Here is a 72,089-nt window from a genome sequence, read left to right on the forward strand (position 1 = left end):
GTGTAGTGCTGCATGCGACGGCATAACGATCACAGTGGATTAGCATACTATCACAGTTGAACTGCATGCGTAATCACTATTGCAGTCGCAGTTGCAATCCATAGTGAATCAGGCCCTGTGTACCTGGACAAACCATGTTGCAATGTATAATACAATTTTATGCTTGTGGCTTAAATACTGGCTGCTTTTGCATGTTGCCAACAAATGCTTTATAGCTTTATTTTTACACTGCAATTTAGATTTTAGTTTGGACACACCCCTCCCAAATCTAATTTTCTCTGCACATTATACGTCTGCAAACCTGCAGTACAACATAGTTTTACCAAGATGCACAGTTACTTTTTTTCTTCTATTCCCAAACCTGAATCAGGCCCAAAGTCCTAATGGTAATGATTGCATGGTAAAAAGCAGACACTGGAGTAATTTATGTTGGAGAGGAGTGCGCTCCTATGCTGTCTTCTCAGATGACCGTTGTTCATGCAGATGATCCAATGCTGCTTCTTCGGATACAGCAGCCGATCAGAGAAGCAAACAGGAGGCGCATATTTACACAAGATGCTTCCTGCGGCATTAGCATATTATCACACAGCCACTGTGCACAAAAGCTGCTACAGCTATTACCTGTTTACTGCTATTTACACTGTGCCTACTGTTGAAATATGGAGTGTGCTACCTCCGTGATGGTCCTTTAGGGAAACATGTTTTCAAATTTGGCCACCATTTGTTCTTCTGTACATGCACTGTCTACTGTGGTATATCTGAAAACCATGCACCCACAGTAGCTGTGAAGGTAAAACACCACTAGATGCATTGTCTGGAAGAATGCCAATCATCTTTGAGTCTTTGGTTGCAGAGCACACATCCCTAAGAAGAAAAAAATGTAAACTGGATCCCAAGTCAGCTGACTGTATCATGCTTGGATACTGCCAAGAAAGTAAAGGATACAGACTATGGGACATATACAAAAAGCTTCTAAAATCCAGGGAGGTGGTGTTCCATGAAATAGCGCCAACCAATATGAAGCTGGAACGAAAATGGCAGCAAAAATGTATTATGCTGGATATGCCAACATCTGGAAGCATGTCTGAGTTAGGGACTACCAATGTGGATATCTCATCACAGAGCAGAAGTTCTGTGAGAAGCAATAAAGGAAAACACCCCTGAGAGATATTACGGGGAGCTTGCAAATGTTGTTTTATGTGAACCACAAAATATCCAAGAGGCAAGATCAAGCCACGACTGGGAGGAATGGAAATTAGCAATAGATAAAAAAACTGGCATCATTATCATCATATTGGATGATAAAGATACAAGTACTGATGTTAACAGGCCGAGTCACCGCAATACAGTCAAGAACAAGCTTAAAAAAAAGTACAGGCATAGCATTTGCCCATTATAAAGCCTGTCTTGTCACTAAAGGATATACACAAAAATCCAGGCTTGACTATGGGGGAATCTTCTCGCCTGTTGCAAGGTACAGTACAATACATTTAGTCATTGCCATATCTGCTATGATTTACTGCTGTACCAGTTAGATATTGACTCAGCTTTCTTAAATGGAGAGCTAGTTGAGGAAATGTATATGGATCCTCCTGAGCATTACAAAAAGGACATGTTCCAAGAAGGAAAAGTCTGTTTGTTGAAAAAGGCAATGTATGGTCTAAAACAGAGTGGTCATTGCTTGTACTTTAAGCTAAGCGCTGTTACTTTTAGAGATGAATTTGTGTGTTTAGACATTGATCACTGTCTATACCACAAGGCAAAAATTGTTTATTATAGTCGTATATGTGGATCGTCTGATGCTAGCAGGTCAGGATAAACACATAGCCAGTGTGAAGCATCTGTTAAAACAAAAATTCAAGATAAGACCTAGGGCCTGCAGATCACCTGTTTTGACGATCTTACAAAACTTGAGTGTAGAACTATTACAATCAATCAGCAGGGATATATTGAGGCAATACTTACCAAGTATACAATGACAGATGTAAAACCAGTCAGTACTTCCACTGACAAAGGCAAAAAGTTAACAAAAGCTATATTATCAACAAGTGAGGCAGAGATAATGTAAAATGTTAATGTAACTTAAGAATGTTCCTTATCAGAGCTTTGTTGGAAGTTTTAATGTATGCAAGCTTTGTGACTTGTACAGACATCACACATGCTGTTAGCGGTTGGCTCCAGGAGACTTGAACAATCTTCCAGGGGGCTGGGAGCACCAGCCCCCTGGAAGTAGGCAAGGAGTAGACAAGTATGGACTAAAGTCACAATTACGAAATGTGTTGAGAAAATGTGGACTGGATTATATTTAAAATGTTGATATGTTTCACTGTTTGTTGTTTATTGCATAACCCCAAATGTCTTTGGTTATAGGTGGACTTTCCTGACTAATGCTTAATATTTTTATAATTTTTTTGACCAGAGACAGCCCTAAGTGAGGAGGAATGTTGGAGAGCAGTACCTCCTGCACTGTCTCCTCCTGTACAGTGACACACAGGTGGGATGACTTCACTGCTGTGCCAGTGAGCATGCGCAAACATTGTTTGGTTTATGTACATCTCTGATGGTGTGAGATCTACGCATGTGCAGATTTCATTTTGCGAGATCGCAGTGTCCTGGACAACAAAGCCTGATTGACAAGCTGCAGCCAAGTGGGGGTGACGACATGCAGCATTGCAGAAAACGGGGGGGTGACATTTGTGTGGGCTACCTTCTATTTCACATTCCACTGACACCTATTGTAACCAAACAAGTTCTACCAGTAGGTTATACCAATAACTTCAGTTGCTGTAATTGTTAGCAGAGTCAGTGTATGGGGACCATAACCTATTAACTTAAAGTTGCTCATGACCTATTGGCAGAGTAACCTAGCAATGTGGAATGCAATGGAATGATGGTAGATATAATTATTATCCAGGCAGATTACGAACCAGGATGAAATACTGAACACTTGGCCAGACTATACAGTATGTGATGTTAGATGTGTTAGCGCAGTTGTTTAGTGCTGATGAGCACACAATTCTGGGAATTAGCAGCTCCACCATTTTGTGAGTGACAGCAATCTCATTCTGTGAGAGTGCTGAATCTGCAGTTAACCACAGGGTGTCATGGCATACCATATCTGTATTGCGCAAGGAACACCTCCATTAAGGCGTCAGCCTTAATGATCGTAATTTCATTGCTTTTTGAAGTTTCAGTGGCAGAAAATCAATAGGCTTTGTGAATTTTCAGATCATGTCTAAATGGGACATGTGAAACTGTTAGGTTTTTTGTCTATGGAATTTCATAGCTTTTTTAAAATGTATTAACTATCAGGGTTTGGATGAGCAAACCGGGCCACCTGCACGGGAGAAGGGCAACAAAATGGTACACTAATGCAAGTGGAACAGGGGAGAGCACACAGGAGGTTGGTTTGGGAGGTGCATTGTTTGAGATGGCTGTAGGCGTGTGGGGTAGCGGCAGCAGCGGTGGTGCAGAGCATTGGGAGCGGTGCAGTGCAAAGGGGGCATCATTGGTAGTGCGTATGCACCTGAGAAAATCAAATCAATAAGTCACAGATGCACGAATGCAGCAGTGAGATCCATCTACGCATCTGGTTAAAAATTCAATGTATAAAAAAGATTAATGAACATAGCCCCGCCCCCTAAAGGACAACCAGCATGGGCTTCCCAGTACTGGGTGTGCTAAATACAGGGGAAAAATTCCGTAGGGGTCCCCTGTATTTAGCGCAACCAGCACAGGGCTCTGAGCCAGTCCTGGTTCTGGAAATACAGGGGGCAAAAATACATAGGCCCCCCTGTATTTCTCAGAACCAGCACCAGACTCCTTCTAGCGGGGGGTGATGCCACAGCCAGGAGAGCCCTTTCACGGGGACCCCCAGCTGCAGCATCACCCCTAACCGCTAGTCAGTCCAGGCCGGGGATCCCTGGGGAGTTGGGGACCCCCCCAATAAAGTGGTCCCCCTCCTCAGGGCACCCCAGGCCCTGGCTGATAACTTGGTGCTATCCCCAGCACCCCTGGGAGGTGGGTGCTGGGTTGAATTGTGTTGTGTGTGTGGTGCATATGAATATATAAATATTGTCTTTTGCTGTAGTACTACAGGTCCCAGCAGGCATCCCCCGCATACTGGCACTTGGAGAACCTCAAATACCAGTAGGTGGGGCACTAAGGGCCTGCTGGTACCTATAGTACCCCTGCAAAAGAAATATTAAAAGAGAACAGACACCATTTTTTAAAATATTTTATTTAGCTGCACCTTCGCCTGGGGGGCGGCAGCCTTAAGCTCTATTACATGGCTTCCGCTCCCCCAGGACTTCTATGGCATCTTCACCTGGAGGGCGACTGCCTTTAAGCTCTTTTTCCTGGCCGTCGCCAATCCAGGGCTTCCGCAGCATCTTCTATCTTCTGTCTTCGGCAGCTCTTCTCTGCTGTCTCCCCGCTGCTGACTGAGAGCATGGCAACTCGTGCTGTCAGTATTTAAGCTAGCCGAGGGGGTGAAGCGATTATGTTGCGAGCCATGATTGGCTCGCGGCGGCTATCTTTGAATTTAAAAAATGGCGCTGAGGCACCATTTTGGAAAAGGGCACGCTCGGTTCTCACCATTGAATTCAATGGTTAGAACCGCTCATTGGCTGAGAGGCGGAAGGCTCGCCTCTCTCAGCCAATGAGCTCTCCGCACCAGGATATCTGGACTGAAATCCCGCAGCGGAGCTGTCATTCGGGTAGTAGTGTCCTTAGAGGACACTACTAATGTCCGTAGGCTCGGGTAATTAATTATTTTTTTTGCCAAGACCCAGGATTTCCCTACTTTGGAATGAAGAAGACAGATCAACCCATAGGAGGAGGTGAGTATGGAATTTTTATTACAGGCACACCTTTGGATTACCTACTGGAGAAGAGGACAGATTGGCTTCAGGGATACTAGGTGAGTATGTGAGATAGTGTGTGCATGTGTTAGTAGATGTGTGTGCATGTATGTTTTAATAAAATTATACTTTTCTACGATGTGTGTTGTGTGTTTTTTTAATATTGCTTTTGTTGTGGAACTACAGCTACCAGCACGCCCGTAATGCCCTGCATGCTGGTACCTGTGGTTCTCCAAGTACCAGCATGCGGGGGAGGCTTGCTGGGTACTGTAGTTCCACAGCAAAAGACAATATTTATATTTTCAAATGCAACACACTTCACATAATCAACATGGCACCCACCGCCCAGGGGTTCTGGGATAGCCCCGGGCTATCAGCCTGGGCCTGGGGTGCCCTGAGGAGGAGGACCCCTTTATTGGGGGGGACCAACTCCCCAGTGATCCCCGGCCTGGGATGACTAGCGGTCAGGGGTGATGCTGCGGCTGGAGGGCCCGGTGAAAGGGCTCCCCTGGCTGTGGCATCACCCCCCCCGCTAGAAGGAGTCCGCTGCTGGTTCTGGGAAATACAGGGGGCCCTATGAATTTTTCCCCCTGTATTTACAGAACCAGGACCGGCTCAGAGCCCTGTGCTGGTTGCGCTACATATGGGGGACCCCTACATCATTTGTATTTTGACAACCAGGACAGGGTCTTAAAAGCCTGGTGCTGGTTGTGCTTAATATGGAGGACCCCTACATCATCTGTCCCCTGTATTTAGCACAACCAGTACTGGGGCTCCAAAGCCCGGTGCTGGTTGTTTTTTTGGAGTTGGGTCATGCCATTTTTTTAGTTTTTTTTTAAACTCAGGCAGCCAGTCCTGGTTGTGCTTAAATGCAGGGGACAATTGACATAGGGGTCCCCCGTTTTTAAGCACAACCAGCACCAGGCTACTCAGAACCAGCCCTGGTTGCCAAAATACAGGGGACAAACGTAGGGGTCCCCCGTAAGTTGTGCAACCAGCACTGGGCTCTGATCCAGTCCTGGAAATACAGGGAGAAAAATGAGTAGGGTCCCCCTGTATTCTCCAGTACCAGCACCGGACTATTTCTAATGGGGGGCTGATGCCACAGCCAGGGGAGCCCTTTCACAGGGACCCCCAGCTGCAGAATCAGCCCTGACCACTAGTTAGTCCAGGCCGGGGATCCCTGAGGAGCTGGGTACACCCTCCCAATAAAGAGGTCCCCCTCCCCAGGGCACCCCAGGCCTAGGCTGATAGCCCAGGGCTATCCCCAGCACCCTTTGGCGGTGGGTGCCAGTTTGATTGTGTGATGTGGTGCATTTTAAAGAATATTTTCTTTTGCAGGTGAACTATAGGTCCCAGCATGCCTCCATGCATGCTGGTACTTGGAAAACCACAAGTACCAGCATGCTGGGCATTAGGGCCCACTGCCACCTGTAGTCCACCTGTAAAAAAATATTAAAATAACACAACACACTTTAATATTGTAATATTTTATTTTACAGGTCTTCACCTGGGGGACAGCAGCCTTTAAGCTCTTTTACATGGCCACCACCACCCCAGGGCTTAGGCCTCTTCACCTGGCAGGCGCCAAACCCACCAGGGCTTCGGCAAGTTCGCCTGGCGGGCACCAGCCCGCCAAGGCTTTGGCGTCTTTGCCTGGCGGATGCCACCCTGCCAGGGCTTCAGCATATTCACCTGGCGGGCACCATCCCACCAGGGCTTCAACGTCTTCACCTAGTGGGCGGCAGCCTGTGTCAGCACTTTTTCGTGGCTGCCACCCACTTGGACTTCCGGCGTCTTCGCCTGGTGGAAGCCAATACGCCAGGGCTTCAGTGTCTTCGCCTAGTGGGCGGCAGCCTGTGTTAGCTCTTTTTCATGGCTGCCTCCCGCTAGGATTTCTGGTATCTTCAGCTGGTGGGCGCCAACCCAACAGGGCTTTGGCGTCTTCACCTGGCAGGTGCCAACTCGCCAGGGCTTCGACGTCTTCACCTAGTGGGCGAAAGCCTGTGTCAGCTCTTTTTCATGGCTCCCACCCACTAGGACTTATGACGTCTTTGCCTGGTGGGCGCCAACCTGCCAGGGCTTCGGTGTCGTCGCCTAGTGGGCGGCAACCTGTGTTTGCTCTTTTTCGTGGCTGCCTCCCACTAGGACTTCTAGTGTCTTCGCCTGGTGGGCGCCAACCCGCCAGGGCTTTGACGTCTTCACCTAGTGGGTGACAGCCTGTGTCAGCTCTTTTTTGTGGCTGCCGCCCACTAGGACTTATGGCATCTACACCTGGCAGGCACCAACCCGCCAGGGCTTCAGCGTCTTCGCCTGCGGGCACCAATCCGCCAGGGCTTAAGCGTCTTCACCTGGGGGATGGCTGCCCCTTCCCCAGGGCTTCTGTGGTCCTCTTCAGGTGCTGCCGCCTAAAATGACATCACGAGTCGTGATTGGCTCATGGCGGCCGTCCTTAAAAATCAAAGATCACCGCCGTGAGCCAATCACGGCTCGCGATGTCATCGTTGGCAGCACCCGGCAGTTGCGGGACTGGCGCCTCTTCAGGTGTCGATGGCAGGTCTGGATCCGAGAGGATCGAGTCACCGCCAGCCATTCTGCTGGCTACGGCAGCGGCGCCCATTTCAAAAACAGCGCCTTAGAGTGCTCACAGTGGCCATCTTTAAATTTCAAAAATGGGTGCTGCTGCCGTTTTCTGCAGAATGGCTGGCGGGGACTGGATCCTCTTGAATCCAGGCCCGCCGCCAATGCTCTCACAGCCACCGGACCCTCCGCCGCCGACACCCGCACCCTCCGCGCTGCCGCAGACACTCGTGACCCACCGCCGACACCGCCGCTGCTGACGTCCCCACTGCCACTGATGTCCCCACCACCGCATCCATGTCCCCGCCACTGCTACCATTGCCTGCTATCCAGCGCCCGCTATCGCCCACAAATGATGCCCATCTTGCTGCACCCAAGTGACTACACCTGCTGGAGGCTCCTACTGAGGCTGCGCAACAAGTTGAAAAGTCCTATCTTTATAATGGCGCATTCTTGAGGTAATAGTTTAAAAACTGTAACTTTCTAATTTACCACGTACCCTGGCACAATAGCTACCTAATAAAACAAACCCCAAGTCTAAATTCCACCCCTACCCTGAGTTTTACCTTCCCAAAAATCCCCCATAGACTATAGCAGAAAAGGGTTCCTAATTGAGAATGTTAGAAAAATGTGACAGTTGGAGCTTTAGATTACTCCCAAATCCTCATTATTTGTTTTTGGCCTAAAATTTGGCAAGCAGCACCCAGTGACAGTTCTACACGGCCATGCCAAATTTCAGATCCGTACCTCTTATAGCATTTGTAGCCCCTTAAACACCCTGACCCCCCCCCCTCCGGAATTCTCTATGGAGAAATCTGTTTTTTTTTAGATGCAGCCTTAATATAAGGGCACGACTGTACCCTTATAATATTTATATCTCCTGCCTGAGTCCCACCTTGCACTACAACCTGCATGAGGGTCCCCGTAAATGTCTGTGGAGCGTCACTTTAAGGGGTCTGGGAGGGGGGGGGGGAGTAGGCAGAAAGTTTGCCTAGGGTGCCGAGAAACCTTGCACCGGCCCTGGGCAGAACAACAAGACACTGGGATATAACAAGTATAATAGCAGTATAAAAGCTGCCTGGGTTTTGCTGGGCATTGTAGTGCGCCGGATGTCTGAGTGGTAAAAGCATCGGTGGATGTTAGCACTCTGCCCCCTCACTATAGTGGTGTAGTGTAGTCTACATGTGGATGCTTTACAGGCTCTACACACAGGGCCGGTGCAAGGTTTCTTTGCACCCCAGGCATAGCTTCAGCCTGGTTCCCCCCCCCCCTTCCCTTGGATAGCTACACAAGCCGTTATACAGTGCCCCCAGTAGTGGTTCCCTCTATGAAGTGCCCCTAGTAGTGCCCATTAAACAGTGCCCCCAGTAGTTATCTCCCCTATGAAGTGACCCCAGTTTTGGTCTCCCTATGCAGTGCCCCTTATACAGTGCCCCCATTAATGCCCCTTATACAGTGCCCTCAGTAGTGCCACTTACACAGTGCCCTTAGTAGAGCCCCTTATATAGTGCCCTCAGTAGTGCCCCTTTGACAGTGCCCCCAGTAGTGGTCCCTCCTATGCAGTGCCCCCAGTAGTGGTCCCCCCTATGCAGTGCCCCCAGTAGTGGTCCCCCCTATGGAGTGCCCCCAGTAATGGTTCCTCTATGCAGTGCCCTTTATACAGTGCACAATGCACATGGGCCCGTGTGCATTCCCTGTCCGGGGTCCCCTCCTCTCTCCCCAGAAGCCAGCTGCTTCACTGCAGCAGTAAACTCTGGGCACTATTCTACGCCGGGAAAATAGGCGCAGTGGCCATTTTTCAGGTATTTTGTCCAGCGCTACAGCCTGACGTGGGACTTTGGAGTGGTAAGTGTAATACCCTGTTAACGTGGGTAGGTCTGTGTTGTGAAGTGCCAATTCCTTACTATAGAAGAAGTTGGTCCTGTTTGGCATATTCTCTTCAGTTGCATGACTCGTCAACAGGGCGAGGGGTAAAACAACTCTTAACACACTACATCCAACTCAGGGTCTGATTCAGAGCCTTACGCTATTTGCGCGCGCTCGTTCAGAAAAAAAGGGGTGGCTATTCAAATTAACCGTTCGCTCTTTGCGTTCTGTTGACGCCTCTATGTTAGAACGAGCGAACAAAACTTGCGGTCCTAATTTTGCAAAAAACGCCCCCTGGCCGCTCGCATCATACGTCATGTCCGTTATTTATTAGATTAATCGAGTACATCGAAAGGCGAATGAACTGCTCGCTATTCTTGTGGTTGGTTTTTTCCTACCGCAATGTTGCGAGCAGTTCTGACTATAAAATAACCAAGTGACGTGGTCGATGACGCTGCTGTATTAATTATGCACACCCTTAAAACGCCCATTTTGGCACACCTGTGTTCGGATCTCCACTCCCCGTTTTCAAGCACCTTCCCCTGTTACCACCCACAAACGCCTCATTCTGTCACTCAAAATAGTAGGTATTCGCTGTTCAGCGAGCACACAATTTTCGGCCGCACTGACTGGTTCGCGCATGCGTATTACAATCCGTACACATGCGCAGTTGTGCGAACATCGCTCGGAACGAACGAGTGGCTGCTTACGAGCGGCTCTGAATCAGGCCCTCAGTGTAACAACAAAGTTGCTATTTATTTACTTTATCAATTGTTATGTTACTATACGCATTACATCAGTTAGTAATATTTTTTTACTAATAGGATACGCAGATCCCTTTTCAGGTAAGTATACACAGAATAATGCAATTTTTATTATACTGAAACTCTGCTCAATCACGGTTCCCCGAACACATTTCCTAAAACATGAATCGGTGTTAACAGAGAGGAAGATTTATAGACAACACAATATTATCCTGTAACTTACTTTAAATATACAAAACAGTTAAATTATCTCTAAAGTTTCTATATTGCTGGCCGGCTTTCTACTGTATCGGTGGTGCACATACGTAGTTTTGTGGAGTATATACTCTCTTGAGAAATCCAGGAGGCTTAAGTCAATGAGCTTAGTAAATCTTGTCAGTATCTGTGCTACACTTTCCTGCCTCCTTTCACAATTGGCTTATTTAATGAAGCACAAATTGGTTCTGCCTTGCAAGTCCAGTATAGTTGGCAATTATAATCCTGCTCTGGTCGGTTGATACTGTTGCTAAGGACTTTGCAGAATAGGAGGGAGAGCTACTGTATATTACAGGTTGAGTCTCCCATATCCAAATATTCTGAAATACGGAATATTCCGAAATACGGAATAATTTTGGCATGACTGAGATAATAAAACCTTTGATTTTTGATGGCTCAATGTGCACAAACTTTGTCTAAGGCACAAATTATTAAAAATATGGTATAAAAGTACCTTCAGGGTGTTTGTATAGGGTGTAAATGAAACATAAATTTATTTCATGTATGTACACAAACTTTGCTTGAGCCACAAAATTATTGAAAATATTGTATAAAATGAGCTGCAGGTTATGTGTATAAGGTGTATATAACACATAAATGCATTATGTGTGTATATTGGGGTCCCATTCCCAAGATATTTCATTAGGATATGCAATTATTCCAAAATACGGAATATTCCGTTATCCAAAATACCCCTGGTCCCAAGCATTTTGGATATGGGAGACTCAACCTGTACTGTATACACATAAACTGCTTTGATACTATCTTGCTAAGTTCAAGGAGGTTACAGTCCCTTCACAGGAGATGCTTATTATTTACTCTGCGTTAATTGCTCACTACTGGTCTATGAATAAACTTGCAGATCCTGACAGCTTCAGCTACACAAATATAGGACAAGACAAGGGGCAGCAGGGCAGTGTCTGCAAATAAGTGGGGGGAAACTGAGTCCTGGCACTTTTTAATCAACGCTGGCTGTTTTCTTAACTGACTGCCTGATCTGCAGGGGCAGCTAAACTGTCACTGCTTGCTAGCCAGAGGGATGATGTTCTACTGCCTCACTATTGTAGCTGTGTGTATAAGTGTAGCCCGTCAGCTGAGTGCCACAGGAGTAATACAGGGTGTTGTTGTTATTTGTAATTCCGTACAGACCTCTCCAGGCAGCTGTTTATACTGAGATGGGAGATTCCCTGGATGCGACATGGCCTCTCCCTCCTGCCCTGCCTCCGATCCACCTCTCTCTCCTGCCTTTCCTCCGGTCTGCCGCCGACAGTTGCAGCTCCGTCACGCGCTCACTGCCGCTGATCACTGCCACTGCCCGGTAAGTGCGCACGTCCATATCTCCTCACGATCGCCTCAGGACTACCCAACTGTCAGCTTGGCAGCTCCTTAAATCTCCTCTGTCCGGGTCCTTCGCACTCGCCGCTCAGCTCCCACAAGGTGCGCATGTCTCAGGGCTCACACTGCGGTCACGGGACACATACTGGAAGCAGCAGGGCTTCCCTCCTAAGTCTAATGGGGAAGTCCTGGCCTCGTGCCCCTTCTATTCTCAGCAGACCAAGGCTAGGGTCCATTGTCCCAGGGGGTAAAGTCCACAATCCGGGGGAATTTAGGGCACAGTCTCTAAGACACAATAAGGCATACACATGCCATTCCTGGACATAGATAACATTATCAGTACAGTCTGATAACACCATATATACATATACAATAAATATATACAATGGCACATATATATATATATATAACCAGATAATTTACCCTTACTAGGACTCAATAGTGGTACCCCCAAAGCTAGGGGCATCACATAAGTATTAAAACATACGGGTGCAGGGTGTGCGGTGTGGGCCCCCCTGGACCCAGGGGCCCGTGTGCACTGCACACCCTGCACCCATTATAAATACGCCCGTCTCCAGTAATGTTTAATATGATTCCAAGGTGAAGATCAAATAGGATTACTTGGCCTGCTACATAGGTACTTAGTTACCCCACTGGCCCTGACATGTTAATAGCGTGGATCCCCGTGTTTTGGTTTCTTAACAAAACCAACCTCAAATGTTTTAGTTTTGGCAAAACCATTCTCAAGTGTTATGATTCAGTTTTGGTTTTGGATTTTTTTAAAAATGTATAAAAAGTTAAAAACAGCTAAAGTCATGTAACTTTTACTTGTTTTTTTATTTTGCTCCTATAGTATTACTAACATCAATAACATTAATTTCCAGTTATTTCCAGCCAATTGTGACCACCTCACAGCACCTGAAATCATGAGAGAGAGACTTAAATGCAATGCAAAATACGCAAGATCTGCTTTTTAGAGCTGAGTTCCGAACTTGGCGAGAAGACCCGATTCAGGATAGTTCTGCTTGACACATCAAAGAGATCTTAGCCCGAGACTCGGGTTGGCAGGGCCGTAACTAGGGTAGTGCGACCTGTGCCATGGCAGGACACCGCAGGGCAGGGGGTGCTGTTTGGGCCTGTCAATTTTCCTGTTTATTATCATTCTCACTTGTAGCGTCCTTTTCTTTTATCCCCAGCAACTCCTGGCCTCCCTTATCTCTTCCCTGGCCCTGGCCATGAGGCCATGGCCCTTTTTCATGTGCACTATCTTATGTCCCTATTTAAAAAATGGGGTGGGCACCAATGCTCTCTCTGGCACAGGTCACCAAAAAATATGAGATGTGGTAAGAGCTTACCTTTGTTATCTCTATTTCTATGAAGTCCATAGGGTTCCACAGGATAACTTGGGGGGGGGGTATAGGTGATGACGTCAGGCAACAGGCACCATAGAGTTAAGTTTTCAGCTTCCCAGGATGCACTAGGGTCCCCCTCCTATACCCCGCCCCCGAGCCAAGGCATCTCAGTTACGTACCAAGCCATAGGCTTGGTACGTAACTGAGATGAGAAAGAGAGAGAAAAAAGATCTGGACACTCACAAGAATCACATTCTCACAAGAGGGAGACAGAAAAACCGGTGACCAGAGTAAAGCCCATCTGCAGCACAGGTGCGACAGTGCGGGAGTCCTGTGGAACCCTATGGACTTCGTAGAAATAGAGAGAACAAAGGTAAGTTCTTACCATATCTCATATTTTCTACATCAGGGTCCATAGGGTATCCACAGGATACCTTGGGGATGTCCCAAAGCAGTATCCTTCAAGGGTGGGGACGCTCCTGTGCTGAAAGGAGAATCCGCCGCCCGAAGGAAGCATCCTGAGAGGCAAAGGTGTCAAACACGTAATACCTCACAAAGGTTTGGACAGAGGACCACGTGGCAGCCTTGCAGATCTGGACTGCAGAGGCACCACGTCGAGCTGCCCATGAAGGACCCACAGACCTAGTGGAATGAGCCCTCACAGAGGATGGAATCGGAAGGCCTTCATGAAGATAAGCTTCTGAAATTGCCATACGAATCCAACCTGCCAAAGTTTGCTTTGAAGCAGGCCAACCCTTTTTACGGAAGCCATAGAGGACAAACAAGGCATTCGACTTCCTAAACGAAGTGGTGCGGTCAACATAAATCCTTAAGGCCCGCACAACGTCCAAAGTGGCCTCACCCACTGAAAGATCAGGTGAGTTAAAAGCCAGCACAACGATTTCCTCGTTAATATGGAAATGTGAAACAACTTTGGGAAGAAATTCAGGACGAGTGTGCAGCACTGCCCTGTTCCTATGAAAAATCAGGAAAGGGGGTCTACAGGAGAGAGCCCCTAAGTCAGAAACAAGTCTGGCCGAAGCAATGGCCAGAAGGAAAATTGTTTTAGCTGTCAGCCACTTAAGGTCCACTGAGCCCAGTGGTTCAAACGGCGGTCCCTGGAGAGCCCTCAGGACCACAACTAAATTCCAAGGCGCCACCGGTGGAACAAAAGGCGGCTGAATTCGAAGAACACCTTGCATAAAGGTGCGCACATCAGGGATTGCAGCAATCCTACGAGGGAACCAGACTGACAGGGCAGACACCTGCACCTTCAGAGAAGCAAGGCGAAGCCCATGGTCTAGTCCCGCCTGTAGGAAAGCTAACACTCTAGACAGACGGAACTCCCGAGGGGCGTAACCTCTCGGTCGATACCACTGGAAGAACGTATGCCACACACGATGGTATATCCTTGCAGAAGATGGTTTCCGAGCTCTTAGCATAGTTTGTACTACAGAGCTGGAAAACCCCGTGGACCTTAACATGACCGTCTCAACAGCCATGCCGTCAAAGACAGCCGAGTCAGGTCCGGGTGAAGACAAGGACCCTGTGACAGCAGGTCCAGTCGAAGCGGCAACCGCAGAGCAATGTCCACGGACAGACTCTGAAGGTCTGAGAACCAGTGCCGCCTGGGCCACGCGGGAGCTATCAACAGGAGCGTCCCTCCTTCCTGTTTGAGTTTCCTGATTACCCGTGGAAGAAGGGAAAATGGAGGAAAGAGATAAGCAAACCAGAACGTCCACTGGACGGACAGAGCATCCACCAGAGATGCCTTTTCGTCTCTTGTTCGAGACCCGTATATAGCCAGGAGATTGCGCTCTGCCCAGACCAGGATGCGGGACACCTCTACGAGTGCCGCCCGACTTCGGGTTCCTCCTTGCCGATTTATGTAGGCCACGGTGGTGGCGTTGTCCGACTGGACCTGCACGGGGTGACCTTGGAGAACCCGATGTGCCTGCTGGAGAGCATTGAAAACCGTGCGGAGTTCCAAGATGTTTATTGGAAGCTCCTGTTCTGCCTGAGTCCACCTACCCTGGAACAAGTGTGGACCCATGACCGCTCCCCAGCCCTGAAGACTGGCGTCCGTTGTTAACAGGACCCGGTTCGCCACCCAAAATGGACAACCCTTGTTGAGATGGGTCGTCTGCAACCACCAGGCTAGGGACAGGCGAACCTCCGGAGTGAGCACCATCGTCTGGGACTTTAGACTCTGAGGCAGTCTATTCCATTTGGACAGGATCAATTGCTGCAGAGGTCTGGAGTGAAACTGGGCATATTCCACCATGTGGAATACTGACACCATGGAGCCCAGTAACCTCATCGCCGAGTGCAGAGACACTCGGCGACTCTGCAGACAACTGCAACCTTCAACTGTAAGGCAAAGATCTTTTCCCCCATCACAAAGATCCTCTGCTGTCTGGAGTCCAATAAGGCTCCGAGGTGCAGAATCCTCTGAGACGGGATCAGGGTGGACTTTTGCCAGTTTATTAACCAGCCGTGACATTGCAGTACTGCAATCCTCAGGTCCAAGTGAAGTAGAAGGAGCTCTGAGATCCTGCTACCAACAGAAGGTCGTCTAGGTACGGCAACATGCGGACTCCCTGCAGCCGCAGGTAAGCTGCCATGACCGCCATGACCTTGGTGAACACTCGTGATGCTGTCGCCAGGCCAAAAGGTAACGCTCAAAATTGGAAGTGATCGTTGCGGATTGCAAACCTGAGGAACTGTTGATGGCGTAAAAGAATAGGGACATGCAGGTAAGCGTCCTGTATGTCCAATGACACTATGTAATCCCCAGGTTCCAGCGCCAGAATGATGGACCGTAGGGTCTCCATCTGAAACCGCGGCACCCGCAAGGACTTGTTGAGGGCCTTGAGGTTGAGAATCGGACGGTACGACCCTTTGGGTTTCTGCACCAAAAATAGATTGGAATAGAAACCCTGGCCCCTCTGGGAGAATGGAACAGGCACTATAACTCCAGCCTGGAGCATAGTGTGCAAAACCTTCCGCAGTTCCACGGCTTTGTTCCGGTCTAATGGAAGGCCCGTGGTGAAAAATCGGGATGGGGGCCTGTGCCGAAAGGAGAGGGCATACCCGTGAGAAACCACCTTGTGAACCCAATTGTCTGTCGTGGTTATCGACCAACACTGGGCAAACTGCAGCAGGCGGCCTCCCACTTTGGGATCCCCCAAAGGGAGGTCCGGACCGTCAGGCCGCAGGTTTGTCATCTGACTTAGGGGCCGGACGTCTGGTACTCCAGGCCTGTTTCCTGGGCTTGGCCGATTTTTGGGGGCCAGCCTGTCGGGGAAAAGACTGTGCTTTAGGCCTACCCTGGGCCCTGTAAGGCCGAAAGGACGACGTACCCGAACTGGAAGGGACCGCAGCAGACGGGAGACATGCAGATGTGGCTGCCGCCAGTGTGGCTACAATTTTGTCCAGATCCGGACCAAATAGGACTTCTTCATTAAAAGGCAAAGCTTCCAAGCCCTTTTTGGAATCAGCATCCGCCTTCCAAGATCGCAACCATAAGGTGCGACGAGCAGCAACAGCTGCCGAAGAAATCCGAGATGCGAGGGTACTGATATACAAGGCCGCTTCATTGATGCAAGTGGCCAAATCCCGGAGATTGCCTACCAACTCAGCCGGAACAGTCGGAATCCAAAGAAGCCTCCAAACTATCAGCCCAGCGCTCCATAGCTCTGGCTACCCAACATACGGCCATAGCCGGTCTGGATGCCCCCCCCCCCGCGAGGGAATAAATGTACTTTAGGCAGCTCTCCACCTTGCGGTCCGTAGCATCCTTCAAGGAGGACATGAAGGGCATGGGCAATGTGGCACTTCGGACTAGGCGTGTCACATGAGAATCCACCTGTGGAGGGGATTCCCACTTACAAAAATAATTGTCTGCAAACGGATAAGCCACCGCTAAGCGCCTCTGAGGCTGATACCGTTTACCAGGGTGTTTCCACGCCTCCTCTAAATGATCTACTAACTGACCCAAGAGAGGAAACACTGTGGCATCACCCTTAATATCCTTAAAAAAGGCATATTTGGACTTGGACACCGGAGGATCGTCATCCTCAATAACTAAAGCTGTGCAGACTGCCCAAATAAGGCCAGGAATATAAACCTTGGACTTAGCGTCCGTCTCTTTAGTACGGAGAGGTTCTTGGGCAGATAGATCCAGAATCTCACCATCATCGGACGTCACGTCGTCATCCTCATAAGGAGCAGAAAGAGACGCCACAGGCCGCTTACATGGCCTCAACACAGACTCCCCTTGTAACACGTCCGACAAATGCTGTACCGAATTTGTCAGTGAATTAACCCACGCAGGCTCCTGTGAAACCTGGGGAGGGGAAATAGGGAGACTGTGGGGTACCATCAGTTGTCTCGGGAACCCCTGCATGGGTGACGACACCACTGACTGCTGGGACAATCCCATTTGGGAAAACGCTGGTGGCGGAGCTAACTGGCCCACTAGGGTTGTAGGCGCTTTAGCGAAACAAGCCCAGGGAGGTTCCTGTACCGGAGCCGTGACAGTAATTGGCCGGTCCAATAAATAACACTGCCGACATAGCCCCTCCACGTTGCCCTCCCCCTCCGCTATTGGTACATTGCACTTAGTACACATAAGCTGGAGAGGAAATTAACTCTCAGACATGATGGTAAGTATTAGAGATGAGCGGTTTGGATTCTGTGGAATCCGAACTGCTCCGAACATTGGGGATCTGAGTCCACCCGAACCCTGTTCGGGTGTTCACCGCCTGACTCGGATCCCCGTTTGGGGCCGAACGGCGGTCGCCTGATGTCGGATTCTCGCTAGAGAATCTGACATCAGGGTTCCTATTGTGTAGGGCAGACCACTGTGATAGCGGTCTGCCCTACACAGAACAAACACACAGCCGCCAGTCTGCTACTGGGGGGATCTGCTACTTGGGATGCCGGGTGGGCCATACTACTGGGGGGGCCTGCTACTGGGGGGGCCACACTACTGGGGGGGTCCTGCTACTGGGGGTGTCTGCTACTGGGGGGGGCATACTACTGAGGGGCCTGCTACTGGGGGGGCCTACTACTGGGGGGGGCCTGCTACTGGGGGGCCATACTACTGGGGGGGCCATACTATGGGGGGGCTACTACTGTGGGGGGCCTGCTACTGGGGGGGCCTGCTACTGGGGGGGCATACTACTGGGGGGGCCTACTACTGGGGTGGCCTGCTACTGGGGCAGCCTACTACTGGGGGGGCCTGCTACTGGGGCAGCCTACTACTGGGGGGGCTATACTACTGGGGGGGCCAACTACTGGGGCGGTTGCTAATGGGGGGCATACTACTGGGAGGGCATACTACTGGGGGGCCTGCTAATGGGGGGCATACTACTGGGGGGGCCTGCTAATGGGGGGCATACTACTGGGGGGGCATACTACTGGGGGGGATTCTACTGGGGGGCATACTACTGGGGGGGCCTGCTAATGGGGGGCATACTACTGGGGGGGCATACTACTGGGGGGGATTCTACTGGGGGCACTGCATAGGGGACCCTACTACTAAGGGGACTGCATAGGGGGCACCACTGCTGGGGGCATTGTGCAAGGGACACCACTACGTGGGCATTGTGTAAAAGGGGCACTACTGTGGGCATTGTGTAAAAGGGGCACTACTGTGGGCATTGTGTAAAAGGGGAACTACTGTGTGTTGTAACATAAATAAGAGACACTACTTTATGGTGTAATGTGAATCAGGCCCTATGTGCGGTGTAATGTGAATAAGATTGTGCACTGTGACTTCTTGGGCCGTAGCCCACTATGTAAACAAGTACTGTGACTCTGCTGGCCGTACCTCACTGGGTGGATGCACTACTTTTCATTTCTGCCACTGCTGTGTGGCAATGTGTCATAGATGTGCTTTATACTGTGGTGTCTGTGTCGTTGTGCCGCTGCTTTGTCGCTTAGTAACCAGTCAGCTCACTGCAAACTTTGGCCAATAATGTTGAAAACAATATTATAAGCTGTGAGGTGGTCTAAATTGACTGAAAATTTATGTTATTGAGGTTAATAATACTCTAGGAAGAAAAAAAAGACCAATTTATGTGATTTTAGCTTTTTTTGTCAATTTTTAAAAAAAAAATCCAAATCCAAATCCAAATCCAAAGCCAGTCACCGCAGTTAGGCAAATCCAAATCCAAAGCCGGACGACGAATTAGAACCAAATCCAAATCCGGCAAAAATGGTCCGGCGCACATCCCTAGTAAGTATGTGACCCCTCTCACTGATACTCGTTAGTATAGTGGGAGAACCACCCTGCAATCACCGCACCGCAAGGACTTTATCAGAAGAAGAGCAGGGACAGTAAAATGGCTGACAGTAGAAAGTGAAAGTACAGGCAGCAGACGCTAACAGAAGTCACATACAATGCAGAAGAAATTAATTCCTGCACTATCAGCGCTATTCCTCAACTACGCAGACACAGAGCCTGGTAGGACACAGCGCTGCATACACAGACCTGTAGTCAATGGAGGAGAGGTATGCCGAGGGACCCAGACCGCGATGCCACCGATCAGCAGCTTCCAGCAGTGTTCACCATGCTTCTACAAAGATGGCCACCGAGGAGCAGAGAGGAAGCCGGCCTGGGGGAGGAGCGCTGCCACAGGCCAATCGGCAGCGCAGAGAGGGCTGTGTGCCGCGGGGGAGGCGCCGGCTGTGTACAGGGAAGGCGCGCTCCCCTGGCATGCAATTAACCAATGGGACGCCGCAGCGCTACCTCTGAGCTGCGGTCCGCTGTCCCAGGGGGGTAGTGGAAGCACAGGTTAGTTACCTGGCTCCACACTGCAGCCAGTCCCCAGGGAGCCCCCTGCCTGGGGACTTTGGACCATGTGTTCAGCAGGGACCCACCGTGGGACCCTGCTGCTTACCTGCTGCCCCCTTGAATCCGGCCATTGTCCGAAACACCCCTAGCCGTGACCCCAGATGCTTACCAGCATCCCCGGATCAGTACCGACGTTCTGGTACCGGCGGGGTGTAGGGGAGACAGCATGGACGTCAGTATTGACTGTCCATGCTGTACTTCCAGATGTGCAGCCACAGCTGCCTCGAAGAAAACTTCAGGGGCTATCCTTAGCCCCCCTCTAAACAGGTGCTCCGACTCCGAGCCAACGAAACTGGGATGCCTTGGCTCGGGGGCGGGGTGTAGGAGGGGGACCCTAGTGCATCCTGGGAGGCTGAAAACTTAACTCTATGGTGCCCGATGCCTGACGTCATCACCTATACGCCCCCCAAGGTATCCTGTGGAACCCTATGGACCCTGATGTAGAACGTCTAGTTATGGCTCTGTCGGTTTGACTCGGAAGTCCAAAGTTCTGTTTTCAGCAAAACCGAACCACTCATCTCTACATGTAAACTCCATTGTTGTGTTAGATGGTAGAAAGGGGAATGTGTTGTAGAAACTACATTTTAACTGAAGTATAGCTTTAATTCAGACCTGGTTACTGTAATTGTATAATAAGTAGTAAGAACTGAATGATCCCATTGTGTAGTTGGTGAATTGGGCCAGTAATATATTACATATTAACCTCACAGCTCCTACATAGCATTGTGCTATGGCTGAAACTTCGGAAGTTATGATAAAATGGGCTCTGTGACCCCTGTGTCAGCCTGGACCAGCGTGACTCTCCGCGGGAGGCCTTGTTTTCTCACACACCATAATGAGCCCTTATCAGCCAGGCCTGGGAACTTACAGATGGACCTGTAATTTGTGTTGCAAAGAGCCAATAATTGGAGTGAGAGGTGGAAGAATTAGAAGCAGGTGACAAATTGCTGTGTTATCAGCATGTAGGAGCTCATTAACCAGCTATAATGAGCAGTGATGGAAGTCTGATACTCGTTCCATGTAAAAAGGAGGTAATCCTAAATTTCCTAGGAAGATTCCTGGGGCTGCAGTTGGACGCATTTGCATTTAACTCTGTAAGGGTGGCATATACCCTGTTTTATGCCAGGAGAGAACAGTAGTATATGCCCTTCGTTTACGCCAGGTGTGGCTTGTTAATACACACAGTACTTGCACACTCGCCCAGAATTTCCAAGAGACTCCCAAATTTGGGGAAATAGTCTCCTGGTGGACAACTCTCCTGTATACTACCACTTATCAGGGAAAGTGTGCAGGCCAGGGAAGATGATGACACCATTCACTACGAATCCCATCATTGCAGTCCAGCACCCAGGAATGTTTCAGTTAATCGCTGAGTCATTCCTTCAACCTGGACGTCCTTCTCTCTGCACCTCCTGGAGCTCAGGTCACTAAGTTGGTAAACACTATGGGCCTGATTCAGAGGTGCACTCTAATACAGCCGCGACTGCGTCTTTATGCTAATGCTGCAATCGATGGGATTCATACAGAGATGTGCACCGGCTGCAGTGCTAATCCGCCGCTGTGTGTATTAAGACGCACCATCAGTGGCACATCGGTAGCACCATCGAATATTGCACCAGCCCTATGAAGGCACAGATTATACATCTGAACATGGCCACTGGAATCATTGCATCTGCGGCAAAAGACGTAGTCACTGACCATGACATGCCTGTGACACGCCCGCATCTGGATCTCCACCTCCTAGAAATGCCCACTGAAATTGCCTCTCTCTGCTTCCAAATTTGTTCTGGGATGACTTAGGGTTAGGCACCCCCCCCAGGGGGGTTAGGGTTAGGCTAGGGGAAGGGGGGGTTAGGGTTAGGCACCCCTGGGGGGAGGTTAGAGTTAGGAAGCCCCCTGGGAGACTTGGGTTTAGGGAGCGGGGAAGGGGGGTTAGGTATAGGCACTTAGAGAGGGGTTAGGGTTAGGCAACCCTAAGGGAGGGTTGGGGGGGGTTAGGTTCATACCGATCCCCCTGGATGTAGCCTTTTCCTCCCCACACATGCTCACAGGAGGCCATCCAGGTTGTATGATGAAAGTAATATTTAATTCCCTGTTTTACAGAGTGGAGTTTAATACACGGGATAATATTTCTTGCAGGTATAGAAGAATCAGTTCATGAACTGGATGAGTTCAGATGTTTCATCACTGAGTGATATGAGGGAATGCTAATATATTTCCTGGTTTCTAGTTACTGTATAGATAAGGCTATCTGTAACTGGCACATAACTTGAACTTATACTCATACTATAAAGTCACACAAGGAATGCAGACACTTATATTAATAGGTAATTTGCTGTAATGTTGCAAAACAGGCATCTGCTGAAATACAAACACCTTCACAAAGACACACAGAAATCAGATATCTAAATAAACATGGGACTCATGTACCCTTATGGGACTCATGTAGAGTTGGATGTAACCATATTTTGTGCCTTTTAATTCCATTTATAATTGCACTTTTTGTTACATTTTACGTTTATGAGTCCTTGGGCTGATTGAGAATCATATGTAGTGGCAATGTTTTCGCTCATGGAGCAATTTTTTACCACTGCACATGCGTCACTGTACATTTCCATAGTCGCACAGTGCAAGTCTTTATTCGCAGTGTGATTGACAGGCAGGGAGTGTTTGGGGGGGGCAATGGGGTGTGTCCACTAGAAACGCAGGCGTGTCTCCTCCGTTTCGGGGGGGTAACACATCCAGCTTCTCCGATTCTGTATGCAGTAAACATGGCTCTGGCATCTTATTTACGGAGGCCATTCTGAGTGACCATGAACTTACTCAGGAAGTCGATGTTTGCCTGATCTGCGTCCCAAGGGGCGTATGTGTACGCAGTTGTGGACAGCTGCGATGGCTCAGGTGGGCATTCAGTACAAGTCCCGGCCACTGGTGCATTAGCATATTTTCACACATCCACAGCTGCAAAAAACGCAGCTGCTGGAGCATTAGCGAATAACTCTGAATCAGGCCCCTTGCGCCACGGTGGACTTAAAAGTACAGTAAGGGTAAGTTCACACAAAATGAGTCACATGCTCATCCCCAACAGATGCATATGTGTCTGTTTGGAGGTGGATCATTTGTGTGTGCTTGACCCCTATTGCAAGTTGTAAACTGTAAATGGCAACATCTGTGTGTCTAAGGGGCCTATTCATCATACCTAAAATGGCCCATGACCCATACTTGCCTACTTTTGAAAATGACTTTGAGGGAGATTGTAGATGGCTGCAGAATAGATTCACACACACACAGACAGTTTCACACACACACATCACATGAATAGATTCTTACACACACACAGTCGCACACACACATCCCATGAATAGATTCACACAGTCACACACACACACATCCCATGAATATATTCATACACACAGTCACACACACACAGTCTCACACACATCCCATGAATAGATTCATACACACAGTCACACACACATACATCCCATGAATAGATTCATAAACACAGTCACACACACACATCCCATGAATAGATTCACACACAGTCTCATACACACAGTCACACACAGACAGTCTCACACACAACCCATGAATAGATTCACAAATGGGGTGTGTCCATTAGAAACGCAGGCGTGTCTCCTCCGCTTCGGGGGGGAATCACATCCAGCTTCTACGATTCTGTATGCAGTACTCATGGCTCTGGCATCTTAGTTACGGAGGCCATTCTGAGTGACCATGAACTCACTCAGGAAGTCGATGTTTGCCTGATCTGCGTCCCATGCTGCGTATGTGTACGCAGTTGTTGACAGCTGCGATGGCTCAGGTGGGCGTTTCAGAACAAGTCCCGGCCACTGGTGCATTAGCATATTTTCACACATCCACAGCTGCAAAAAACGCAGCTGCCGGAGCATTAGCGAATAACTCTGAATCAGGCCCCTTGCGCCACGGTGGACTTAAAAGTACAGTAAGGGTGAGTTCACACAAAATGAGTCCCATGCTCATCCCCAACAGATGCATATGTGTCTGTTTGGAGGTGGATTATTTGTGTGTGCTTGACCCGTATTGCAAGTTGTTACCCATACTTGCCTACTTTTGAAAATGACTTTGAGGGAGATTGTAGATGGCCGCAGAATAGATTCACACACACACACACACACACACACACACACACACACACACACACACACACACACAGACAGTTTCACACACACACACACACATCACATGAATAGATTCATACACACACACAGTCACACACACACACACACACACATCCCATGAATAGATTCACACAGTCACACACACACACATCCCATGAATAGATTCATGCACACAGTCACACACACAGGACCACATTCAGAGTCGGTCGTTTCGGCCGCACGGTCGTAAGGTAAAACGGGCCGGATATGCAAATGAAGCGCTCGCAAGTTGCGTCGTTAAGATGGGATCGTTAGCTGGACAAGCGAGGGGAGGATGCGACCGTAAGACTAAAAATACGCCCCCTTTTAATCGAGACCATCGGGAACCATCGGAGCTGGTCGTAGAGCTTAAGGTTGACCATACCCTCTCTTAAGCACTACGATCAAGTCAGTGTAAAAACCTCCCATGTCACATGTGCCATGATACTACTTAGTTAATTATGCACTCCCATAAAACACCGTTTGCATAGTCAGGCACGCCTGCGTTCGGATCTCCACTCCCCCGTTCACAAGCACCTTCCCCTGTTACCACCCACAAACGCCTCATCCTGTCACTCAAACTAACGACCTGGCCAAGTTGAAGGAGAGAGAAATTTCTGATCATAATAGCTAGTTTGCGCATGCGCATTGCGAATTTTACGCATGCGCAGTTTAGCGAACATCAGTGGCGTATGACCGTACAGCCGCAACGACCGACTCTGAATGAGGTCCACAGTCTCACACACACATCCCATGAATAGATTCACACAGTTGCAGGTAACACATCACATGAATAGATTCACACAGTCAGACAAACACAGTATCACACACATCCCGTGAATAGATTCATACACACAGTCACACACACACAGTCACACACACATCCCATGAATAGATTCACACAGTTGCACACACACATCCCATGAATAGATTCACACAGTCACACACACAGTCTCACACACATCCCATGAATAGATTCATACACGCAGTCACACACACAGTCTCACACACACATCCCATGAATAGATTCACACACAGTCTCATACACACAGTCACACACACACCGTCTCTCACACACAGACACCCAATCAGTCACACACATCATATGAAGATTTCATGCCCCACACACACACAGTCACACACACATACATCACATTACTACTTACACATACTTAACATTACTACACACACACATACAAACACACAGTAATAGATCTCCCTACCTCCCCCATGGCACTGACATGAGTTATACATTTGGCAGGAGCTGCAGTGAGCTCTAACACTCACAGTCTCAGGCAGCTCCTCTGTCTTCAGTGTCCATCGGCGTCGGCTCCTCCCCCCTCCGTCCTCTGTCATCGGAGGCTGGCCAGCCAGGGAATGCTGGAAGCATCAGTCTCTCCCAGCAGCAGTGTGTGAGCAGGGGAAGGCGTGCCCAGGAGACCTCCGGGCCAGCAGCAGCCACACTTCTGCCTCCCTGCACCCGGTGAGTACGCCCCTGCGTCTTAAACTCCGCTCCCTTTACCTCCGGACTTGCGCATGCGCAGTCCGGATTTTTAGGCAGGGCAGAGGGAATGCGGGGGATTCAACCTACTTTACGGGGTAGCGGGAGCTTCCACCTTTATTCGGGAGACTCCCGCGAAATTCGGGAGGGTAGGCAACTCTGCCATTACCCATGCAGAAACACTAGTTTCCATATATTTAAGTTAACGGGCCACACATCATCAGGGGTCCGATAGGACCACTTGATATTCAGAAAACTCAGAAAACTAAAAGTTTTTGGAGTTTACCTGCGAGAACAAGTACCATCTTCAGATGGCGCTTGTTCTCGGAGTCCCACTCCTTCCTATGGGAAGGAGTTCCGGGGATGCGAAGAGGGATTCGAGCAGATCCCTCCGCCGCCTCCTCACTAATTCCCTGGTGGCTTTGCGCATTCGTGACCTCAGGTCACACATGTACAGAACCCAGACTCGGGGCGGAGGTATGTAACGCTGCTACTCCTAGCAGCGCTATTAATCGTGGTGACAGCTGCTTTTCGGAGCAGCTGTCCCGCACTGGAGCAATGATGAATTGTTCTGGGGTTAAGTATCCCCTGCTGCGAGGTGAATTCTTAAGTATCCCCCACGGCACGGTGAATACCTCATCATCAGGGGCCATACAGCTCTATATGATGATTAAGCCCCTAAATCCCATCTATAAATGCTATTTTAGTAATATTGCTAACTCAGGTTTATTGACAGTATTACAGTGAAATGAGCAATTGGTCTGCATTAATAAAACATACATCCTAGTCAGCTATTAAACAGAACGTCATCTGATTTTGTACTTAAGTCTAGTTCATGTTCAGCCATGTAGCTACTGTAACATATATGAATTGTGTACTTTTTTTTTTTTTACCAATTTTACTATCACTGGGCCTGATTCAGCAAGGATCGCAGTTGCTAATATGCATGCAATCGGCCAATTGTTGCGATCTGTGCATCGCAGTGTGTGCGAGAACTAGGCACTGCGATTGGGACTGTGGGCCTGATTTAGCAGATTCCCGATGATTGGGAATCTGCCCAGACGCCAGACCTATTCCGCACATGTGCAGAATGGGTCTGCGAGTACACTTGCAAACTGTCAGCAAACTGTCAGTGATTGACAGTCTGCTGCCGATTAGGGGCGGTGGCAGACTCCGTTACCTGAAACGGAGGTGTGTCGCCGCCGCTGGGGGGGGAGGGAAGAGGCCAGGATCTCTGTCGGGTGGTGATTTCCTGCCCTCTGTTTCTAAACTGCGGTGGCCGGCTGCGGGTACCTATGGGTCAGTGCAGCCGGTCGATGGTACGCAGATTAACCGATGCTGCGTAGATCAACCCAGCTCGGTTAAGTAATGCACAGGGGGCGTGATGCCTCCTGTGCATTACCATATCTGCAAGGATCGCAATTGCAAAGCTGCCTGAGTGCAGCTTTGCAAATACGATCCTTACAGAATCAGGCCTAGTGATCAGAGTGACTATGCAGACCCATCGGAGAGTGATTGACAGGAAGTGCCATTTGTGGGGGGTGACGGGGTGGTCGGAGAAACGCAGGCGTGCCAGTGCATTTCAATGACATTGCAGGGGTGTGCATAAATTAGCCACTGCGATGCCCTATGCAGCCTGAGGCCTCATAACGTGCGCTGAAGTTAGCAATTTCTGAGTAAGGTCAGAGCTTGTGCAAGTGTGCGTAAGGCTGCGATGGTACTCGATTGTAGCGATGGTTTCACTTTCTTGCTAAACATTATGGATGTGTGTAAGATGGCCACACAGTCCCCCATAAATCATGAGCATTAAAATTGTATTTCTAGTTCTCTCACAAACTTCTGCAATTTCTATGTATTAGGGAGTAAGTGTAAGGGTGTGGTGTACACGCCCACATGGTGCTGGCCACACCCATACAGCACTGGTTACAGCCCCTCCCTTTCTCACTATAGGTACTTGAACATTTACAGCCTCAGGCCATCTGGCCCTTAACCCATCCCTCTATACTGGAGACTAAAATTATAATCAGTAATACTGATAATGAGGAAATTGCAATTCTCCCAAGTATTTCTGTCATCTCTTTTGGATGAATCGTATTTTGATCATCTTGGCCAATTTTGCAGCCTGTAACATGTAACAGAAAAAAGTTTCTTACCAATTTTTATTTCTGTAAAATATCAACTTTACCTGGAAAAGTAACGGTGACATTTCATCTTGCCCTAGCACATTTGATGGGATAAACAGGGGAAGAACAATGTGACCAGTTTAGTGAATTGTCAGACGTTCTCAGATTTATGCATACGTTCAATAGGTTTTTTTTTAATTTAGCAATTAAACTTTTAATTTTGTTTCCTTCTATTATTGCTACTAGAGATGTGCGGGTTTCGATTCCTAGAATCTGAACACATCCGAACTTCTGGGTTCCGAGCCAACCGAACCGGTGCTCCGATCTTCCCACCTTGTTCAGATTTCAAAATGAGGCAAACCGTTATCTTCCCAGTGTTGGATTTTGTGTGTTTTGGATTGGATATTAAAGTCCCTCCTTCGTGATTGGGCATCATTTCGCACTGGAGACCAGAGGGAAAGAGTGTGGGTTAAGGGGAACTTTGTATACAAAAAATATGCCATAGGAGTGGACTGCAGCACTGTGTTTGTTACTAACAAAAACCTACTGGGACACTTTATAAAATAAAAAGATTAGGAGCACTGTTAAGGCAGGAGCACTGTGTACACTATTATATTAGGACCGCTGTGAGGCAGTATGTTGTATGATCAAATACAGTTAAAAAATTTTAATAGAAAACTTGTGTGTTAAAAAATATAACACCATTATTAGGGTGCCACCTGGCTTATACTAGGGGCACTGTGAGGCAGTTTGTTGTGTGTTCAGGGCCTTCAGGCACTGTTAAAAACAATTTAATATTATACAACTTGTGTGTTAAAAAATATAACGTCATTACAGTGCCAACCTTATACTAGTAGTGCTGTAAGTCAATTTGAATCAGTTGATAGAAGAGCAGGAGCAGCAACCCAGTACTAGTGCTGCGGCTACTGCCAGCAGTCATGGTAGTATTTCAAATTCTACTAAAGGTGGTCCAGAGCAAATACAGTTTAAGAAAGGGCATCTGAAATCTAAACAATATTTTACAATGTTAAAGAAAACATCACCTCTAATAAAAAAGGGAAAAATTACTGCTGAAAAATTTAAAATTGGCAACATTCCATACACCACACGCAGTGGTAAGGATAGGCTCAAGCCATGGTCTTCTTTTGAGAGTGATGGTCCTGCTACTGATATTTCATGCACTAGAATGCCTCTTGCAGAAGCCGGGGCTAGACATAGACATCTTCTGAAATCTCACATGCAATACCTTCTCACTCCATGGGGTAGATTTACTAAAGTTTCTAAAACAGACAAGTTGTGATGTTGCCCATAGCAATCAATCAGTTTCTAGCTATCATTTCTCTATTGCATTCTAGAAAATGACACAAAGAATCTTATTGGTTGCTATGGGCAACATCACCACTTGTCTGTTTTAGAAGATTTAGTAAATATACCCCTAAGTCTACATGTGTCACTTTTAAAACATGGAAAGTCAGTTCACCAAAACAAAACTAAGGCTGAAGAACAAACTGTGTGCTCACAAACTTCTGAGGAGAGTTTGTGTCCACGAGTCTATGTGGGAGTCTGACATTTCTGACACTGTACTCTTAGAGAAGCCTCCTTCCACCATTTCTGCACCCTCAGAAAATGTGGGGATGAGCAGCACAAGTAAAGATGATGATATAGAAAATGAGGATGCTACTGTGAAAGTGCAACATGGTGAGGGGGATATTTGTGTATCTGATGCTGATGAGGATGTTGTTTGTTTCAAAGTAAGTCAGCCACCAGTGGCAGCAGTTCTTTCCTGCGATAAAAAGAAGGCCATTGTGATGTCTGGGCAAAAGCCCAAAAAGGCCACCTCTTTTGTGTGGAATTAGTTTTACCTAAATCCTGCCAACATTTGTCAAGCCATCTGTACCATTTGTTAAACCAAAGTAAGTAGAGGTAGGGACGTCAACCATCTAGGAACCTACTCCCTGTTACATAATTTGCAGCAAATTCATGCAAAAATTTTGGAAAAATCTGGTACAATATTAACAAGCAGTCCAGCATCAGTTAGTTCCCAGCTCTCAGCTAGATCCTAGCTAATGCAATCACTACTGCCAGCACCTTCATCAATCTCCTCAATGACTGGACTTAGGAGCTATTTCAGACCCGCTTGCTAGCAAGCGGCCGCTCATTGCAGATGATGTTTGCTAATGTGCACATGCATGTAGTTCGCAGTGCGCGTGCGCAAACTAGTATGAGCAATCAGAAAGTGCTCACTCGCCCTGCAAAGACAGCCCAGTGGAATGAGTGACATGAGAGGCCACTTGTGGGTGGTAACAGGGGAGGCCAGTAGTAATGGGTGAGTGGAGTTGCAGACGCAGGCATGTCAGAGTGTTTTCACGCCGTTTCTGGAGCGTGAATAATTAACAGGCAGATTCAAAGTACACGTCACCTGATTGAATATTACACTGAAGTGCTCGCAGTTCTTGCGGCAGGGTACAGTCAACCGCAAGCGCTGCAGACAGATTCGATGAAACACGATGTACCGATGGTTGTATATACTTCCTGGAGATGACGTACGCTAGTTGGTGACCAAAGACAGGCTGGTGGGCATCTATAAACACAAAGTGATCGCTCGCCAAGACATAGTGGGCGTGCTTATGCCTTGCCGTGCAAGCGGCTGCCTTGACCTCACTTAGCTGAATTTCCATACGCTGGGAGCGAGCGGCCGCATCTAGCGAGCGGGTCTGAATGAGCTCCTTAGTCCTCCTGCATCCAATTTGCGAAGGCTCTGTCTGACTCCTCCTCTATCCAGGATTCCCCAGAGGAATCCTTGCATTCTAAGGCTGCTACTGCTGGGGGTGAATCTTCATTCCAGCAGTGGACCAAGAAGACTAGTTTTAAATAACAATTAACTGTGAAATAATCCTTTGCAAGAGGTAGCAAGTATGAAAGCAGACATCCAGATACACAATGGATCACTTAAGCCATGATGGTTATGCTAGCATTAGCTCTGCATCCCATATCCGCCATAAATGTATGTGGTTTTAGACAGTTAAATGAGGTCTTGTGTCCCCGCTACCAAATCCAATCTCGATTCCATTTTACTAGAACAGCAATTTCTCGTCTGTACCGAGACACTAAAAAATAGTTCTTGGCCTAGAAAATGCCATTGCACCCACTATCCACTTAACCATAGATATGTGGCCAATCGGTCAGTAGCGAGCCATCCAAACCTACACAACAAGCCATTACATAGAGGGGGGAATGTACCTTTGTCCAGCACACTGGACAATATTCGCTGTTTTATGCAAGCTACTGAAACCATTTGAAGTAGTAACTAATGAAGTGAGTTCAGACACTAACAGGTTGTGATTCCCTTAATAAAACTACTGGAAAAGCAGCTAGAGAACTGAAGGAGGAAATAAAATGAAGTGATTTCACTAAGTATGCTGGACTTGTAAATCAATTTCTTTATTCACTTTGCCAGGACCAAAGGGTTGTCAAGATCTTGCAATTGGATAACTAGATTTTGGCAACCAAGCTTAAGACATACGTAATGTCTTTATTTCCAACTGACACAGATCTTAAGTGATGCAAAGAGCCCCTGGTGAACAAGTTGTTAGCTCAAATGTCACATGACACGATGACATCTCCTGCTTCAGTTTCTCCTGCAAGATACCCACTGGGGGTGTAGATGATGGGTCAACTCAGTGCACCATCTGGTAAGGTCTAAAATAATTACCCACAATTATTGACACCTCTATCGTGATTAAATCTGATACACTAAGTATCAAAAAGATGGTGGAGGATTATTTTAATGACAATGTACAAATTAGCATGTTACACAGTTTTTTTTTATTACTGGGAGGAAAAGAGGCAATTTGGAGCCCCTTGTACAAACTCCTTTTTGTACTTAAGCTGTCCATCCTCCAGTGTGTACTCGGAAAGAGTGTTTAGCACAGCTGGGAACCTTGTGAGTGATCGGCGTAGGAGGCTACTTCCTCAAAATGAAGAATAACTCCTGTTCATAAAAATTAACTACAAATTCTATTAGGAAGACCTTTGACGATAATTGCAACAAAGTACAGAGACTTCTGTGATGGTGAATTCCAGCTGCAATGAGCCAATATTTTATGATTATGATATTAACACTGATGAGGGCGAAGAGGATGAGGATGATAATGACATCTTCCCAGTGTAGAGATGATTAACAATGCTATTAGCCACCTTAAGCTCATTGGTAGTTTGTTTTGTGAGGGCCCAAACAAACCAAGCACTTTAGGAACAAAGGTGGCCCCTGTAGCTGTACTGCTTGGTTTGTTAGACTGTGCATGTCCTTTTTAATATACAACATAAGGGTGGGTGGGGGGACCCAAGGACAATTCCATCATGGGAGGACCCAAGGACAATTCCATCAGGGACCATTTTCATTTCAGTATGGGCTGTTTCGGGGCATTGTTGACAGTCTTTTTTGCATAGACAAACATATTCATTGTTTATTGCTCTAACACATAACTAATTTGCAACATATTTTTATCCAGAAATAATGTGGTGACTATAAAAAATCTATAAAAAAATAACAGAATTATGGAGCATATTTAGTATTATTTAGTAATGTGAACAAGAAGATACAAGGCCATGTCTCAATTTAAAAAATTTTAATTAATCAATCGATATTTCTTTTTTACCTGCCTTCCACTAAATACTCCACCTCCATTTCCCTGTACTGCCCTCGGGCCTCTTTGCTAGTTCTTCTCATACTCAGACTCTATGGTGCACCTCAAAAATGTACTATTGGGGTTGTTACACAATTAGGAAAGAGGGGGGTAGTATTGTCAGCTTCTCTTGCAACCCTTGTCAGGAATCATTGGCTATATTAACATTGTAGTCTATTATAGCCTTTAATCTTCTTAGTTGCTAAAAAACAGCTCTAGCAAGCCCAGTTTTCAAATTAAATTGTCTTAATCAATCAATCAATGCTTTACCTGCCTTTTACTACATACTACACCTCAATTTCCCTGTACTACCCTTGCTCCTCTGAGCTATTTCCCTTAATACTCAGAACCTTATACATGTACAACAGGGTAGTTACCCGATTAGGAAGGAGGGAGGTAGTACGGCCAGCTTCTATTGCAATCCTTGTCAGGAATCCATGGCTATATTAACAACATTGTATTCTTTTATGGCCTTTTCTCAGTTGCTGAAAGACAGATCTCACAAGGCCACATCTCAAATAAAAAAAATTTAATCAATCAACCAGTGCTTTACCTGCCTTCCACTGCATGCATTTCCCCTCTCCATTTGCCTGTACCTCTGATCTAGTTCTTGTTTAATGAAAACATTCTTTCTATGGGGTTGTATAGTTTATTATTCTGCCTTCCTGTCTGCCATTGCTGTATGGCAATTTTTCATAGATGTTTTAAACTGCCATGTGTTTGTTTCGCTGTTCTGTTGCCTAGCCTTTGGCCAATATTGGTGAACAAAACTGTGAGCTGATCAAAGGTGACTGAAAATTACTGAAAATTACTGTTATTGAGGTTAATAATACTGTAGGAAAAAAAGCAGGCCCAAATTACGAGATTTTCACTGTGTTTATCTTTTTCTTGTAAATTCAGATCCATAACCAAAACACATGAGGGTGGTTTTGGCAAAACCAAAACACAACAATGAATTAGATCCAAAACCAAAACACAGGTGTCCATGCACATCTCTAATTTCTACATTACTGTAGTATTTAACCACTGCACTTGGAGAATATTGTAATATAACTGCCAGGAAACTGCAAAGTGAAGGATCCTCTAGACGTAGCACAAAACATAAATGTAATTTGAGGAGAAGAGATTACATAAAGTATATATTTGTTATTCAGTATTCTGTGACAGAGAAAGACCACCAAGACTGGTCCTGTATATAGTTAGACTTGGTTTAAGATTTTGCTAACTCAGCCTCTCTTCAACTCTGAGTTTAACACATTGCTTAATAATAACCTTTCGCCTCCTTGATGTATGCATTGCCCTCTAAGCCCTTAACTGTAGAATTACACTTTAATGGTGTAGCAGTGAAAACTTGGCTGTCAGAAATCCCAAAGGGAAAGTGGTGTTGCATTAAGCCTGGTAGGGGTTATACAAGTGACTAGCTCTATATAGAGCTATAGAGGCAGTGTGTGAGGATTACCCCAAGATTGGATGCTGGGGCCTGATCCTTCTGAGTATATATTACTTAAGCCATATGCCAATGGAGAGAATTGTGATACGGTATGTCCTATTTAAAGTGAACACTCGTTTAGCAGTTCTGAGTGTCCATGATTTGACATGACAGTAAGAGATCACCCAGGAGTGTGGTCCTGGTAAATGTGTGAGGCCAATTTGGCTCCCATAAGACCTGACTCTGAGACTTAACAGGGGCTCCATCATTGGCCTATATGTTAGATATACAGTACGTAATGTATAAGGACAGTCATCCTCCCAGCTGATTAGATAAAAATACATACATGAGTTTAGCAACAGACGTCCTATGTGGACATTCCCTTTCTGCCTGCTGTCTCCTTCTTCCACACCTTTCTTGATAGTACCTGTGGTAAACCAGTATCAGGGTTGGTTAGTACTGTACCAGAGGCAGGGCACAGACAGAGCTGTCCAGAGGCCCATATAGGTACTAGAGCTACAGAAATAATAGTCTTAAAAGTATTAACTACAAATATTTCTTTGTTTATGCCAATGACAACTCTAGCAATGCAGGGTAGTATCTGTTTAAATAACCAAATTAAATTACAGTTTCAAATATTATTCGTTCAGTCAAAGTATATATTAACACATTGTTCAATGAAAAAATATTTATATTTATTTTATTCATAGTGATTCTTTAATTAATCAACTCTATGCTAATGACAGCTGTTCAGAGGTTACTATTGGATCTAGTGAGTTAGATTTACCTCCGACCTTGTACCACCTTTTGGATCAGCCATGGCTATAATTCAGTCTCTCTTATTGCTGGATCCTGTAATGTGTGGGTCAGTGTTAGAGAGCAGGTGTCCCTGCACATGCATGTCTGATAACAGAAGAACAGATGCAATTCAGATGGAGCTGGTGTAGTTGTGCTCAGTTACCACTGATGAAAAGAATGGGCACCAGGTCATATTAATTGGATAATTAAATTATAATGATTTATGTATATATAGTCTCTTATCTTTCTTTCTCAACATAAATCACTTAGGGGCCTATTTATCATAACTAAAATTTCTCTGGAGGTACTTAGGTTTAGCACTCGCATGGAGTTCTACCTAATTACCGGAGGAATTCATCATTCCTCCTCTGCATAACTATTTCGAAAAGCTGTCATTTTTGCGATGACAGATTTTCGGGAAATAGATTTTCCCTCTCTACACTAACTTACCGCAGCTGGAATCCGTGCTGTGCATGCGCTGTTACATCTGTAAAATCAGCGCATGCGCAGAACTGCCTACAGCTACGGTAATTTTCATCATATTCTGCATTTGATGAACACCATAATTTCCATATCACCATACTAATGTATGGGGAGTGTGGAAATTAACACAGGGGGATTTAACCAGGAGATATCAGTGATATCTCCTGTGTTGTCTCTTCATAAATACTAAAATAACGTTAATTAAGGAAAATGTCCTTAAAAAATTTATTTTAGTGTTGATGAATAGGCCCCTTAGACTCAGCAAGTTATTTTAAGTTAAAATCTATTCACATCTCAATTTAGGTTGTTTCATCACGCTATACTCACACTTCAGTACTCAGTAGGACATAACACATTTCTGAATAGCTGACACGTGCATAGTGGGATTACACTAAAGCTAGGTATACACTTAGGGATATTTCGGACGATTGACGATTTCCGATGGATTGGAACGACAAATCGTTCAAATCGTGCAGTGTGTACTCACTATGTCGGACGGTGCACGCTCCTGTGGGGTCATCAGTCATATCGTCAGCTTGGCCCTACATGCTGCTCAATCTGATGATGCGGCTGACGACCCCATGCAGTGGGATGCGGCAGGGGCCGACATTTCGGGCGGTCCGGCACTGGATCGTGTAGTGTGTACTGGCCGCCTGATATGTTGGCCCGTCGGCAGGGGGTCGCCCGTCGGATCGCTGAGTACACACATCGTTTAGTGTGTACCCATTTTAACTCTCTCTCAAATGCAACCATCACTCGAATCACCTGAAGTTAAGGCTTACAGTACAGCATCATGCTATCACCTTGCATTCTCTCAGATTACCCTTGGGACAACCATGTCGATGTCTGCCACGCATGTCTCCAAGGCGCAGGGGTTTCTAAACTGTACTGCATTCAACTCCTTACAACGAAATATCACGAGCATGTACACACCCCAAGAAAAACCTTGCAATTCAGCTAGGGTTTTCCAATACCTTACAGTCACATTGCCTAAAAACAATTCCCATCATATGTGTCTAAATCATATGTATCAGTTATTGTTATTGTTTTTTTTTTGCTTCAACTCCTTTTATAGCGCCTGTCTGATGCAGCCAGCTAGACTGGAAGTGCTAACCAGGCAGCCCACTGCACCACAGCGACCGTGTGTGCTTTCTGAGTTCCTCAAACTCATAGTATGACATAACCCTGATGATGACTAGTAGCAAAAAAGTGGCATATTTATCAAATGATGTAGAAAATGAATTTTTCTGCATAATTTTATAAATTGTTACTATGTGCTAACAGGCTAATGCAGGAGATTTCACAGAAATCTGTAGAAGGCTACTTAGTGCTGCAGACTGCAGTCCCCATTATTTTCATTGTGGACTACGGTCTGATCCCTATGAACCAGACTCTGAAAACAAAGCTTTTTGGAGTTCAGGCCAGTAGGTTTACTCCATCCTCATGTGGAATGAACTGCTTTAAACCTATGGAGGCATTCTCACAGGAGAGGGATCTTCCATTCCATCTCCCGCACCCTCTGGCTAGCTCCCAATTCTGAAACTGTGAGCATGCACAATGTCATATTTCCCCTGAGGAGTCTTTCACAAATGTAGTTAGCGCTACTGCTGTCCTTGCGTGTTAAAGTTAGTATATAGCAGTGATATTTATATTCAAAATGAAAATATCTGCTCCGATACAGAATAATCACAGCAGTGCCGTGATTTTTAGTACATGGGGCCTGATTCATTACGGATCGCAACTGCGATTGCAATAGCGATTACACACGCAGTCTCACTGCGATAGTATGCTAATCCATTGCGATGCTATGCCATCGCAGCACAGCATACGGAAGCCCACTTTACCTTACACACATCCATAATCCTTAGCAAGACTGCAAAATCATCGGTAACATCAAGCAGCATGGCAGCCTCACACACTTGCACAAGCTTTGACCTTACTCAGGAATTGCTAACCTCATCACACGCTATGAGTACACAAGCTACGTAAGGCATCGCGGTGGGTAATTTATGCACGCCCCTGCAACGGTATTCAAACGCACTGGCACGCCTGCGATTTGCCGACCACCCCACGTCACCTCCCACAAACGGCACTTCCTGTCAATCACTCTGTGATGGGTCTGCATAGTCCCGATCGCAGTGGCTGGTATCTCGCATGCGCAGAATGCAACAATCGGTCGATAGCGTGCGTAATCACAGTAGTGATCTGTAATGAAGCAGGCCCTATGTTTTTATATAAGGAACAGGAGCACCACAACATGCGCACAGCCCTTCATAAATGCAAATATAAGTATTTATCTGTGCACAGACTTCGTGAGCAACAAATGCCCATTTTAATTTATATGTGTAGATTGACATTATTTGAAATTAGGCACTAATTTTCTTATAAGGAACTACTCCAGTCCACATGCTTTACAAAGATACATCAATTTAGTACCTCTCATTAACAAGTCCTACAGCAGTCACTGCAGTGGGAGACAGAAATTGAGGTGTAATTAGCTAATATAATGACACTAATGAAGCTCAAAGTCTTCAGCTATCCATGATTTTCCCAGTTAGAGTATAGAGGACACATATCTGCCATGTGTGATTATATGTGTGTGTTTGTGTGTGTTACCTGCTGCACTGTATAAACGTGTGTCACACTTCCATATGTGGGAACATCTCGCCAAGAGGTTATGGCAGAGCATTACACTTTATCAATTGGAAGCAGAGATTAACAACAAAGTAATTCACAGCATCAGGTGAGGGTCCAGGGTTTATTGTGATATGTATTGAGTAATACACTGTGTTTCTCATAGACTGTAAAATGGCTCATCATACATTTGACATAGCAGTAAAAGATTTCTCATGTTATTCCCACTTAGGGGCTGATGCACACAGTTATCTGCATGTCTGTTTTGCTGTCGGAAGCTTCATAGCTGAGGGAATGAAACTTTGAGCGACTGGATTGAATTGCAGAGCTGTACACAAGCTGCTATGCATTTCCATTCATCTCAAACGCAAATGCAGCAGGAGGTGTCTGTAGGAAACAGACACCTCCTGCTGCATCTGTGATCTCAGCGCTGCAACCGTGGTTGCGATTGTTGTCCCTTGGGCCAGGCTGCGGTAGCTGCAGCTTACCGCAGCGGATCCGTTCTTTACATGTGCAGAACGGGTCCTGCGAATGTACAGACCCTAAACCATCGGAGATGTACGCTAACCAACGTTGTTAGCGTACATCTCTGAATCAGTCGCAACTTTACTTGTAGCTGATTGCAGGCATGTCGTGTCCATTGTAATATAATAATAACAAAAAATAGTTTGGACAAAAAGTGCTGAAAATAAAAACTTCAGGTTATCTCTCTCTTTGAGGTTTCCGTCAATAGCCAATAATATGATTTGCAAATTGTGGCTACTATTTTTACCATAACCATATTGTATAAAAAAAGACATGTGATATACTGTATAGCATATCTACTTGTGAGCCAGAGATTTCAAGTAATGGACCCCATACATCAGCGACCGATTTTTGCAATTCCCTGATCCACAGACACCGGCGTTGGATTTCCCTGATTTGCCGATCCTGACCAAAACGGGGATTTTTAAGATGAGGAATTTCCCAGATCCCCTGACAGATCGGCAATCATCGATAGCCGTCGATCTGAAATTCCGACCGGCGGATCAGTGGTTCCAGTCAGATATATGGGCCCTTAAGTTTGAAACTTATTATCAATGTCCTTTTCAGAGGCGTCACCCTCTGCGGCACTTACAGACCTCTCGCATGCGCAAAAGGGGGCATGGTCTCATATCCCACAAGACCACTCCCCCTCATGTGCCTTTGTATCCACATGTTATGCCGCAGTCTTCATCATGCTGAAGGCTTGCCCAGCGCTTTAGGAGCTGCTGGGAACACCCTAACCTCTCCGGACACAGGAAGGGGGGGTTGCGGAAGATCCATCACTGCTGCTGCGGAGCTGTACAGTGACACCATCCGCGAGGTTGACACTAAAATAGCATTGCTATATCAGTGTCACCCCCTCAGTTGGTGTCACTCGGCGCAGCCCGCACCACCCTAGTGACGCCACTGGTCCCTTCTATACCCACTACAAAAAAACTTGTCAGGCAGCCAGACGCAGTTCACTTTGTTGCAACAACATTGCTGCTTTCTGCAAACACTTTCCCCTTAAAAGTTTGCAAATCATCTTATCAATTGGCAGATATGAATTACTACTACATTTTCTTAACTAACTATTGTTTTGGGTTAACAGTCACTTTTCTAAACTTTAAAACATCCAATTAACTCCATGCTGAAAGAAAAGCTTACTTACCTATAGCTACATAGGATTTTTAGTAAATGGATATTGGATCGTGACTGGAGAAGGGTGGAGCATCATCTGTTATCCGTTTATGCTTTTCAAATAATACCCCTTTTACACCAGAGCAAAAACCTGGGTTTTTGCTGGGTTTACCCGGGTCACAGCTCAGTGTAAAAGGGTCCCTGAAAAATAACCCAGGTCTAGTGACCTGGCAATCCAACCCAGGTAGCTAACTGGGTTGGACCCAGGATGGACCTGGGTAATGGTGAAGTGTAAATGGCACAACCCAGGTTATCTGACCTGGTCATGCTTAAAATGAGCTGATTGGTGGTTGTGGAGCAGTCACCTCCCACTTTTATGACCTCACAAGTTTAGCAGGGCAGACCCAGGTTCAGTGTGAACGAGGCTGACCTGAGAATAACCCAGATCGATGGTGCTGTGTAAACGATGTCTGACCTGGGTTGGAACCATGTCTGAAAACCCAGGTCGGACCCGGGTTTTTGGTAGAAAAGAGGTATTGGTGTACTCTGAAAGTCCTTCTACCACAGGGATCAATTATCCATGTTACAAGTATCATAGATCTCATACTTAAGGCCCAATTATTAAGAGGTACAATATATCAGCTTTTAATCAGATGCCTGGTACAGTATACTGGTAAATATCAATGTTGCTTGGTTAATGTGCGCTATATAAGGATTGTACCTGTCAAAGCATTCAAATAACTACATATTTAACTTTTAGGTCACTGAGAAAAGAAAGTTAAGAACCTAAAAATGTTATTGACTAATAATGATAAGGTTTCTGCAACCTTCCCCTTGCTAGTGGAATGAGTGATTATATTATTACTTTAATTAAAAACACCTTGAAATGTCTTCTCTTGCAGAACATATCTACATTATGAAGTCTTGGTGATTTAAGTCTATGCCTTTTATAGGGGAGTTTTAAATCATACACAGTCCTGCTGGGGGAGTAGTCTTTTCCGCTACCTCTGATTTCCCCTGAGTAAATTTGCTGTATATCAGGCAGCAGTCAGGGAACAATATGCTTTATTAAATGAATAGGAGGAGCTGGGTGTGGGATGAATAGACAATGCAATTTCAACAGGACAGGGCTATATGTTACATGTATGCAGTATCAGCAATAGCTGGGTTCCTGGAGGTCCCAGCATTCTTGCACCATTCTTTCTGCCAAATAAGAACCTCTCTGTCCATGATACCAGCATCTGTTATGTTAAAAAAAAGTCTGTAGAGAGTTTGTCACTACTGGTTTTCACTATCATGATGGACAATCTCTTAGGTGCCCATCCACTAGGCGATTAAATTGAGCGATAACGATAACGTTATCGTTCGATCATTCGATAATCGTTTGAAAATCGTTTGCAGATTGTTTAAAAAATGTTTAAAATGACCAGCGATTTGCGCTCCCGCTGGTTGTTTAGACATCTATCATCAGGCAAACCTGTTGGACAACCTGACTACCATATAACTTCAGGTTCAGCATGTTTGCAGATGACTGATGTGCCTACACTGAATGACTGCTCGTTTAGTGTAGGCACATCACAGACTGACAAACGACTGCACGATTACAATGTCGTAATCGTGCAGTTGTTTTGAGGTCTACTAGTGGATGGGCAGCTTTTAGTTCTGAGCTAAACACACAGGTACATTTATAGAGCTGATCTTACACATTATTATTTATTATTAATATTATACATTTTATTACTTTAGAAATATGTTTTAGCATAAAGCATAGATACCAGCTTTCCCTACTTCTCACGACTTCAGGAGGCTACAATTTAAATTCATTATCTGAATTTGCTAAAATGTCACATTTGTATCTCATTTTTCATGTTTATTATAAGACATATACACAACAAAGCACAATTTTTAATACTGAGAGATCTCTTTCTTGACAAATGTCAATGTTTGTTTCTATTCCTTTCTAAATGAAGGTTTAGCAGCAGTTATCATCTCACATTGCTAGTCTGTTAAATTTAATAAAACAATGCAAAATATTTGTTTTTTGACCACCACCCTTTCTGACTAATAAAGTTGACACAATTATGTTGAAAATTCCCAGTATAAAATGCACAGTCAAATCAATAAGCAGCATTACAGCCTGCATTAGCAACACTTATAGGTGCGTACACACTAGGCGATCAGGAAAGAAAGTACGATTACGACATCGTAATCGTACCGTCGTTCCTGATCCCCTGTAGTGTCTGCACTGAACGTTCAGTCAGTGCAGGCATTGTCCATCATTCCTGAACATGCCAATCTGTCGTTATCGGCAGATTGTGCTGCATGTTCAAGCGATGGACTATGTCGGAAACGACCAGCGGGAGTGCGCATCGCTGGTCGTTTCTGACATAACAGTGCACGATTACTGAGCGATTGCACAATTACGATGTCATAATCGCTCAATAATATCACCCAGTGTGTAGGCACCTTATGTGTCTCAAAGCCTCTTCTGCAGTGTATCCAATTAAATGTATAAGTGATGTCACTTCTGTTAATTTAACCATAGGCAAATGCAGGGGGGTTTCCGTCTGCCTGGAAACCCCCCTCCCCATCACATACCATGACCACAATAGAAATAGTAATATAATAGAATGTTACTAATACCCCTTTTACACCGGAGCTGAAACCCGGGTTTTTGAAGGGTTAACCCGGGCAGCTCCCTGGTGTAAAAGGGGAGAGAGTTGGATTGCCGGGTCGAGTGACCCAGCAATCCAACCCAGGTAACTAGCAGGGTTTAACACGAGCGTAGCCCGTGAAACCCTGCTATGAGAACAGCGCACTCCGGGTCACGATGACCTGGAGTGCGCTGCTAGCTGGCCGATTGGTCCGGCTTCAGTGGCACATGGAGATGACGTCATCTCCAAGCGACCACTTTCACTCCGCAAAAGCCGGGTCTATGCAGACCTGATTGCGGTGTGAGCGGAGCTGACTCGGGAATATCCCGAGTCGGCGCCGGCAAAATTCCGGGTCTGATCCGGATAGGAACTTTGTTCCACCTCCGGGTCAGACTCGGAATTTAGGTGGAAAAGGGGTATTAGACTGCATGCTCTTCTCAGTATCACAAATGAAATAATTAGCACCACCTATGGATCTTTCAAAATGTGTCAGCCAGTAATAAATAAATGCACCTGTGCACCAACTAGGAGATGTGAAAAAGATGCACTGTTAGGGGTGCACTGCTACACACCATCAATAGGGTTAATTATTAATAACATATAATAATACACTATCCAGTACATAAGGAGACCAATATGTACATATATGTCCGTTCTTCTGCTGCTCCCTCAGACTCCCGGACTTGCTCCAATGCTCAGGAATGGTGCCCACAACTGAAAAAAACATTCTGCTCAGACAGGATGGACCTACTGCCGCATCTAATGGCTTATTGTGATTACTGGTCCTGTATATGCTGGAATTATGCAACACAATATACTTTGTATGTAACATATTAAAGCTGGTTATGCCCTCTTCATGGACTGGCTACACTAACTCTAATATCAAGCATTTGGAAACCCCCCTCTAGAAATCCTGCGTTTGCCACTGTTAACTGTCACCATTGTAGATTCTATATGGCTGATGCACATACACGTATACACACACATACACACATATTTATAGACATAAGCAAAAATACCTCATCAACGCATCCAATCACAATGTACAATTTAAAACAATGCAGGAGGTCCCAAGAATGTTCTTTCTAATGGCTGCTCACAGTGGCCCAGACGCCCAGCTCTCCACTTCTCAGGTGCCAGGAAGAGGTGCCATGTATTGGGCAGCACTGACGGTACACTCCGGGTACATAGTTACAGCCCTAAGTGGGGTGACTATGTTGTGGACAATGGAGGAGGTGCCCCTTCAAAGCTGGAGCCCGGCGGCAGGCGCCTCCATTGTCTCCCATAGTTCTACCCCTGCCACTTCATCTCCCACTGTGAAATGGCACCCCTGGCATGTTACAGATGGAAATGGTGCACCCCTATCCCTGCATTCTCTAAATCCTCGGAGTCCTTCTCCTTTTGGTTTGAATGAGCTCCCACAGGCGGCCCAAAATACTTATTGCTTTTCTGTATTTATGGTTTTAAGTTTTTGTCTAATGTATGTTTTTATTTTATGTATGTTTTCCCTTTTCTCTTTTTTGTGCACCCATAAATATTTTGCAATATATTCAATAAAAATGTATTGATGGAAAAAAAAGAACAGAAACAAGCCACAGTGCAGAGACATAAAAATCACATTTACTCACACAATGCACTTACAATATAAAGACATTTTGTACAGTATAAAATACTCCTTAGTGGTAACACAGGAGCACGTCAGTCCCCATCTTACAGTCCCGCAGCTGATAATAAGGAATGGTGGTGTCGGTGCAGTTCCGGACTCTGTCCCTGCCACCTGCGATGATGAGTGGTACCAGCAATTGTCCCCCGGAGTCAGATAAATAATACGCCAGGCTTAACGCATTTCAGACCACACCAGATCCTTTGTCAGACAGAATGTTCGAGGAAGTGGGGTCCCAAATTGGTGTCTTGCTTAGGGCCCCATGATGTCTAAATCCACCTCTGCTCGCCAGTGTGGTCTTCATGCGCAGTGGCAGCCTCCACTCCACCTCCTCTGGGGCACCTCGGAAAGTCGGACGCTGGCAGCTGGGCTTCCCTCTGCTCTCACAGGAGGTGGTCCTGTGACACTATTCCTGGGGACCTCAGCTGCCATTTGGCGGGCAGGTATGGTGTTCCGGGGCAGATAGTGCCTTATGGCCCCTCCTAGGTGGATATTTCTTTCCCTTTTCCATGCCCAGTGATCGTCCCCTCTCATCACCTAGTTAAAAACATAAAAAAAGAAAATTAGAATTCAACTTGTCAGGGACATAGGGGTTTAGTCATCATTACATAATTATCAATGGTGGTAATATTGGGAAAATGAGGCTGAGATTTTCGTTCTTGACTGACAGATCGGATAGTGGAAGGAATGCATTTCTGGATGTTTTCTAACCATTTTATCTGTAAAACGCTAAAATGATCGTTCATACACACTAACATAAATCAGTCCGATCACGCGATTATTGACAAATCGCCCCAATAATTGTATAGTGTGTAGGTAACATTACTCCCAGTGTGGTCCATGACATTCTCACCCATGAACTTAATCTACTACATTACACACCTCTTCCAGCTGTTCTGGAGCCACGTATGTGCGGCGCTGGATCCTGGCCCAAAATGCATTTTTTTTCTTCTGGAAGAACATTCGTGGATACACCTTAGCGATGTCATAGTACATTCTTTTGTAAAACAGTTCATCTTCTTCAGTTTGATTGGCCAGAAAGCTACAGAAACAGAGGAATACAGTAATAATAAGCATCACCTCTGCAAACATGTCTAAATTACCAGTATTACAGAGGACCTACCATGTTTTCCACAGGTCCTTTTATGCCAAGTACAAGGCTATGGATAGACTGTGGTGTGGAAGGGTAGAGCCCTTTTCTGAGCATAATGGTGTAAAGGGCCTCTCTTTACTGAACACAATTTAGTAATGAGATTTCCATAGATTATTTCTTCTCCATCTATTGTATCATTTATCAACTATCCAAAATGATTCCTATTTTGTTAGCGCCATCTCAGGATGGCAGTAACAGAAAGAATCACCTTGATCTTTTTAAAAGAATGGGCATATCGTTCCTCCCCCAGAAATAAATAGTATTTTGGGGGGATAATGTTGTATTTTTACATTATGCTTTCAGGTATACTGATGACCTGGCCATGTACATACTCAGAGGAGAATGGAGGTCTCTAGAGTGATAACTAACTTTTACAGCTCTGGATTGGTTTTTCCATGGCAGCTGGGTATTGTTGCTCACCTGCCATGGTGATAAATCACTGTTGAATCACTGTTGAATCACTGTGATACGTACACTTATATTGCCACGATAATCAGTGATAAAATTTTAGACTGGCCAATACATTGCTACATCCTGATGTTACACTGATAGCTACGGTATAATTTGGGATGTTTAGTTTGAACTCAGGAAACTTTATTGTCTGGAAGTACAGTAAATAATTTTTAGATAAGTAAATAACTCCTGACTTGGTTAGTCAGTTCTTCTGAAACATTTTGCATTCCGGTCTCATTTCATAAATCAATGAGGTAGTATACTTACAGTGCGCAGTAAAAATTGCTGACGGTGTATTCCTCCTCAGTGAGACCGGCCCTCATGAAATAGATGAGGGCCATAGCCAGTAAGTACTAGAATAGAAATACCAGATACATTATTAGATGGAGAAATGCGTATATACATACACCAGCAGTACTATTGTCCAATGTTGGGAATAAAATTGGTAACATGGCTATGGGATTTGGAAGCATAGTTTTGGAGGATCTAAATGTGGTCTAGTAGTGCCCACTCTAGGATTTGCTTGGTAGGGTGCCGACCACCGAGGAGAGCACATGTTAATTTTGAAGGGCAACATCATGGGCGCGATACATTGCTAAATCTGAAGTTATTGAGATGCATTTAAATATGTATATAGAATCAGATTATTATTTATATCCTTTTGAATTCAATTCAGTAATTCATAATATGCCACATAATAGTGCACCCACCAATTCATAATATGCCACACAATAGTGCCCTCACCAATTCATAATATGGGGCATTTTTATCACAATCCACATTTATTAATGCTCACGACTTTCAAATGAAGTAATGTAGCTAAGTAACTGTATGAGCATGATGCAGATAAATTGGTGGCGGGTCTATAATGGGTACAGGTCATCGTATCTTTCCAGCAACATATTTGGAAAGATGGGGACTCCACAACAGATAGCAAAGACTCGGTCACTGTGCCAGATACATTGCTGGAAAGATGGCCATACAACCAGGGAGCAAGTATGGGGAGGGGCACAACATGGGCACAACCACAGCCAGCACTGGTATGGGGGTGCTTTATTATGAGAGCCCCCTCATCTCTTAGCATGCCTCTGTGATAACCTTACACACAATGATCCTTATGTCAGAAGAGACAGTCATTGGTATATGTTGGGAAGTACATTACTGGAAACGACATGGGTAACTTCCATAATGAGAGATAAAGCAAACACTAAACAACATATGAAATGGGAATCCCCTATAAACTGCTGTATAGTGAGAGAAGTACTGGCTAATAATAATAAGGAAATACCTTGTCAGACATCCTCATTTTTTTATCCCTCCTGAGAAAATGCTGGATTGTAGGTAATTCTGAAATGAAAAGCATGAAATGTAATAATGATGGAGGATATAGTGGGGAAAATGACAGAATTTAATTGGTTGATAGGTAACTACCTTTCTACATAGCTACACTGGCGTCACAAGGGAGGTGCGGGCCGCACTGGGTGACACCATCTGAAGGGGGTGATACCAAAATAGCAGAGCTGCTCTGCTATTTTGATGTCACCCCGTTGGATGGTGTCACCGTGACGCCAGGACCCAGAGAGAGGCAGGGAGAGACTGTGGGCTGCCCCAGTAGCTGCAGGAGCACTGGGGAAGCCCACTGTGTGCCTAGAACGGGAAGCGGTAAGACCCCCAAGATCGGCACACATAAGGGGTGTGGCTTTGCGGGTGAGACCATGCCCCTTTCCGCAAAGCCATGCACCCTTTCGGGAGCGCGCTCATACCGTGCGCAGAAGGAATCAGACCGCCCGCACCAGGTGTCACCTGCTGAATGCTTTGTACCCATTGTGCTGGGAGGAGCTTACTCTGCCACCATGCTTTATAGGGATTTGCTGAATGCTTTACACCCATTGTGCTGGTATGAGCTTACTCTGCCACCATACTTTATAGGGATTTGCTGAATGCTTTGCATCCATTGTGCTGGGAGGAGCTCACTCTGCCACCATGCTTTATAGGGGTTTGCTGAATGCTTTGTACCCATTGTGCTGGGAGGAGCTCACTCTGCCACCATGCTTTATAGGGGTTTGCTGAATGCTTTGTACCCATTATGCTGGGATGAGCTTACTCTGCCTGACACATGTATCAGAGATGGAGGGATGTGCACAGTCACTTGTGTGCCGCTCTGCACATCTGTCCTTCCCTGATTCAGGCCCAGTGGTCACTGATAAACTCCACTTGAAAGAACCAATAGTTGGTAAAATTCATCCATCACCAGAAAATGGAAAGAGTGGATTCTACAAACTATTAGGTCTTCTAAGTAGAGTTTATCAGTAAATACTGATTATTACGCATCAATAGTGAAGTGCACCCTGAGACATTATATGTAAGTGTTAATAAATAAGAAGATAATAAGGGTTCTATTTACTACAATCCGCATATTGAATGCGGATTGTAGTGTGATATTACCGAGTGAATTCGCATTGCGAATTCAGGCAATATCACAGGGATTTACTATAAATCCCTTGCAGGGACAGAGCTTGCGATAAAGCTCTGTCCCAGAAGGATCCCATCTGCACTCTAGTCACGGTATTTTCGGAAAAAATACCGCGACTAAGAGCCCGCGCATGCGCCGACCGACCACCGCTACTACCCTCCCACAGACGCTAAGCCCCATCCCCGGCGCTAAGCCCCACGATCGCGGACCCCCGCGACCCCCCTTCCCCCCCCGCGACCCCCCTCCCTTCATTACACTTACCTGCTTACCTGCATCCTCCTGGCCTCCGGTGATCTTCTCCTGGCTTCCCGATCAGGTGATCTCCCATACTGCACTGGGGCCCGATCACCTGATGACCGGGCCCCAGTGTACTATGGGAGACCAGCTGACCGGAGAGGAGCCATCACCAGAGGCCCGATCACCGGTCCCTGGATTCAGGTAAGTAAAAAAAAAAATGTTTAATTTTTTTTTTCTTTTTTTTACAGCAATCAGCTTGCGGTCTGCTTAGACCACATAGCTGATTACTGGTACCAGCTCCCGCCTCTGCTCTCCCCGTTAGAGCAGAGTGGGAGCCCGGAAACTGGGGGAGACCCTGGATAACGCCACCTCCAGGTGGCGTTATTATCACAGGGCTTCCCCCGGTATTTTTTTACAATTTATTTTTAGTAACTGTGGTCGGATCACATTTCCCATTACAATTATGGGAAATGCGATCTGCTTTACTAAAAATAAGTGATACTGGGGGTTGGAGTAGAATTTTACTAATTCTAGTCCAATTGCCCTGTAATAACTACGGGTGAAACTAAAATAATGTGAAAAGGGTGTGAAAACACCATTTTTCACTTTATTTTAGTAAAAATAATGTTAATAAATAGAGCCCTAAGCCTTACCCAGCAATTCACAGAAAGCCTCTCTCTCCTCCTGTCCGTGGAAAGTAGACAGGGAATCATGGCTGCTGTCTACTCTCCTCCTCTTAGCAGGGTGTAACTCGGCTGGGGTCCTGTGATTAGAAAGGTTTCTCTATTATATATAATAATAATAATAATAATAATAATAAATTACAGTATTTTCAAATGAAAGATAATGGATACTATGTAGCATCCTGCAATCACGCACAGAAAGAACGCCATCGCAGAGTGAGTGACGGGATGTCAGCATTTCAGGGTGGTGACGGGGGAGTGGTCAGAGAAACGCAGGCGTGCCAGTCTGTTTGAATGCCGGTATATGGCCGTGCATAAATTAGCCACTGCAACGGCATACGCTGTTTGTGTACTTACTGAGACTTGTAATTTCTTGGCCAGAGCTGCTGTAATTGTGAGTGAGGGGCCGATGTTACTCGATGTTACTGATGTGTGCGCAGGACTGCGAGGTATTGTAGATGTGAGAATGCGGTAGTGGGCATCTCTATGCTTGCTGTGTGATTGTAAACATTAGCATATTATCACAGCAGCTCTGCATGCGATTACGGAGCTGCGATCGCCATAGCAATTCATACGGGCCCATTATGTTCTGCACTAATTTACAGCTTATTAGTTGCTATATTCTAGGGCTGATTATGAATTCTTCAAGGCTCTGGGCCTGATTCAGCACGGATCACAAGCTTACACACGCACGCACCCGGCAGCTGCTAAATTATGCAAATGAACGCGATCGCACTGCCGCCACAGCACAAGATGCAGACGCCCAGCAGTACACAAAGCGCCCTCTTACCTTTACTTACAGCCACAATAGTTAGCAAAACAGCAAAAACATCGGTAACATTGAGAACCATAGGACCCATACACACAGTTGTGGTTGACCTGACCTCACTCACAAACAGCTAAACTTCCTGCACGCAGTGAGAGCTCAAGCTGCGTATGCCATCGCATTGGCTAATTTTCTGCACGCCCCTGTAATGGCGTTGAAATGTACTGGCACGCCTGCGTTTTACTGGCCACCCCACGTCACCACCCCCAAATGGCCACTTCCTGTCAATCACTTTATGCTGAGACTGTGCGCTCACTGCGATTGCTTCCCAATCGCAGCGGCTGGTTCGCACACGTGCACTGCGATGCATACGCATGTGCGGGACGCAAAATCAGCATGTGAATTCTCATCTGTGTTCCTTGCTGAATCAGGCCCTCTATTCACTAATATTAGATTACCTAAATAACTGAGCTACTCACTAACTGAATTGTGCACAGGTGTGACTGACTATGAGGTTTATTACGTGTGTATATATTCAGTCCTTATCTAGAATGTACTATTTACGCAATTCATTAAATCCACATATCACACAACAGCTAAGGTCAGGATTGTAGCGCCTGGGTTTGGTATGATTTGCCAACAGCTGTCATGTCATCATTCATCATGCATACACGGATGATATGCCAACATGATAACTGTGGCCTAGTAGTGTCTTATCTACTCCTAGCCGCAGCGACTCCATCCGGGTCACGTGTGGAGCTGTTTTCTTTCGGTGACTTGTCAACAGCGGCGATCTGGTGAGTATTTTCCCCATTATCCCAAATCCTAATTCTTACCTACTAATCATAACCCTCCCCCAAGTACCCAATCGGGGGAGGGGGCTGACCCGGCCTGTGTTCTCGTAAATGGAGCCATGTCTCCCCTGTTTCCTGGGATTGGCCAGGCTAGTCTCGGTGTGGAAACACGCAGATTTCCTGGTTTCAGCAGTGCAGGTAAGATGCCATTCTGCGAAGCCTTTGGCTCTCTCAGCTGGCTTGAAGCTGTGATCAATTGTCGCCATGATGATTCGCGGTTGCGTCTTTGGGTACAGCACTCGGATCGCAGATGCTGACAGAAAGCGTCTATTTCCTTCAGATGTTTCCTGCAGCATTAGCCTATTACACATCACTGGTGTGACCACAGACCTAGTAGCCATGTGTCCTGTGTCTACATCGGCATCCGGTCCCATGCTACAAAGTATTGTTCCGTGTCAGCCATGGGTGTACTTTATCTATAATGGCTGCAGTGTGGTTGTGTTGCCCTAGGGCCCCTGTGCCACTAACTGGTGTTTGTGTACACTGATTGTATTTACCACATATTCCGTTACAGCGTTATCATGAAGCTGTTATTTATTTATGCTACACATACACTTTTTCTATTTCTGACCTGGGGCAAACACCCCCTTCTTTCTTCATCCCTTCCTTATTTACTTGCATGGCGCAAGACGCTGCGATACGAACAACGTACTACAAAGCAGCTGGGTAGATCTGCATACATTAGTCACAGATAAGATAGTGACCTGTATAGTGCAATTAGTATGAGGCTCATAGTCCTCCTGATGGAGGGAAAAGCCACCTGATATGGGAGTTTAAGGACTGAGGCCCTGATTCAGAGCTGGACGCTCTGACAGAGCGCGCGCTCTGAATCAGGGCCGTCCCTCTGAATTTTAGAGCGGCCTCCTGGCCGCTAGCGAGCTGCCAAAAAGATGGTTTGCGATGGTCAAGACCATCGTGACCATCGGGCTTGTGACGAGACCCTTGTGGTAGGGTCTCGGTGCCCAAGCTCTGGAGTGCTTTTGGCTCTATCAGAGCCGAAAGCACTCCCACTGACATCATTTGTGATGTCAGTGGGGCCGGTCCCAGATGGTAAGTGTTCCCATGGCAACGCCTCAGTCTGGCCAGCCACGCCCCCGGCAAGCCCACCAAAGGGGGCGTGCTGTCACTCACCATCGACAGCATGCCCCCTTTGTAGCGAGACCCATAGACCCTATATGGGTCTCGCGCATGGGCACGACAGAGCCGCCTCATGCTCATGCCCTTCGCACAGGTCTGCGGCTAGAGCTGCCACCAGGGAGGATTGGGACAAGGAGTTGTGGGTGGGGGGGGGTGCTGGGACTGCTACACAGGTGAATGGCTAGGGCTCCCGCCAGGGGAAGGTGGGACCATGGGCGCCGAGAGGGGGGGGTGAGTGGGTACAGTTTACCCGGACTGCTAGAGGGGCCCGGGTCCGATGTCGCCCCCCCCCCACCCTCACAGCTCAGCACACAGATTGTGCTGGGCTGCAGTGCGAGACTGTAACACAGTTTTTTAATAGAATTAAAACATGATACAAACAACAAAGAATTGCATGGACTTCTGAATCCTCTAATAGCTGAATAGGTAACAATTACCAAATCTCAGAAAGAGCTGACACCAAACAGTTCCTTAGGAGCAGTAAATGGTTAATTCACCAACATGTATCCAGGATCCACAACCGGCCAGGATTCCTTTCCAATGGATCTTTCACCGTATTCAATCAGCGGGGTCCTCCGTCCATAAACACCAACGCTTTTCCACCCTTCTACTAGGGTCTTTTTCAAGGTGTAGCAGCAAGCAGAATGATTAGACTGCTTAAAATCATCCTATATAATTATATACCCAGACTAACCTATCATATCGGCACTAGCACAGCTGGTTCCTAGACACAAATCGACTAAAGTCCCATGAACCCCTGCTGTGCTAGACCTTTCAGTGTAAAACCAATCCTTGCCTCCTACGACAGAAATGGAAACCTCCGCAATCACTCTGTTTGTCTGGGTTGGCTCCGTCACTCGTTTGTTCCGTTGTTATGGAAATCGTCTCCTTAACGCCCTGGACGCTGACGCTCTATATAATGCGCAACGAAACTTCCGGGTAGTTTGTCAGAGTAACCAGAGGCTTCTTTACAATCAAGCCTTGCATCCCCATGTAGTTAGTTCTTAAATACTGGATATAGTCCAGTCATTCAACGTAATGGAGTTTTGTGTATATTTGAGGCATCCCTTTTTCATTATATGACGTAGGGCATAGAATATAGACTTAAATCACTACAATTAAAAGAAGGGAACAATATCAGTAACACACATTAAAAAAGCACAATAAAAATGCACAATAAAAATGGGACCTTAAAATAAATACTAAAGTGCACAGTGCAAGTGAGTATATGGTAAAATAAAACATAGAAATAAAACTCATAGAAACCATTTTACTTCGAATTCGAGGTTTAAACCTCCAGGTTTCAGGGTGTTAAACTCATATATTTTTTGCATCTCCAGCTTTGTTAATTGACTCACTAGATCCCTTTTTCTCCAGTGGCCCTTTACCCATGCCAACCCCACAAATCTTTTTATACCAGAGGGGGAGCAATTATGATCTGTTTTAAAGCGGCTAGACAGTGCATGCGTCTCTAACCCTTTTTTAATGTTTCTAAGGTGCTCACTGATTCGCACCTTAAGTGGTCTACTGGTATGACCTATATTAAATAGCCCACAAAGACATTCAATAGCATAGATTACATTGCTGGTATTGCATGTTAGAAATTCTCTAATTGGGTTGTTTTCCCATTTATCTCAATTTCAGTCATTTTCATGGTTCCATTCCCTGGAATATGCCTACATCCTAAGCATAACCCACAACGATAAAAACCCTTTGATTTAATAGTTGAGACAGTTTTCTTCTTCGGTAAGGCACTTCTAACTAAAGACGATATGATGGTAGGTGCCTTTCTATAAATACATTTAGGTGCCACGGGTAATAACTAGGGGTGAGCGGGTTCGGATTTCTGAAATCTGAACCCCCCTGAACCCCCCCGATCCGAGGCCGATCCGAGTCAGGCTCGACTTTTCCCGCCTGACTCAGATCTGAAATCGAGGCAAAACGTCATCATCCCGCCTTCCGAGTCTCGCGGGTTTTGGATCCTATATAAGGTACCCGCGTCGGCGCCATTTTCTCACTCGGCTGTGGACAGTGAAGAGGGAGGGTGGGAGTTAGGGCTGGCTGGGCTGTGTAGTGTAGTGTAGTGTAGTGCTGCTGTTGTCCACTACTTCAAAGTCCATAGGGGCTGGCTGTGTTGTGCTGTGCTGCTGTTGTTAATAGGGGCTGTGTCAACTACTTCAAAGTCCATAGGGGCTGGCTGGACTGTGTTGTGCAGTCAGTTCTCCATAGGGGCTGTGTCCACTCCAAAGTCCTGTGCAGTGTCCCAGTCCTAAAGGGGTGCTGTAGTGTTGTCCAGGGGGTGCTCTGTCCATCAGGGGTGCTCCCCCCAAGTGCTAAAAAAATAATATATTTTCTGTGTTTGTGAATTGTGTGCGCAGTAGCTGCACGTGCATCAACAAAGTAGTGCCAAGTGTGCGCCTGTGTCATAAGTAAAGGGCCGGCTGGCTTGACCGTTAAAGGGTGCTGTAACCCCCAAAGTACACTCCAGTCCAAACCAAAAAAAAAAATATTTTCCGTGTTTGTGTATTGTGTGCGCATTAGCCGCACGTGCATCAACAAAGTAGTGCCAAGCGTGCGCCTGTGTCATAAGTAAAGGGCCGGCTGGCTTGACCGTTAAAGGGTGCTGTAACCCCCAAAGTACACTCCAGTCCAAACCAAAAAAAAAAATATTTTCTGTGTTTGTGAATTATGTGCACAGTAGCCGCACGTGCATCAACAAAGTAGTGCCAAGCGTGCGTCTGTGTCATAAGTAAAGGGCCGGCTGGCTTGACCGTTAAAGGGTGCTGTAACCCCCAAAGTACACTCCAGTCCAAACCAAAAAAAAAATAATTTTCTGTGTTTGTGAATTGTGTGCGCAGTAGCCGCACGTGCATCAACAAAGTAATGCCAAGCGTGCGCCTGTGTCATAAGTAAAGGGCCGGCTGGCTTGACCATTAAAGGGTGCTGTAACCCCCAAAGTACACTCCAGTCCAAACCAAAAAAATATATATTTTCTGTGTTTGTGAATTGTGTGCGCAGTAGCCACACGTGCATCAACAAAGTAGTGCCAAGCGTGCGCCTGTGTCATAAGTAAAGGGCCGGCTGGCTTGACCGTTAAAGGGTGCTGTAACCCCCAAAGTACACTCCAGTCCAAACCAAAAAAAAAATTATTTTCTGTGTTTGTGAATTGTGTGCGCAGTAGCCGCACGTGCATCAACAAAGTAGTGCCAAGCGTGCGCCTGTGTCATAAGTAAAGGACCGGCTGGCTTGACCGTTAAAGGGTGCTGTAACCCCCAAAGTACACTCCAGTCCAAACCAAATAAAAAATTATTTTCTGTGTTTGTGAATTGTGTGCGCAGTAGCCGCACGTGCATCAACAAAGTAGTGCCAAGCGTGCGCCTGTGTCATAAGTAAAGGGCCGGCTGGCTTGACCGTTAAAGGGTGCTGTAACCCCCAAAGTACACTCCAGTCCAAACCAAAAAAAAAAATATTTTCTGTGTTTGTGACTTGTGTGCACTGTGGCTGCACGTGCATCAACAAAAGAGCAGCGCCAAGCGTGAGCCTGTGTCCCATAAGTAAAGAGCTGGCTGGCTCATTTCTTAAAGGGTGGTGTAACCCACAAAGTGCACTACTCTCCAGCAAAAATAAAAAAATATTTTCTGTGTTTGTGTGCGCTTTAGCCACATGTATATATCAATATAACATAAATGGAGGACCAAACTTTCTCCGAAAAAAATAAAATAGGGAAAGATCAAGAACCACTTCCTCCTAGTGCTGTTGCTGCTGCTGGGAGTTGTTCATCATCCCAGAGAGGAAGTAGGAACATCACTACTTTTACTAAACAATTGACCCTCCAACAGTCCCTAGCGATGAGGATGAAGTACGACAGCAGTCATCCTGAAGCAAAACGTATAACTGAGGCCTTGACTGCTATGTTGGTGTTAGATGTGCGTCCGATATCCGCCATTAGTGCAGTGGGATTTAGACAATTGATGGAGGTAGTGTGTCCCCGGTTCCAAATCCCGTCTAGATGCCACCTGCATCCTCAAAGCAGCAGTGACAAGCGTGCGTCTGTCTGTTAAAGGGTGGTGACACCCTCAAAGTGTGCTACATAAACAATAAAAATATTCTTCTTTTTTCTGTCTTTGTGAAATGTGTGGGCTGTAGCCGCACCTGCATCCTTAAAGCAGCAGTGACAAGCGTGCGTCTGTCTGTTAAAGGGTGGTGACACCCTCAAAGTGTGCTACACAAACAATAAAAATATTGTTCTTTTTTTTTCTGTCTTTGTGAAATGTGTGGGCTGTAGCCGCACCTGCATCCTTAAAGCAGCAGCGACAAGCGTGCGTCTGTCTGTTAAAGGGTGGTGACACCCTCAAAGTGTGCTACACAAACAATAAAAATATTCTTCTTTTTTTTTCTGTCTTTGTGAATTGTGTGGGCTGTAGCCGCACTTGCATCCTCAAAGCAGCAGCGACAAGCGTGCGTCTGTCTGTTAAAGGGTGGTGACACCCTCAAAGTGTGCTACACAAACAATAAACATATTCTTCTTTTTTCTGTCTTTGTGATTTGTGTGGGCTGTAGCCGCACTTGCATCCTCAAAGCAGCAGCGACAAGCGTGCATCTGTTAAAGGGTGGTGTAACCCTCAAAGTGCTCCAAAATATAAAAAACTATTTTTTTAAAGTGTTTGTGACTTGTGTGCAATGTAGCCGCACTTGCATCCTCAAAGCAGCAGCGACAAGCGTGCGTCTGTCTGTTAAAGGGTGGTGACACCCTCAAAATGTGCTACACAAACAATAAAAATATTCTTCTTCTTTTTTCTGTCTTTGTGAATTGTGTGGGCTGTAGCCGCACTTGCATCCTCAAAGCAGCAGCGACAAGCGTGCGTCTGTCTGTTAAAGGGTGGTGTAACCCTCAAAGTGCGCTCCACAAACAATAAAAATATTCTTCTTTTTTTTTCTGTCTTTGTGAATTGTGTGGGCTGTAGCCGCACTTGCATCCTCAAAGCAGCAGCGACAAGCGTGCGTCTGTCTGTTAAAGGATTACATCGGTGACAGCATCCAAGTAGGCATGTCAGACAGTCCGTACCTGTACTGGCAGGAAAAGAAGCAATTTGGAGGTCCCTGTACAAACTGGCTCTATTTTACCTGAGTTGCCCCCCCTTCAGTGTGTACTCCGAAAGAGTGTTTAGTGCAGCCGGGAACCTTGTCAGCGAAAGGCGTAGGAGGTTGCTTCCACAAAATGTGGAGAAGATGATGTTCATAAAATGAATTATCAACTCTTCCAGGGAGACCAGCCTCCAGAATGTACAGAGGGACCTGTGGTTGTGGATTCCAGTGGGGACGAATTAATACTCTGTGAGGATGAGGATGTACACAACACTGAAGAGGGTGAGGAATTGGTGGATGAGGAGGATGAGGACGACATCTTGCCTCCGTAGAGCCAGTTTGTGCAGGGACAGATTAATTGCCAGCTTGTTTTGTGGGGGCCCAAACGAACCAATCATTTCAGCCACAGTCGTGTGGCAGACCCTGGTGCTGAAATGTTTGGTTTGTTAAAGTGTGCATGTCCTGTTTATACAACATAAGGGTGGGTGGGAGGGCCCAAGGACAATTCCATCTTGCACCTCTTTTTTTTCTTTGCATTATGTATAGTTTGGGGCCAAGTTTTTCAAACTGCCATCCTGTCTGCCACTGCAGTGTCACTCCTAGATGGACCACGTGTTTGTGCCGCCCACTCGTATCTCTTAGCATAGTCATCCAGCTACCTCGGTGCAACCTTTTGGACATAAAAAAACTATTGTGAGGTGTGAGGTGTTCAGAATAGACTGGAAATGAGTGGAAATTAAGGTTATTGAGGTTAATAATAGCATAGGAGCAGAAAAACCCACAAATTCTGTGATTTTAGCTGTTTTTAAGCTTTTTTTCAAAAAAATACAGATCCAAAACACAAAACCCAGAACCCAAAACACGGAAGGGTGGTTTTGGCAAAACCAATCCAGATCCAAAACACGAAGAAAGATCCAGATCCAAAATCAAAACACAAAACACGAAAAGTGGCCGGTGCACACCCCTAGTCATAAGTAAAGGGCCGGCTGGCTTGACCATTAAAGGGTGCTGTAACCCCCAAAGTACACTCCAATCCAAACCAAAAAAATATATATTTTCTGTGTTTGTGAATTGTGTGCGCAGTAGCCGCACGTGCATCAACAAAGTAGTGCCAAGCGTGCGCCTGTGTCATAAGTAAAGGGCCGGCTGGCTTGACCATTAAAGGGTGCTGTAACCCCCAAAGTACACTCCAGTCCAAACCAAAAAAAAAATTATTTTCTGTGTTTGTGAATTGTGTGCGCAGTAGCCGCACGTGCATCAACAAAGTAGTGCCAAGCGTGCGCCTGTGTCATAAGTAAAGGGCCGGCTGGCTTGACCGTTAAAGGGTGCTGTAACCCCCAAAGTACACTCCATTCCAAACCAAAAAAATAAATATTTTCTGTGTTTGTGAATTGTGTGCGCAGTAGCCGCACGTGCATCAACAAAGTAGTGCCAAGCGTGCTCCTGTGTCATAAGTAAAGGGCCAGCTGGCTTGACCGTTAAAGGGTGCTGTAACCCCCAAAGTACACTCCAGTCCAAACCAAAAAAATATATATTTTATGTGTTTGTGAATTGTGTGCGCAGTAGCCGCACGTGCATCAACAAAGTAGTGCCAAGCGTGTGCCTGTGTCATATGTAAAGGGCCGGCTGGCTTGACCGTTAAAGGGTTCTGTAACCCCCAAAGTACACTCCAAACCAAAAAAATAAATATTTTCTGTGTTTGTGAATTGTGTGCGCAGTAGCCGCACGTGCATCAACAAAGTAGTGCCAAGCGTGCGCCTGTGTCATATGTAAAGGGCCGGCTGGCTTGACCGTTAAAGGGTTCTGTAACCCCCAAAGTACACTCCAAACCAAAAAAATATATATTTTCTGTGTTTGTGAATTGTGTGCGCAGTAGCCGCACGTGCATCAACAAAGTAGTGCCAACCGTGCGCCTGTGTCATAAGTAAAGGGCCGGCTGGCTTGACCATTAAAGGGTGCTGTAACCCCCAAAGTACACTCCAGTCCAAACCAAAAAAAAAATTATTTTCTGTGTTTGTGAATTGTGTGCGCAGTAGCCGCACGTGCATCAACAAAGTAGTGCCAAGCGTGCTCCTGTGTCATAAGTAAAGGTCCGGCTGGCTTGACCGTTAAAGGGTGCTGTAACCCCCAAAGTACACTCCAAACCAAAAAAATATATATTTTCTGTGTTTGTGAATTGTGTGCGCAGTAGCCACACGTGCATCAACAAAGTAGTGCCAAGCATGCGCCTGTGTCATAAGCAAAGGGCCGGCTGGCTTGACCATTAAAGGGTGCTATAACCCCCAAAGTACACTCCAGTCCAAACCAAAAAAAAAAATATTTTCTGTGTTTGTGAATTGTGTGCGCAGTAGCCGCACGTGCATAAACAAAGTAGTGCCAAGCGTGCGCCTGTGTCATAAGTAAAGGGCCGGCTGGCTTGAATGTTAAAGGGTGCTGTAACCCCCAAAGTACACTCCAGTCCAAACCAAAAAAAAAAATATTTTCTGTGTTTGTGACTTGTGTGCACTGTGGCTGCACGTGCATCAACAAAAGAGCAGCGCCAAGCATGCGCCTGTGTCCCATAAGTAAAGAGCCGGCTGGCTCATTTCTTAAAAGGTGGTGTAACCCACAAAGTGCACTACTCTCCAGCAAAAATAAAAAAATATTTTCTGTGTTTGTGTGCGCTTTAGCCACATGTATATATCAATATAACATAAATGGAGGACCAAACTTTCTCCGATAAAAATAAAATAGGGAAAGATCAAGAACCACTTCCTCCTAGTGCTGTTGCTGCTGCTGGGAGTTGTTCATCATCCCAGAGAGGAAGTAGGAACATCACTACTTTTACTAAACAATTGACCCTCCAACAGTCCCTAGCGATGAGGATGAAGTACGACAGCAGTCATCCTGAAGCAAAACGTATAACTGAGGCCTTGACTGCTATGTTGGTGTTAGATGTGCGTCCGATATCCGCCATTAGTGCAGTGGAATTTAGACAATTGATGGAGGTAGTGTGTCCCCGGTTCCAAATCCCGTCTAGATGCCACCTGCATCCTCAAAGCAGCAGTGACAAGCGTGCGTCTGTCTGTTAAAGGGTGGTGACACCCTCAAAGTGTGCTACACAAACAATAAAAATATTCTTCTTTTTTCTGTCTTTGTGAAATGTGTGGGCTGTAGCCGCACCTGCATCCTTAAAGCAGCAGTGACAAGCGTGCGTCTGTCTGTTAAAGGGTGGTGACACCCTCAAAGTGTGCTACACAAACAATAAAAATATTGTTCTTTTTTTTTCTGTCTTTGAGAAATGTGTGGGCTGTAGCCGCACCTGCATCCTTAAAGCAGCAGTGACAAGCGTGCGTCTGTCTGTTAAAGGGTGGTGACACCCTCAAAGTGTGCTACACAAACAATAAAAATATTCTTCTTTTTTTTTCTGTCTTTGTGAATTGTGTGGGCTGTAGCCGCACTTGCATCCTCAAAGCAGCAGCGACAAGCGTGCGTCTGTCTGTTAAAGGGTGGTGTAACCCTCAAATTGAGCTCCACAAACAATAAAAATATTCTTCTTTTTTTTTCTGTCTTTGTGAAATGTGTGGGCTGTAGCCGCACCTGCATCCTTAAAGCAGCAGCGACAAGCGTGCATCTGTCTGTTAAAGGGTGGTGTAACCCTCAAAGTGCGCTACACAAACAATAAAAATATTGTTCTTTTTTTTTCTGTCTTTGTGAAATGTGTGGGCTGTAGCCGCACCTGCATCCTCAAAGCAGCAGCGACAAGCGTGCGTCTGTCTGTTAAAGGGTGGTGACACCCTCAAAGTGTGCTACACAAACAATAAAAATATTCTTCTTTTTTTTCTGTCTTTGTGATTTGTGTGGGCTGTAGCCGCACTTGCATCCTCAAAGCAGCAGCGACAAGCATGCATCTGTCTGTTAAAGGGTGGTGACACCCTCAAAGTGTGCTACACAAACAATAAAAATATTCTACATTTTTTTTCTGTCTTTGTGAATTGTGTGGGCTGTAGCCGCACTTGCATCCTCAAAGCAGCAGCGCCAAGCGTGCGTCTGTCTGTTAAAGGGTGGTGACACCCTCAAAGTGTGCTACACAAACAATAAATATATTCTTCTTTTTTCTGTCTTTGTGATTTGTGTGGGCTGTAGCCGCACTTGCATCCTCAAAGCAGCAGCGACAAGCGTGCGTCTGTTAAAGGGTGGTGTAACCCTCAAAGTGCTCCAAAATATAAAAAACTATTTTTTTAAAGTGTTTGTGACTTGTGTGCAATGTAGCCGCACTTGCATCCTCAAAGCAGCAGCGACAAGCGTGCGTCTGTCTGTTAAAGGATGGTGACACCCTCAAAGTGTGCTCCACAAACAATAAAAATATTCTTCTTCTTTTTTCTGTCTTTGTGAATTGTGTGGGCTGTAGCCGCACTTGCATCCTCAAAGCAGCAGCGACAAGCGTGCGTCTGTCTGTTAAAGGGTGGTGAAACCCTCAAAATGTGCTACACAAACAATAAAAATATTCTTCTTCTTTTTTCTGTCTTTGTGAATTGTGTGGGCTGTAGCCGCACTTGCATCCTCAAAGCAGCAGCGACAAGCGTGCGTCTGTCTGTTAAAGGGTGGTGTAACCCTCAAAGTGCGCTCCACAAACAATAAAAATATTCTTCTTTTTTTTTCTGTCTTTGTGAATTGTGTGGGCTGTAGCCACACTTGCATCCTCAAAGCAGCAGCGACAAGCGTGCGTCTGTCTGTTAAAGGATTACATCGGTGACAGCATCCAAGTAGGCATGTCAGACAGTCCGTACCTGTACTGGCAGGAAAAGAAGCAATTTGGAGGTCCCTGTACAAACTGGCTCTATTTTACCTGAGTTGCCCCCCCTTCAGTGTGTACTCCGAAAGAGTGTTTAGTGCAGCCGGGAACCTTGTCAGCGAAAGGCGTAGGAGGTTGGTTCCACAAAATGTGGAGAAGATGATGTTCATAAAATGAATTATCAACTCTTCCAGGGAGACCAGCCTCCAGAACGTACAGAGGGACCTGTGGTTGTGGATTCCAGCGGGGACGAATTAATTCTCTGTGAGGATGAGGATGTACACAACACTGAAGAGGGTGAGGAATTGGTGGATGAGGAGGATGAGGACGACATCTTGCCTCCGTAGAGCCAGTTTGTGCAGGGACAGATTAATTGCCAGCTTGTTTTGTGGGGGCCCAAACGAACCAATCATTTCAGCCACAGTCGTGTGGCAGACCCTGGCGCTGAAATGTTTGGTTTGTTAAAGTGTGCATGTCCTGTTTATACAACATAAGGGTGGGTGGGAGGGCCCAAGGACAATTCCATCTTGCACCTCTTTTTTTTCTTTGCATTATGTATAGTTTGGGGCCAAGTTTTTCAAACTGCCATCCTGTCTGCCACTGCAGTGTCACTCCTAGATGGACCACGTGTTTGTGCCGCCCACTCGTATCTCTTAGCATAGTCATCCAGCTACCTCGGTGCAACCTTTTGGACATAAAAAAACTATTGTGAGGTGTGAGGTGTTCAGAATAGACTGGAAATGAGTGGAAATTAAGGTTATTGAGGTTAATAATAGCATAGGAGCAGAATAACCCACAAATTCTGTGATTTTAGCTGTTTTTATGCTTTTTTTCAAAAAAATACAGATCCAAAACACAAAACCCAGAACCCAAAACACGGAAGGGTGGTTTTGGCAAAACCAATCCAGATCCAAAACACGAAGAAAGATCCAGATCCAAAACCAAAACACAAAACACGAAAAGTGGCCGGTGCACACCCCTAGTCATAAGTAAAGGGCCGGCTGGCTTGACCGTTAAAGGGTGCTGTAACCCCCAAAGTACACTCCAATCCAAACCAAAAAAATATATATTTTCTGTGTTTGTGAATTGTGTGCGCAGTAGCCGCACGTGCATCAACAAAGTAGTGCCAAGCGTGCGCCTGTGTCATAAGTAAAGGGCTGGCTGGCTTGACCATTAAAGGGTGCTGTAACCCCCAAAGTACACTCCAGTCCAAACCAAAAAAAAAATTATTTTCTGTGTTTGTGAATTGTGTGCGCAGTAGCCGCACGTGCATCAACAAAGTAGTGCCAAGCGTGCGCCTGTGTCATAAGTAAAGGGCCGGCTGGCTTGACCGTTAAAGGGTGCTGTAACCCCCAAAGTACACTCCATTCCAAGCCAAAAAAATAAATATTTTCTGTGTTTGTGAATTGTGTGCGCAGTAGCCGCACGTGCATCAACAAAGTAGTGCCAAGCGTGCTCCTGTGTCATAAGTAAAGGGCCAGCTGGCTTGACCGTTAAAGGGTGCTGTAACCCCCAAAGTACACTCCAGTCCAAACCAAAAAAATATATATTTTATGTGTTTGTGAATTGTGTGCGCAGTAGCCGCACGTGCATCAACAAAGTAGTGCCAAGCGTGCGCCTGTGTCATAAGTAAAGGGCCAGCTGGCTTGACTGTTAAAGGGTTCTGTAACCCCCAAAGTACACTCCAAACCAAAAAAATAAATATTTTCTGTGTTTGTGAATTGTGTGCGCAGAAGCCGCAGTTGCATCAACAAAGTAGTGCCAAGCGTGCTCCTGTGTCATAAGTAAAGGGCCAGCTGGCTTGACCGTTAAAGGGTGCTGTAACCCCCAAAGTACACTCCAGTCCAAACCAAAAAAATATATATTTTATGTGTTTGTGAATTGTGTGCGCAGTAGCCGCACGTGCATCAACAAAGTAGTGCCAAGCGTGCGCCTGTGTCATATGTAAAGGGCCGGCTGGCTTGACCGTTAAAGGGTTCTGTAACCCCCAAAGTACACTCCAAACCAAAAAAATATATATTTTCTGTGTTTGTGAATTGTGTGCGCAGTAGCCGCACGTGCATCAACAAAGTAGTGCCAACCGTGCGCCTGTGTCATAAGTAAAGGGCCGGCAGGCTTGACCATTAAAGGGTGCTGTAACACCCAAAGTACACTCCAGTCCAAACCAAAAAAAAAATTATTTTCTGTGTTTGTGAATTGTGTGCGCAGTAGCTGCACGTGCATCAACAAAGTAGTGCCAAGCGTGCTCCTGTGTCATAAGTAAAGGGCCGGCTGGCTTGACCGTTAAAGGGTGCTGTAACCCCCAAAGTACACTCCAAACCAAAAAAATATATATTTTCTGTGTTTGTGAATTGTGTGCGCAGTAGCCGCACGTGCATCAACAAAGTAGTGTCAAGCATGCGCCTGTGTCATAAGCAAAGGGCCGGCTGGCTTGACCATTAAAGGGTGCTGTAACCCCCAAAGTACACTCCAGTCCAAACCAAAAAAAAAATTATTTTCTGTGTTTGTGAATTGTGTGCGCAGTAGCCGCACGTGCATCAACAAAGTAGTGCCAAGCGTGCGCCTGTGTCATAAGTAAAGGGCCGGCTGGCTTGAACGTTAAAGGGTGCTGTAACCCCCAAAGTACACTCCAGTCCAAACCAAAAAAATAATAATTTTCTGTGTTTGTGAATTGTGTGCGCAGTAGCCGCAGGTGCATCAACAAAGTAGTGCCAAGCGTGCTCCTGTGTCCTAAGTAAAGGGCCGGCTGGCTTGACCGTTAAAGGGTGCTATAACCCCCAAAGTACACTCCAGTCCAAACCAAAAAGAAATATATTTTCTGTGTTTGTGAATTGTGTGCGCAGTAGCCGCACGTGCATCAACAAAGGAGCAGCGCCAAGCGTGCGCCTTTGTCCCATAAGTAAAGAGCCGGCTGGCTCATTTCTTAAAGGCTGGTGTAACCCACAAAGTGCACTACTCTCCAGCAAAAATAAAAAAATATTTTCTGTGTTTAGCCGCACGTATATATCAAATCGATATAACATAAATGGAGGACCAAACTTTCTCCGATAAAAATAAAATAGAGAAAGATCAAGAACCACTTCCTCCTAGTGCTGAAGCTGCTGCCACTAGTCATGACATAGACGATAACATGCCATCAACGTCGTCTGCCAAGGCCGATGCCCAATGTCATAATAGAGGGCACATACAATCCCAAATGACAAAGTTCAGGAAAATGACCTTGAAAAAAACATTTAAATCAGCTGAAGAGAAACGTAAACTTGCCAATATGCCATTTACGACATGCAGTGGCAAGGAACGGCTAAGGTCGATCCCTAGTATGTTCATGACTAGTGGTTCAGCTTCACATGACGATGGAAGCCCTCCTCCCACTAAAAAAATCAAAAGAGTTAAGCTGGCAAAAGCACAGCGAAGAACTGTGCTTTCTAAGAAGATATCACAAATCCCCAAGGAGAGTCCAAGTGTGGTGGTGGTTGCGATGCCTGACCTTCCCAGCACTGGACGGGAAGAGGTGGCTCTTTCCACCATTTGCACGCCCCCTGCAAGTGCTGAAAGGAGCACCCACAGTCCACTTGCTGATATGCAAATTGAAGATGTCATTGTTGAAGTACAACAGGATGAGGATACTGGTGTAGCTGGCGCTGAGGAGGAAGTTGGCGAGGAGGATTCTGATGGTGATGTGGTTTGTTTAAATCAGGCTCCGGGGGAGACAGTTGTTGTCCGTGGGATGAAAAAGCCCATCACGGTCATGCCTGGGCAGAAGACCAAACATTCCACCTCTTTGGTCTGGCAATATTTCTATCCAAATCCGGACAACAACTGTCTTGCCATATGTACCTTATGTAAAGGTGGAATAAGTAGGGGTAGGGACGTTAACCACCTAGGAACATCCTCCCTTATACGGCACCTGCAGCGCGTTCATAATAAGTTACTGTCAAGTTCAGAAACTTTGGCTAAGACCGTAAGCAGTCCAGGGACACCTAAATCCCGTTGTCCTGTTGTATCCAAGCACCTGCAAACCACACCGTCAACTCCCTCCTCGTCAATTTCCTCCTTAGTCAGGATCGGAAGTAGACCTGCAGGCCATGTCACTGGCATGACTGACTCTCCTATCGGGGATTCCTCCGGAGGATCCTGCATTGCTACGCCTCCTGCTGCCGCTGCTGCTGTTGCTGCTGCTGGGAGTCATTCATCATCCCAGAGAGGAAGTAGGAACACCGCTACTTTTACTAAACAATTGACCCTCCAACAGTCCTTAGCGAGGAGGATGAAGTACGACAGCAGTCATCCTGAAGCAAAACGTATAACTGAGGCCTTGACTGCTATGTTGGTGTTAGACGTGCGTCCGGTATCCGCCATTAGTGCAGTGGGATATAGACAATTGATGGAGGTAGTGTGTCGCCGGTTCCAAATCCTGTCTAGATTCCACTTCACTAGGCAGGCGATACCGAGACTGTACAGAAACGTCAGAAAAAGTGTCCTCAGTGTCCTGAAAAATGCCGTTGTACCCAATGTCCACTTAACCACGGACATGTGGACAAGTGGAACAGGGCAGACTAAGGACTATATGACTGTGACAGCCCACTGGGTAGATGTATCACCTTACGCAGCAACAGCAGCAGCGTCACCAGTCGCAGCATCTCAGAAATGCCAGCTTGTTTCAAGGCAGGCTACGCTGTGTATCACCGGTTTCAGTAAGAGGCACACCGCCGACAACCTCTTAGAGAAACTGAGGGAAATCATCGCCCAGTGGCTTACCCCACTTAGACTCTCCTGGGGATTTGTGATATCTGACAACGCCACCAATATTGTGCGGGCATTACATCTGGGCAAATTCCAGCACGTCCCATGTTTTGCTCACACAATAAACTTGGTGGTGCTGAATTTTCTGAAAAGCGACAGGGGCGTGCAGGAGACGCTTTGGGTGGCCCGAAAAATTTCTGGCCACTTTCACCATTCAGCGACTGCGTGCCGAAGACTGGAGCGCCAGCAAACACTCTTGAACCTGCCCCGCCATCACCTGAAGCAAGAGGTTGTGACGCGGTGGAACTCAACCCTCTATATGCTTCAGAGGATGGAGGAGCAGCAAAAGGCCATTCAAGCCTATACATCCACCTATGACATAGGCAAAGGAGGGGGTATGCACCTGACTCAAGCGCAGTGGAGAATGATTTCCGTGTTGTGCAAGGTTCTCCAGCCCTTCGAACTTGCCACACGTGAAGTCAGTTCAGACACTGCCAGCTTGAGTCAGGTCATTCCCCTCATCAGGCTTTTGCAGAAGCAGCTGGAGAAAGTGAAGGAGGAGCTAAGACGGGGCGATTCCGATCGGCATGTGGGACTTGTGGATGAAGCCCTTCATTCGCTTTGCCAGGATTCCAGGGTGGTCAATCTGTTGAAATCAGACCACTACATTTTGGCCACCGTGCTCGATCCTAGGTTTAAATCCTATGTGGTGTCTCTCTTTCCGGCCGACACAAGCCTGCAGAGGTGCAAAGACCTGCTGGTGAACACACTGTCAGCTGAAGCGGAACGTGACACGTCAACAGCTCCTTCTTCATTTTCTCCCGCAACTGGGGCTGCCAGGAAAAAACTTAGGTATCCTAAGCAACCCGCTGGCGGTGATGCAGGGCAGGCAGGACCAAGTTTGGACATCTGGTCCTGGTCCAATTTCTGACATGTCTACTGTCACTGCATATGATACTGTCACCATTGACAGAATGGTGGAGGATTACATCGGTGACAGCATCCAAGTAGGCATGTCAGACAGTCCATACCTGTACTGGCAGGAAAAAGAGGCAATTTGGAGGCCCCTGTACAAACTGGCTCTATTTTACCTGAGTTGCCCCCCCTCCAGTGTGTACTCCGAAAGAGTGTTTAGTGCAGCCGGGAACCTTGTCAGCGAAAGGCGTAGGAGGTTGCTTCCACAGAATGTGGAGAAGATGATGTTCATCAAAATGAATTATCAGCTCTTCCAGGGAGACCAGCCTCCAGAACGTACAGAGGGACCTGTGGTGGTGGATTCAAGTGGGGACGAGTTAATACTTTGTGAGGATGAGGATGTACACACTGAAGAGGGTGAGGAATCGGTGGATGAGGAGGATGAGGATGACATCTTGCCTCCGTAGAGCCAGTTTGTGCAGGGACAGATTAATTGCCAGCTTGTTTTGTGGGGGTCCAAACGAACCAATCATTTCAGCCACAGTTGTGTGGCAGACCCTGGCGCTGAAATGATTGGTTTGTTAAAGTGTGCATGTCCTGTTTATACAACATAAGGGTGGGTGGGAGGGCCCAAGGACAATTCCATCTTGCACCTCTTTTTTTTCTTTGCATTATGTACAGTTTGGGGCCTAGTTTTTCAAACTGCCATCCTGTCTGCCACTGCAATATCACGCCTAGATGGGTCACGTGTTTGTGCCGCCCACTCGTGTCGCTTAGCATAGTCATCCAGCTACCTCGGTGCAACCTTTTGGACATAAAAACACTATTGTGAGGTGTGAGGTGTTCAGAATAGACTGGAAATGAGTGGAAATTAAGGTTATTGAGGTTAATAATAGCATAGGAGCAGAAAAACCTACAAATTCTGTGATTTTAGCTGTTTTTATGCTTTTTTTCAAAAAAATACAGATCCAAAACACAAAACCCAGAACCCAAAACACGGAAGGGTGGTTTTGGCAAAACCAATCCAGATCCAAAACACGAAGAAAGATCCAGATCCAAAACCAAAACACGAAAAGTGGCCGGTGCACACCCCTAGTAATAACGCACCAATAACTGGGTCTTTTTGGAGAATCTTCCACTGTTTTTTAAGATAATTTTCTATTAATTTGAATTGGCTACTATACAAAGTAATGAAAGCCCATTCATACACTCCAGATCCTTCAACTTTTGATTTATATTTTAATAGGTCTTCTCTTGGAATTTGATCTACTTGCTTCAAAACATCATTTTTTTTTGTTCTTGATAACCACAAGATTTAAAATTAGACACCATCTCTCTTGACTGTACCAAATAGATACTTGTATTAGTACAGTTTCGCTTTAATCGAACAAACGAGTGACGGAGTCAACCCAGACAAACGGAGTGATTGTGGAGGTTTCCATTTCTGACGTTGACGGCAAGGATTGGTTTTACACTGAAAGGTCTAGCACAGCAGGGGTTCATGGGACTTTAGTCGATTTGTGTATAGGAACCAGCTGTGCTAGTGCCGATGTGTTAGGTTAGTTTGGGTATATATAGGATGATTTTAAGCAGTCTAATCATTCTGCTTGCTGATACACCTTGAAAAAGACCCTAGTAGAAGGGTGGAAACGCGTTGGTGTTTATGGACGGAGGACCCCGCTGATTGAATACGGTGACAGATCCATTGGAAAGGAATCCCGGCCGGTTGTGGATCCTTGATACCTGTTGGTGAATTAACCATTTACTGCTCCTAAGGAACTGTTTGGTGTCAGCTCTTTCTGAGATTTGGTAATTGTTACCTATTCAGCTATTAGGGGATTCAGAAGTCCATGCAATTCTTTGTTGTTTGTATCATGTTTTAATTCTATTAAAAAACTGTGTTACACTATATATACCCTTTTTTTCCTTTTTGGGGGGTTTATGATGATTGACTGCTGAAAATGATTGAACCAAGAACCCTTTCCTTTTTCATTGAGGACCACCATAAAAGGATTTGATTTTATTACCACTTACTTTTCTAGTGTGGTTTGGAATGTTATAACTATATTTCATGTGATTGCGCTGGTGAACTGTGTCTATCCCATTTCTTTGTATATTCCTTGTGTGACTGACAGCAGTGGGCGCGGGGCATGCACTGCCTTCTAGCTCAGTGCTGAAGCAACATCTCCGCTGGACTCCGATCGCAGCAGCAGCCGTGGGGTGGAGTTAGCTGTAGGTGGAAGGGTAGCGGCAGAGCCCTGGAATGCCCCTAGGCATTTCAGTTACCCTAGGCATTTGCTTATAATGACTATGCCTAGGGCCTGCTCTGTGTTGCCCATAGAAACCAATCAGATTGTACTTAACTTTTTTTCTAGTACCTTCTAGAAGATAATAGGTAGAATCTGATTGGTTGTGATGGGCAACATCTCCACTTCTAAAAACGCGCACTTCCGTAAATATATACCCCCCAGAGTCAGTTTTTGGTCTGAACCAAAATCTAGAGAACAAAAAGCAAGCCGGTACCAACCAATATATTCCATAGCAGACAAGGCGAGAATACTGCATACTTTAAATATGGTATTTTAAGTGTTTATCTCATGTGATGTGTCACCACTTCTCCTAGGGATCTTCATACACATTTCCCACAAGGAAATTTGTGCACTGTAAGAAACTCAAAATATCAGCTTCTATGGTATTATAACTTTGTACACAAATTAACTATCCAAAAGAAATTAAAAATGCTTAAAATTAGCAATTAAAAACAAGCTTTTCTGGCAGTGTAAGCCACTCTTTATAGAGATTAAGGACAGTTTCCTACTATATTCATCACAGCTGGCTGCAGCAGTGAGCAGTCCTGAATCTCAGCGAGGACAAGTCCAGAGGATAACTGTGATCCAGCATTTTTATAAGTAGAATAATTACAAACACATTTGAACTAGGGGTGAGCGGGTTCGGATTTCTGAAATCCGAACCCCCCCGAGCCCCCCCGATCCGAGTCCGATCCGAGTCAGGCTCGACTTTTCCCGCCTGACTCGGATCTGAAATCGAGGCAAAACGTCATCTTCCCGCCTTCCGAGTCTCGCGGGTTTTGGATCCTATATAAGGTACACACGTCGGCGCCATTTTCTCACTCGGCTGTGGACAGTGAAGAGGGAGGGTGGGAGTTAGGGCTGTGTAGTGTAGTGTAGTGTAGTGCTGCTGTTGTCCACTACTTCAAAGTCCATAGGGGCTGGCTGTGTTGTGCTGTGCTGCTGTTGTTAATAGGGGCTGTGTCCACTACTTCAAAGTCCATATGGGCTGGCTGGACTGTGTTGTGCAGTCAGTTCTCCATAGGGGCTGTGTCCATTCCAAAGTCCTGTGCAGTGTCCCAGTCCTAAAGGGGTGCTGAAGTGTTGTCCAGGGGGTGCTCTGTCCATCAGGGGTGCTCCCCCCAAGTGCTAAAAAAAATAATATATTTTCTGTGTTTGTGAATTGTGTGCGCAGTAGCCGCACGTGCATCAACAAAGTAGTGCCAAGCGTGCGCCTGTGTCATAAGTAAAGGGCCGGCTGGCTTGACCGTTAAGGGTGCTGTAACCCCCGAAAGTACACTCCAGTCCAAACCAAAAAAAAAATTATTTTCTGTGTTTGTGAATTGTGTGCGCAGTAGCCGCACGTGCATCAACAAAGTAGTGCCAAGCGTGCGCCTGTGTCATAAGTAAAGGGCCGGCTGGCTTGACCGTTAAGGGTGCTGTAACCCCCGAAAGTACACTCCAGTCCAAACCAAAAAAAAAATTATTTTCTGTGTTTGTGAATTGTGTGCGCAGTAGCTGCACGTGCATCAACAAAGTAGTGCCAAGCGTGCGCCTGTGTCATAAGTAAAGGGCCGGCTGGCTTGACCGTTAAGGGTGCTGTAACCCCCAAAAGTACACTCCAGTCCAAACCAAAAAAAAAATTATTTTCTGTGTTTGTGAATTGTGTGCGCAGTAGCCGCATATGCATCAACAAAGTAGTGCCAAGCGTGCGCCTGTGTCATAAGTAAAGGGCCGGCTGGCTTGACCATTAAAGGGTGCTGTAACCCCCAAAGTACACTCCAGTCAAACCAAAAAAAAAATATTTTCTGTGTTTGTGAATTGTGTGCGCAGTAGCCGCACGTTCAGCAACAAAGTAGTGCCAAGCGTGCGCCTGTGTCATAAGTAAAGGGCCGGCTGGCTTGACCGTTAAGGGTGCTGTAACCCCCGAAAGTACACTCCAGTCCAAACCAAAAAAAAAAATTATTTTCTGTGTTTGTGAATTGTGTGCGCAGTAGCCGCATGTGCATCAACAAAGTAGTGCCAAGCGTGCGCACTGTGTCATAAGTAAAGGGCTGGCTGGCTTGACCGTTAAGGGTGCTGTAACCCCCGAAAGTACACTCCAGTCCAAACAAAAAAAAAAATTATTTTCTGTGTTTGTGAATTGTGTGCGCAGTAGCCGCACGTGCATCAACAAAGTAGTGCCAAGCGTGCGCCTGTGTCATAAGTAAAGGGCCGGCTGGCTTGACCGTTAAGGGTGCTGTAACCCCGAAAGTACACTCCAGTCCAAACCAAAAAAAAAATTATTTTCTGTGTTTGTGAATTGTGTGCGCAGTAGCCGCACGTGCATCAACAAAGTAGTGCCAAGCGTGCGCCTGTGTCATAAGTAAAGGGCCGGCTGGCTAGACCGTTAAAGGGTGCTGTATCCCCGAAAGTACACTCCAGTCCAAACCAAAAAAAAAATTATTTTCTGTGTTTGTGAATTGTGTGCGCAGTAGCCGCACGTGCATCAACAAAGTAGTGCCAAGCGTGCGCCTGTGTCATAAGTAAAGGGCCGGCTGGCTTGACCGTTAAGGGTGCTGTAACCCCCGAAAGTACACTCCAGTCCAAACCAAAAAAAAAATTATTTTCTGTGTTTGTGAATTGTGTGCGCAGTAGCCGCATATGCATCAACAAAGTAGTGCCAAGCGTGCGCCTGTGTCATAAGTAAAGGGCCGGCTGGCTTGACCATTAAAGGGTGCTGTAACCCCCAAAGTACACTCCAGTCCAAACCAAAAAAAAAAATTATTTTCTGTGTTTGTGAATTGTGTGCGCAGTAGCCGCACGTGCATCAACAAAGTAGTGCCAAGCGTGCGCCTGTGTCATAAGTAAAGGGCCGGCT

This window comes from Taudactylus pleione, unplaced genomic scaffold (assembly GCF_031769625.1).
Source record: "Taudactylus pleione unplaced genomic scaffold, aTauple2 ptg000122l, whole genome shotgun sequence".
NCBI lineage: Eukaryota > Metazoa > Chordata > Amphibia > Anura > Myobatrachidae > Taudactylus > Taudactylus pleione.